The sequence below is a fragment of the Phaseolus vulgaris genome, chromosome 1 (assembly GCF_000499845.2).
Source record: "Phaseolus vulgaris cultivar G19833 chromosome 1, P. vulgaris v2.0, whole genome shotgun sequence".
Lineage (NCBI taxonomy): Eukaryota > Viridiplantae > Streptophyta > Magnoliopsida > Fabales > Fabaceae > Phaseolus > Phaseolus vulgaris.
The window spans coordinates 48,412,033-48,484,121 of NC_023759.2; the positions used below are offsets into that span (position 1 = coordinate 48,412,033).

Here is a 72,089-nt window from a genome sequence, read left to right on the forward strand (position 1 = left end):
TCACTATTAGTGAAAGCTAAGAGGTTTAGTATGTTCAATTAACATGAAGCTCTGTGACATGTAGATAATTGAAAGAATGTTTTAGTAGTTATATTATTGTAGCATCAATTTTTTATTTTTGTACAGTTTTGTGCTTGATTTTGTACATGATTTGGGTTACTTCTAGTACCAGTTTATAGGTATACATTAAAGTCTTTTTGGATAAAAGAAAGTAAACATATAACTATTACTTAATTCAGATCATATAACAAACTTTGACATTTACTGATAGAACTTAGCTAAAATATATGTATTTACTATACCTGCTCTTCTGCTAATTGTAATTAGAAAAAAAAAAAAAACTGTTGAAAGTTGTTTCATTGATCAGGTGTCTCAACTCTTGGAATCATTTTATATACGTATAATATAACGTATGCATAAAATAAATACGTATATTACAAATATAATTTGAACAAATACAAAAGGTTATTTTATTTTAATAAGTTTTTGTTTTTTTTGTTTTAAACACACATTTTGATTTTGATGCAAGTTATTTATTGTTGTTGTAAAATGTCCCAACCTGACTTTGTTACAAGAGGTGGATATGAATGAAAGCAGATTACACATATCATATATTAATATACAGTAGATAATTAATTAAGGGAGCAAGATATTGGTATACGACTCTTTACGTCTTGGAAGGTAAAGTTTTGGTAATTTTGCTTTTAAGGGAAAACAAGAGTGTGGACCAATTCAATTCTGATCCACATGCATTTGCTTGTTTCAACGCGTATGCAGTAACTCAGTTACTCATTACAGCTGCATTGTTCATTATTTTCTGACGTTCTGACTGTTATCTTGGTTTCATTTCTGTTGACTTGGTTGGGAACTTCAGATATTGGGTTTAATGGTTCACGGCATTGCGTATAACTATCTTTTCTTCATTGTGGTATTATTAGAATCTGATGTATAAATTATTATAAAAATAAAATTTAAATTGATGGATAAGTGTATTAACTTTCAGATTATGTTTCATAATAACATATATAAACATGTGATGTAGTTAAGTAAAATACTAAAATTTGAGTGATTAATACAATTGTCTGAGTTTTTAATTACCAGTTTCACGGTTTGAACCTTAATTTTACAAAGTGGCTTAAATTTGATAGTTGTTGTGTTGGTGATAATGATAGCAGTATAAACGAGAATGAATGACGTAAAAAAAGAGTTGGTGCTGTTTTTAGAGAAATTGAACTCATTTGTTGTGTTACTGTTTTTAGAGAGGATTGAGTTAGTGGAGTATCTCACGCTTCCAACCAAAGCAAAGAAGTTCGATGATGTGGCGTTTTCTGATGAAGACGTAGCACGTGTGGACCGTGTCACATCCCTGCACAACACGTGTCAATCCCCACTGATAATAAAATAAAAGCTAAATTCAGTGAAATAAATAGCTAGTAACAAAAATAAATAAATAAAAGAGTAATTGTGGTAGTGGGGTAAGGGGATTTGGAGTTAAGAGGAGGTTGAGTTTTATATATAAATAAGTAGGTGGTGGTGCTCTATCCCACCTTGTTATGTGCATATTCTTAGGAACTCTAAGTCTTCCTTCCTCTCTCTCTATATATCAGTATTAATCTGAAGCCTCTAGTTTTGAGGGATCAATTCCAGATTCCAGGTACACTTTGTTGGCATTTGAGTTTTGGTGAACACAAAATGGGAAGACAACCTTGCTGTGACAAAGTGGGATTGAAGAAGGGTCCATGGACTGCAGAGGAGGATAAGAAACTCATCAACTTCATCCTCACTAATGGCCAATGTTGCTGGAGAGCTGTCCCTAAACTAGCAGGTCTCCTTTCATTGCTCCTTCTCTTGCTGCATGTCTTTACCTCTAAGTCTCAATTATAATCCTTATTTCCCTAATGGACTACCCACATGCTTCTTTAACCATTTCCCTATCAAAAATCTTTAAATGGTTCATTCATTTTTTTCATTTTGGTCAAATTCTTCATTTTGGCTGCTTGTTTCTGCTGTGCTCATTTTGTTTCCCTTCAAATTCAGTAAAAGCAACCATTAAAAAATGGACTTAGAAATATAGCTTTTAAGCATTTTAATTGCAAAGAGGCAAGAAACATTATGGCTTGTGTTGTTTCTTGAACATAATTATTTGAGAAAGGAGTTGAGTAAAGTTTCGTATTCACTTGCATGTTTTGTAATCAATCACTACATGCTGACTTAACAAAAGTTTGTCTTGTGTCTTCATGCAGGACTGTTAAGGTGTGGCAAAAGTTGCAGGCTCAGATGGACAAATTACCTAAGGCCAGACCTGAAGAGAGGCCTTTTATCAGAATATGAAGAGAAAATGGTCATTGATCTCCATGCTCAACTTGGCAATAGGTTCTTTCTCCATCCACTCTGTTTCCCCTGTTTGTGCATGCTTGGCTATTCCTTAATCAACTTTTTTCTAATTGATTAAATGTACTGGTACAGTGCTTTTTCTGAAATATTAGACCAGGCTCATCTAAAAGCATTATTTTATAAAACATTAAAACATATCTCAATCATGTCAAAAGGGATAACTGAATCAAAGTTATCATTTCTATAATACACGCCCTCAAGTGGCAATTTGTTTATTCATCAGAAAAAAGAAGAAATGGTCCCATAGTAACACACTCCTACAAGGAGGAGAAAAGGTATAAAAATTGCAGACTTGCTTTCTTCCTTACTATCCTTAATGTTTTTTAAAAGGAAAGGAACAGTATGATTGTAGTTATTTATGTTGACTGTAAAGGAGAATCATTAATACAAAAATGATGGCCCCAAGTTTGTCTTATGAGCAAATTTTCTGATTTGTAACTTCCATGCGATAGTAAAATATACTTTTCTAGTCTCTAGTTGACAAAGTTATTTTCCTTTGTAAACATTCCTAGCATGAACTTTTTGATGTAAGCACTTTTTTTTAATAATTGGATTCCTATATTAATTTCTGATGTTTTCTTTTCTCCCTTGTGCAGGTGGTCTAAGATTGCTTCTCATCTCCCGGGAAGAACTGATAATGAGATCAAGAATCACTGGAACACTCACATAAAGAAAAAGCTCAAAAAAATGGGAATTGATCCTGTTACCCACAAGTCACTTTCCACTACAACTGAGCAAATCCAAGTCCAACCAGATCAACAACCCCATCAGCCATTGCAAGAACAACATCAGCAACAAGCTATCCAAGTTGAGGAAAACCCCAAATTTGAGCCTGAAAGTGAGCAAAACAAGGAGCCAGAGACTTCATTTGAATTATCAAGCATAACTGAAGAAGCTAAGGAGGAAGAGCAAATCATGACACCCCTTTTTGACTCCATGGAACTAATGAATGAGTTCTGCACTGATGAAGTTCCCATAATAGAAGCCAGTGAGATATTAGTTCCATCTGCTACTTCCACTTCACCAACCACTACAACATCATCTTCAACATCATCATCTTCTTATTCAAATTCCCCCAACTTCTTTGAAGACCTGGTGCTCCCAGATTTTGACTGGTCCGATGATTACAATGATACTAAGATTGACAATAACAATAGCAGTATGGCCTTGTGGGATGATGACTTGATTAGAAGTTGGAATTTGCTTATTAATGATGATGGTGATGGTGACAGAAAGCAAGTGTTTGACACTCAGGTCAATCAGTACCCAAGAGTGATCATGGATTCAGAATCTTGGGCATATGGGTTGTTTTGAGTTCAATTTTTTTCTTCTCTCCACTGCTTACTTGTAATGTGCTTGTAAGTTGTTACAAAGAATAAAAAGTATATCAGAATTCAAACAGAACCACAACTCTTGTTTACTATATTATCCACTTTTTTTGTGCCCCAACTTTTCACCCTATAATAAAGGGTAAAAATATATCTGTATATGGTAGTGCAAAATGTGTTCATTACTTGGTTATACTGGAAACTTTATTATCAATTAAATCAAACTTTATTCTTGCTATATAAACAATATACAGGAAAAGGGAATTTATTTCTATTCTTTTTCAAAATACTTAGTCTACATTTCTGTAGCATCATGTACTGATGTAGTAATCAGTATTATTTTATCGAGGCAATTTGGTTCTTTCCATTTCCAATGTTTTTAAGTGAAAAGTTGAACTATTCAAAATGACTGCTGGGTAAGATCAAAAGAGAACAGAGGAACATTAATTAGCTTCAAACTTTCAAAGCTAGAAATTTGTCTTTTTTATAACTTTTTTAAGACAATAAATATTCTTTACAAGAGACAGTTGTGTTAATAATATAATTGTTATAGATGACAGAATTCTCTTTCTAAGTAATTACATATGTATGTTTAGGACTTCAACTTAAGACTAATAAAGAGTCAGAATAATTTTACTTGAAATAGTTCTAATTTTGATAAAAATAATAACAATATTTAATGGATTCAACACACTGTGAAGCAAGCATAACAATTTTTCTGAATAAATGCCGTAGAATAACATGATCAATTTTCTTTTTCTTGTTTGATTGTGGAAAACAACACAAATATGTATGTAAAATAATAAAAAAAGAGATTACACATAAACAAGAGTATTTTTGTTTTTTTTTTAACCAAAAAAACGTGTTCTTATTTATCCGTTTGCTTATTCTAAAGATATTTCTTTACTACACATAAATTTTTATTTATAATATAAATTATATTTTAAATATTTATTTATTATAAAAATAATTACATAAAATTTAATATTTATCAGTTAATTCACACCGTTAAAATATTAAAAAATTATTAAATCAAAATTAATTTTATAAATAAAAATAATAATTACTTATTAATTAAATTAGATATTATTTTAAAATTAAAAAATTATTAGTATCTAAATTAGTTTTTATTATTAATAAATAATTTGTAAATTAATATTTAATTAACTATCAAAATTTTAGTCGTTATTTATATTTAAAAAAATTAGTAATTAAAATTCTAATAGTACGTTAGATCTCAATTTAAGTAATTAGTATTTTTAAGTAATTGTAATTTATTAAATTAGTTTCTGTAATTATTTTTGTTTAAATGTGAAATATATATTGAAAATTCAAAATAGCATAAATTATATTATGATTATAATAATGGCGTAATATTAAAAAAACCAAGTGAGTAAGATGTAATATATAAATTTAATATGGAGAGCTATATTAAATACAAATAGTAACATTATTAATAATAGTCATCAAACGAATTTAGTTATGAAACATCAAATGAATTTAAAAAATTAATAAATAACAAATACAAATTAACTTCTCTAAATATGCAACCTTACATGCAGATAGCATATATATTATCTGCATAAAATATATATAATAATGAGATGTGATAATTAGTTATTGATTCTGCTTCACTGCATTCTTGATGGATGTTCCATGGCCTTGCTTTGCTGGAGATTTTATTACTTGGTTCTGAAGGTAAGACTGCAAAACCCAATCATAAAATACGTCTAAAATACGAAGATCTACGATTGTCTATACGTTACATCATGACAGCCATCATATCTTATTTGTAAGCTAAGATTACTGTTTCTTTCAAAACTTGTCCACATATGAACAAGATTTTGAAGCTTAAACATGTTATATTATATGTATTATCTTTGATAAATGATTATTTTAGTTTGTGGAAACGAAAATTTGTTATGAGTTGAAGTGAAAGAATAAGTGTGAAGAGGTGAAGGGTAGGGTAGAAGTGAAGGAAGAATGGAGAATGAAGAATTAAGAATGTCGTTGGCATGTACACACACTGCATTCAGTCAAACTTGTAACTTACAAGCCTTGCCTTCGCTTCCCGCGTTGTTAGCATATATTGTCACAGATATTTTCTTTAGATTTTTCATAATGAATGCTACTTATTCATGAGTAAATATTTGACCCCTACCTTTTTTTCTATCATTTCAATCTCACTTTACATTTATATTTTGAAAAAAAGAATTTATTAATTTATATAATATTGACTTTATAAACACAACACATAGTGAAAGAGAAAAGAATTGTATTGAATAATAGAAGTGAGTATAATGTGTTTACATCTAAGATACTAAACTGAATATATGATATAAAACAAAAAATAAACTAATTAATCGTAAACTAAATCAGTTAACCATGATTAAACACGGTCAATCAAAATATATCCTCTCAAGAGGGAAGAAAAATATAATGGTCATCTTGAAAATATTGAAATTTTTTGGTCTTGAGTAATTGCAAGGTGATGGTATTTTTTAATATGAATTAGTTTGAGATTTTATTTTTTTTACTTTATCTCTAATAAAAATGCAAATCAATATTTACGTGTTTGGTCATGATAGGATTTAAGGCAATTTGATAGTAATCTTATTATCACATTATACATAAGAGGGTCAATATAAAGTCACTTAATAGATGTCTTAATTAGGTTATTTCACTTGAAACAACTCTCAAAACTCTATATTTCACCTCAATAAAAGACTCTTAACTGTGTTTTGCTTTTTGAACTTTCAGGAGATTAAAGAATTACTTAGAAAAATACAGAATTCAGCATGCAAGTAAGTATTAGAATACGCTTTAAAAGGAATGCCTTGTCTAACAATGTGTTTGAGGAACATATATAAACAAAGTATTAACAACATTTATATGATTAGTATAAGAATTAGAGATAAATTGACTAAGTTTACAGACAATGAAACATATGTATGATCTAAATGTTGTTAAGTATAAAAGTCTTTCCATAAAACTCTATTATTGTTCAGAATTAGCTAATGTGGTATAATAAGTTTTGTTTTCTAATTATTTAGATTTTAAAGTTAATAGTTAATTATATACTAATTTAAAAATTATTTATTTATATTAAAAATTAATTTAGATACCAATAATTTTTTTGTCTTTAAAATAGTATATAATTTAATCAAATAACAAAATATTTGTTATTTTTAAAATTAATTTTTTATTTAATAATTTTCTTGTAATGATATATACAAAGGAGAAAATTTGTGTTGTATAAATCAATTACACGGTTATCTCAGTAGAAGACACAAATACAAAATGTATTTTTTAGAAATTAAAAAACTGTATATTATTAGATATCAAGTTAAAAAATATTAAAGATAAAAAATGGTTAAAGTTTATATATAGATAGCTAGATAGATGTTCAACCTATAACTATTTGATTAAAAAAATTAAAAACTTTCTAATTTACTTTTAAGTTTCACTCGTACTTGACCCAGTCTTCCTCTAGTTTACATGTACGACTTTTCATTTTCAAAGGCCTGCATAATATTGATTCGTACAGTATAATAATCATCTTAAAATATTTGTGAAATATTTGAAAATAAAAAATAAAAAGAAAACATTTAAGTTTATAAAGTATTAAATGTTATACTTTTCGTTAAATGTATTTTTTTAGTTAACAAGTATTATTAAGACCTTTATTCAAAGGATGCATATCTTTGATATAATAAAGTGTATCACGGTACCTATTAAATAATTTAATAATAAATACTAGCTTAAAGGAAAAATTCATTTGAAATAGATATTTCTTAAGATTTTGGTTCATAATATTTGGAAAGAATTTTGATTAAGTTTTTATCAACGTAATTTAATTACAACTCTAAAATCATCATACCTTTGAAATATTTAATATATAATTAAAGCATAAAGCATAGGACAATGATGATACTAACAAAAGGACGTTGTTAATTAGTAGATTTTTTATACACATTATCTATTAGGTTAAAATTTATTAAAAAAAATACTAACAAAACTCATTAAACAAAATAAAGGAGTGTATTATTAATATTCCTGAATAAAAGAAAGGGTCCAGCTATACATACCTTCTTTACATGTTGGAATAAAAAATATATAAAAGTCATTTAACGAAAAATGTATCATTGGTTTAAATATGTTTTTTTTTCTGTATTATAACAACAAAAATGTTTTTGTTTAGATTTTAGATTTTTTTGAGTAATTAGAAAAAAATTATTAGAATGAATTATTATTATTTGACAATTTTTTTTTCTTTCTCTTACTTGGAATGACGGCAGGTGAAGAGAATTAAACAAATGTAAATAAATTACGTGCATTACTCGGAATCACTTCCTTTTTAGAGATTGAACATCATCATAGTACACACCTATCATATAGCATAGAGACATCCAACGTTAGTTTCAACTTGTAAAGGAGACTCAAAACGCGTATGAGATAGAATTATTATAATATTTTCCCAAATTTTTTAGGAAGCTATAGAAAATGGAAGAATCTCAGTTGTTTCATAGTATAAAGTACAAAATCATTCAAAGAGAATTGACCTAAAAAAGTGGAGAAACAGAAAGAGTTGAATTATCTCTCGCACATTGTTTTATTTAGGGTCATAGTACTTGGTTACATGGTGTTTGAAAATGGAGATGTGTTTGTGTCATGTTCTATGGAGTTATGGGTGTTCTGTGATGGGTTGCAAATGTTGTTTGGACTTTGATGAAGGTATTTGCATTGAGTTCACACACTCTTTTTGGAACTTACTGTCTTTGTCGCGACGACAAAAGCTTCGTTCATGGCCCTCACATACATATTGCCACTTCGTATGTCAAAGGTTGTCCGTGTGAATGTGCCAAGATGCCGCGTGATCTCCATTACATAATTTAGCTTTATAAATTATTTTACTTTTGTTAGTAAAAAACTTTTTAGTAAAAACCTTTATATAAGAATTTACTCATTACTTTATTACCCTATTTATGAATATGACGTGTTCTCTAACAATTTTTACATTTTTTCGGAAGGGCGTGTTCTCTAACAATTTTAAGAAATTTAAAGTTGGAATGTAATATTTATAAGAAAATTAATATTTGATATTTCACGTCAACAATATATTAGAACATCTTATAATATATGAATGAATATAAATTTCATTTTATAAATTGATTTTATAAAATTAAGTTATGGTTAAAATCTAAGTGGTTTAAAAAGAAAAAAAAATTATTTATAAATTATCTACGTTTCTCAATTATTAAGAGGTATAAAATTTAAAAAATATTAGAGAAAAAACTTCTTAATTAATGATTAAGAAATAAATATTACATAAACATTATTTTTTTCAACATATACCTCAAATCTTTTTAGTATTGTATGATTATAGTCGATTAGCATATTTAAGATAGTATTTTTAAGGACTTAAGATACAAGATTTTATTACCATTTTGAACAAATAATTTTTTTATTTATTTCACAAACCATAGTTGGATTTTTAAAATATATATAGCAGAAATTTTACATTTTAAAATATATTTTCAATTTTTATCTTTTGTTTTGTCAAATACAAGTTGATCTTCTAAATCAGTAAACTATGCAGGAATGGTGCTAACTTACTACAAACAAACTTTTTTGAATTATCCAAGAATGGTGACCATTTATATCCACTATACATAACAAATTAGGACATGAGATCCAACAAGATGTGATAGTAACTCTTAAATGGTATCCCATCATCAACATCATTCTCAAATGTAAAAGCTTGGAACAAATATAAAGACAAGTGTAGTTGAAAAACAAGTGACACGACACAAAAGCATGTTACCAAATTGGAACTCCTAAAAAGCCAGATCATAAATAACTAATCTTCGTCTTCATTATATAATTACTCACATTATCTGTCAGTTCTCATAAAATCATTGTCTCAAATAAATTGGTGTTATTGTTCAATTTATGATGCCACGCACACATACAAATGACATCTTATATCCTCCATCAAAATTAGTATTTCTTTAAAACCTACACACTATACTATATATGTATATTTTTTGTTTTACTATGCTACCATATTATGAAAAGACCTTTCTTCATATTATTTGACGATGAAAATTTTATATTATTATTTAGATTATAAATTTTATATACAAATCTATATAGAATAACTACTCAACCTCTAGTTAAAATATATATGCAGTTAATAAATGTTATTCTTGAAAAAATTAAATTGAGAAATTAAAAAGAGAAATTAAAAACTTACTAGTTTTATAAAGATAAAACTATATTTAAACATAATTCTTGTTTATTATTTAGATTAAATAAAATCCATTATAGTATAGTTAAATATATAAAATAATTATTTATTTTGTAGTGTAAGATGAGATTGTTTATGCGAAATAGTTGCGAAGAGTAAGGATGTGCCAAGTCATGAAAATACCTTTTTTAAGTGCGTGACAACCAGCGTGTACAACAGCACACTAATACCAAGTCCACGTGTCAATCTAAGTTCTTCTTAAAAATATTAATTTCTTTTACAATGATGTTACTAGGAATATTCATCCTTATCCATAATTAAATATATGTGCAATTTTTTTATTTTTTTATTTCATATTTAATCAACTTATATCTATTTTTATTGTCATTAAATTAGTAATGTAAAATAATCTAAATAAACAGTAGTTTTATTTTATAAATTTAAACACTCTTTATCTTCTTCTTATACTTTAGTGATTGAAATAAAATATTATTACTTTGTTTCAAAAAATATCATAAATAAAATAAAATTTTAATAATACTTTGAAATGTTTTAATTAAAGTAATTTTTTAATAATATATTTAAAATTAGTAACTATACATCTCAGTTACAATATTAAAATACTATATTATATAGATAAATATATACATATCATTTATATATTATAATATGATATTACAAAATAAAATAATATATTTTCTCATAGGAGAATTTATATATATAATCAAAGCAACAAAATAAATCAAAACTCCAACTACGGTTTAATGTGAAATTCAATTATCTATAATATCTTTAATGTGAAGTTCAATTATCTATAATATCTTTTGCTTTAGTATAACACTGTATCAATAATAATTGCAATTTTATCAATCCATCTTATTTAATCTTATATATAATATTTTCACGTGAATATGTAATTGGTAAATATTTTAATTATCTTGTGTTTGATATGAAGTATTTAGCTTACATTTTACATTAAACCTTTTATTTCAAACACAATGTGACAGCACGTCATAAAAATGTAGACTGAATGTTGGTCTGAATTTAAAAATTGTAAAAAAAAGTTTTAGGATTTAGGAGTAACAGGGTTAAACAGTATTTGTCGGAGCAAGATGATTGGTCGCTAGCACACAAAGTTTCTTAATGAGATGTAATTGAGAGTGTGATACTGATTGGTTGATTGCAATGGTTAGAAGGTTGAATCACATATCACTACTATACCTTTATCAACTTCATTATTGACTTCATAGTTATAATTAGCATCATAATTACAACTTGGTGCGGCTAATCCCTCATATCCTTCATACAATGGATTCAACAAAACTAGTACTACGTAATTGTCCCATTAAAAATCTAAGTGCAATAAACCTAATAAAATATTAGTTATCTAACTATTCTTTCATTTTTTTAACAATTCATTTTCCCAGTGGAAAACTACAGAGGAGCGAACTCATTTTCTGTATACTAGGTAGCCGGAAACCCTTTTTATCTTTTCATATAACCATGACCATAAGAAGATATAACTAAAATGATAATAAAACCCTTCTTAGTTTCGTTCCGTTGTTGGCTAATTAGTTCAAGGCTTCATTAATTCCTTGTTAACTATTTCTCTTTCTCTTGAATTCAATCTCATCTAAGTTACTCTTTATTTTTATCACATGTCATTAATAGTCCCTTTTATAAATATTCAAAGGTTTGTATAACTTCTAATCAACTTATAATATACTTAAAATAAATCATCTTACAAGAAATTTTTACATTAATAAACATGTCACCTCCACAAAGAGATCTTCTAGTTTAAGATTTTATTGGAAATTTAAAACTAGTTTTCCTTACCTGAACTTGAACAGATGCTCACTAAAAGCTCAAAACCTACCAAAAGCTTAATAGTAGCTTTACCAGCACCACATAGTTCTGATAAAAAAATTAATTATACCACTAGGACTCCGAACTAACAAAAATTAATCCTGAAGTTAAAAGAGTCACATGCAAAACCTAAATTGAAACAAACCTAACAAGTTCAAAATTTGACCCAAAAAGAAAAACAAAAATAAACTTACTCTATCAAATATTCTGATTGGACAATCTTGTAGTATTCATTATCAAAAGTCATTAGACAGACTCCAATCGTTAAATTGATGAGTAAGGAGGTCAAAATCTTATAAAAAAATTAGAGAAAAAAAAAAGAAAACAAAACTTGAATAAGTGAATTTTTTATTTATATAATCTTTTTATTTTAATAATAAAATATTAAGTATCATTTTAATTTTAATTTTAATTGTAACCGTTTCTATTTTAAAACTAATTTTTTCTATCTTTATACTTAGCTTATTCTTAATTTATAAACCAGATAATTTTATCTTTAAAATTGTTTTATTTATTCGGTATACCGATTAAAATAGTTTAAATTTTATTTTTGTAAAGGTTTCAACTTTTACATTTGTTCTTATTTTATTATGAGATAAAAAGAAAGTGTATAACTTTTAACGATATTATATCCGGATAAAATATATCACAGCAAATTCGAGAATTTTCCAAAGAAATCTGATAAGTGAGATTCTAAATAATTGTTTACATAATCTTAAAGTTTAATTATTTATTTATTTGAAAAGGCTTATCCTATCATTATTATATCCATCTCTTGTTTATGATTTCATTTGTGCACTTTTTGGGGCACCTTGACCCTTTACAGGGAAATGAAGCTCCACATAAAGCCACTCACCAATCAATCATCTTCCATATTTGCTTGTTTTTTTATCCCCTGGAATTTAAAACAAAGACACTAACTTCGCTAATCTTCATATATCTTCTTATTTTTTCCCTTTTGTCTTCAAAAAGCACATCTCTAGCTACTTCACCGCACCAAATCAAACTTTATTAAACCTAGTGGCTTCACTTTAGAGATATGACAAACAAATCCATATACATGAATATTCTCTCTAAATTTATCATAGTATTGACGGAAAATTTTGTATTCATTAAGATATAATATAATATAAAATTTGACAGATTTAAATTTCAATTTTTTTTGTTATCACTTTAGTCTCTTGTGTCAAGTAATGGAAAATTATATTTAAATATGCGTATAATTATATAAATAAGAGTTTGTTATTTTACGTAATTTTTTTTAAAAAAAATAGTCATCTCTAATCTAAATTTGGATGGATTTAAATTTGAATTTGTTTGATGAGTTTTTGTGTCTTGTGTCAAGTAACAATATTAAGAGTGATGTAACAACATGATTAGTACTCCAATGACTTGCCATGTTCATGTTTTGAAGTGTGTAACAAGATAAATTACATACATCTTTTAAGATTATGTTTACCAAATATAATTAATTATACATGATTGTGATCTAAGATTTGTTGATGATAAGTGTACTATGAGGTTTTGATAAACTGAGAAGTCATTAACTAGACTTTGGTTGTTTAGCTTCTCCATCAGGTCAGACACGTCCTAATATTAGGATTAGGAAGTAAACCTAATTAAACTCATAAAAATACTATAAACAAAAAGAAAAACTTATGATAAAAGATAATGATGTTTTTGATCGTATCAAATCGAATATTAGTACAAAGGTTGTTGTTATATGTGTTGTGTTAAAGTTATTGTTTTACAGTAAAAGAAAAGGTGATAGTAGAGAAGAAATGAAGAGATGAATAAAATAAGGTATATGGTAAAATGGTGTCCTTTGGATGGGGCGGTGCGACTTGGTGTACCAAAATAGATGGGACAGTCGACCCAAACGCGCATGAATTCCATTGGTGGATGTTGGGTCCCTTCCCTTCTATGTGCTCTCTCCTATTCTATTCTATTCTATTCTTTGTGCCTCCAAAGTGAAAGAAAAGAAAGAAACAAAGTGTTTCTCTGTATCTCCCATCCCTTTCATCATTAGTTAAAATGAATCAATGCCCCAATGAGTGCATGTTTACAACTCACCCTTCACCTCTCTGTGCAAAATTTTATTTTACTTTTATCACTCTCATGCATACCACGTTTTTGTTTTTATAAACCCTAAACACCCTCATACTTCATATTAATATAATTATCATTTCCTAATGCTTTGCTCATTCACAGGCTCACACATTCCCTTTTAGGTTTAGAATAGCTTGCAAATTCAACTTTCTAGACTTGAATCACTCGAGCAACGAACTACCTTCACGCAATAATACTTGTCCTATTAGTTTGGTTGGAATCACATTTTGGTATCTTCAGTTTTCTCACCAAGAGTTTGTCCAAAAAGAATAATCAGAGAAAAGTATCCAGCCTCAAGAATTCCAAGTTAGTGGCTAGAAAGGGAAATTTATGAATCAAAACTTGGTGTAGACTTCCTTATTTTGTATTGTAGATAAAACTGCCATGGCCATGGAATTATTAGACTAGGTCCACCTATCCACTACCATACCACTACACACGCATGCATGTGTGAACATGGACTATTACTTAGACAATAAATTTGAAGGTTTCAAAACTTGATCAACTAATTGGTATCAAATTAAACATCTTAGATTGTGTTCCAGACAAGTTATAGTGGGTGACCTAGTATATATGTGAATATTCATTGATCAAGAATAATAAATATGTTCTTAACTTAATGTGTTATCTGTCTCTTCTTATCTTTTCTGATATGTATTTATATCTGTCTTCACTGTTTTCGACCCTGTTCTGTTATAAATGTTCTTTACTATTCTGCTGAAAATCCGAATTTTTCTTGACTTGTCTAATGGAATAAAACCTATTAAATACCTGGATCAACGTGCTACCATTCTGTTTTGTACCTCGTATTAGAGTCAATACTCTTCATATTCAAAAGGAACTTGTTAGATATTAAAAAAAGACTCATTCTCCGTAATAATTTTGTTCAGCTTCAACAGGATTTTATTGTGTAGAGAAGTTGTAACGAACCAAATGGTACGTAGGGTAATAACTAGTTCAGTGTCTTGAGGAAGAGACGGGTACTAGCCAACGCAGCAGGAACAAAAAGAAGACATCCACGAAAAGTAAAAAAGACAACAAAAGAAGGAGAATATTATTCTTAATTTGAGCAAATTTTGCAGCATATTAAGTATGTATATATTAGTATATCCCAGACATGAACCAATGAGCATGATGAATGGATATGTGGAGATTTGATTATTACATCCATCGATTTAAGAAAAAAGGTTATGTTCTGCAGCCACATAATGTTGTGAAGGTGCCACGGTGTTCCATAGCATTAGAGTATGAAGAAGAGACATCATGTTCTGGAGGGTACCCAACACACCAATAACCCACCACCTGCTCCAATATAACCAATACATCTGTGGCTGCTGTTCGGGGCCAGACATTTTCTTTTGCCTTCCCATTTTAGTCTTTCACATTATCAATTCTATTTTCTACTATGTTGTTGCTTCAATCATCTTTCGACACATGTTCCCATTTTCGATTACTTCCCACACCAAACATAATGTTGCAAAACAAAGTTACTAAATAATTTATTAATATAACCTCTCACTTTTTATTCATATGTGTACTATGTTTCATTTTACTCATATTTTCTATCAATTGAAGTTGACATGACGTGAGAACTTGATCATGGTACAGTCATATATATGACAGTTGAAATCTATTGTTCGAAGAAGCACTTTTGAAGAAGAAATTGCTAGAGGACATGGATTGAACGTTGAATTCGAGAAGTTCCTGGTTGAAGATGAAGGAATAAGCATAATCATTAACTTGAAAACTATACCGTGTAATGAGTGGAAGTTACTGGTGGATGTGGAAAAGGAGAAAGGGAAAATGAAAACACATTTCGTTAAAAAATCAAACATTAGAAAACCTAAACACTAAAAACTATATATAATTTTTATTTATACTTCTCAAATCATTTTCTTATGGACACAGCAGTGAATACTGTTAACCCTTGAAGGATTGATGAATCAGGAAAAGGATATAAATTTTAGAACTAATAAATTAAATTGCAAGTACAAAGCTATGATGTACAGTTAGAATTTAGAATTTAGAATTTAGAAATTAGTAAAACTGAATCATAAAACAATTCAAATTAGTTTGTTAAGTTATTTTTTATATAGTTTAGAATAGTTGAGTGTTAGTTCAGTTTTTTCTTTTCACACATACCACAACCAGTGTCCGATCATAGTACAAAATCCAAATTTACTTTGGGCCATAATAGCTTGTAGGAATTGATGAGAGCTGTTTCTCCCTGCACCCCATCCAATGACTTGCTACACCCCATCATTCTCGGAAAAGACGGTTTTACCTATTTTAAAAATTAATTCTGGATTACTCTTTCTTTCTGAAATATTTCCAGAACATACTTTCCGAACATATTTTATGAATTCTGGATTTACCATTCTAAAAATTAGAAAAATGTGTTACGAAAAGGATATTCCAGAATGATTTTTTGTCTTCTGGATTTTCTATTTTGGAAAAATATTTTGCTTACAGAATCCCTATTCGGAAAATACCTTTTTCTTGCAGAACCTTATTTCGGAATTATCCAAAATTATCAAGGATAATTCTGGTATTACATAGAATGTAGGGGTGCAGGAAGAAAAATGTAAGAGTGCAGGAATCCATTGATGAGTTATATTTTTCCGCCACAGTGTAGGCCGTTTTGTCTTCTGGGCCTTTAAGTCTGTAAGAAAGTGGATAAAAAAATTTGAACTCGACCCAACTCTACCAGCATGAGTGGGCTAGACGTGAAATTAAGTATAACTTCAAAATTAAAATAATAGAAGAAAGTAAATTTGTGCTTCTTTTTTTAAAATGGGTGTTTATTCATTTAAGTGAAGAGATTTATGCTTCTTTATGTGTTTGTCTAATCTATCTATTTTTAAAAAAATAAACAATTTTATTTTTAATACAAAAATCATATTTATTTGTTCAATAAATAATTATTTAAAATTGTTTATTTAAAAAATAGTTATATTAAATTTAAACAAATATATTTTAAAATGTACCAAAGTTTTTTAACCGTATAAATATGCGTGAAATCCACAAGACATGCAAAAGTGACCGTTGGCTCTGATGCTGACCCTTTTTGTGCCTTCGAGGATGATAGGCCCCACCCTCCAGTTTCTCTTCCTTTTTGCGTTTCAAAAGTAGCGTTTTTTTATAAAATAAAATATAAAATATTGATAATAAAAGCTTTTTTTGAATTATAAATATCTTATTTTTGAAATACGCGTTAATATAAAGTATATAAATAATGTAAAATAAAAGTGATTGTGTAGAATACAATACATAATGTTAAGTATTTATTATTGAAGTAATATTAGGATTTTGAAAAACGCTCCAACTTTTGATTGGTTTGAAGTCCTCATCCCATTAATACAAACCAACCAAGTACAAACAAAAATCCTATCTTTAACTTTAATAAAACAACAAAACTATGCCTCATACTTTAACGACTAGGACACAGTAAACCAATTAAGTTTTAAAATAAAAACTATTTTATCAGATTTATTATCAAACTGTTCAATACCATAGATAATTTTACCTTTATCTTTTTATTATATTATTTTTCAATAACTAAAACTTGTTTAATCATAAGTTTGGACGTAGAATTTATAATTAAAAAATAAATATAATCAAATCTTAAGTATTTTGTTTAGATAAAATAATTTTTTTATAAAAATATTTAATTATTATTAATAATAATAAATACTTTATGTCACATGCTTTCCTAATGCAGATTTCATACAACAACAAATGGGAGCTTTGATTAATGTTGACCAATAGTAAGAGAGAGTAGAAAATTAATGAATGGGGATTATGGTTATTAAATCGTAAGAATATATACATTAGTAGTTTCGTTTATTTTTCTATAAATTATTATAAAAAAAAAAAAGAAGGTAGCAGAGTGTTTGTTTGCTCATTCTTCGGTCCTTGTCTTGTTTTCTGATACCTTTGCCTGCGCTTGTTGCAGTGAAAATCCAAGACACATGAATACATGATTCCTCAACCATCTTATTTTTCCAACACCCTTTTATCTGTCATCTTCCTCTCTCTTCTTCACTTCACTCTCTCTCTCTCTTGCAGCATTTACCCCACTTTTGCACTTTCCATTTTTCTGGCTTGGTCCGTTTCTCTCTCGAGTAGTTCATAACTTAGTCTCACCAAGTTTGTTAGGGAGATTTACACTATGACCAAGCACTTTCTTCTGCTCCTTTTTGCAGTATATGTTGCTGCAATTGATGAAGGTGAGTAGGAAGTTTTAGTTTCCTACATAATATTATTTGTTATTGTGCTTTCTTTGCAGACGAGTTCTCTGTCAAGGGATCCAGGTTTTTCCACTTTTAATGTTACGTCCATTTCCCTTTGGTACAAACCTGAGTTGGCATTGTTCATTTTGCACTGGTAAACTACATTTATTTGAGCTGCATGTAACAAGACATTAGCCCAGACACACCCTTACTTGCTGTTCATTTTCACTCCTCACATACCAAGCATAACATCATAAGCCTGGCTGTTGAAAATATTTTCTATTATATTTCAAAGGCAAGGGTTTCTGAGCCCTGAGAGGCATGGTATGGAGTTGTTTACAGTAATGAATTAGTCCATTGTTCTGGTTTACCCCTTTTTCCCCCTCTTAGTCTCAAAGCATGAGTGCTTCTGTACATGTTTCTTATTTTGACTGAAAAAGTTGAGGTAGCTATTAATGAGCATGTGTAAGATAAAATTGAAAAAAGAAGAGGGTTGATATGCTTTTATTAATTGACCTTCTTGAATGGTGATGCGGTCCACCAGTGCTATTCCAATATATTAAATGGGGTAGGACGTATTTGTAGTGCTTTCCCTCCACATTTGGATAAGTGTATACTCTACCACTTTTTACATGTCTAAGTTATTTTGGAATAAGCCTATTTTACTTTTTCTGAATATGACCATCTTGTTAAAATTTCCCCACGTCACAAAGTTTAAATCTTCAAAACAAAGAAAATCAACCAATTTTTCATTTATTTCAAATACTTACATTTTACTAAAGTAGTTGAGCATATTTCATGACACAATTAACGATTACATCATATTTCCCCCCAAAATCTGGATTGTTTTGAAGAGGAAAATGTGCAAAGAATCTGCCTAGGCCAGCCTTGATTATTTAACCAGTTAACCAGTGATGACTTTAGTCTGAAACTAGTTTAATGGATCTTTATGTTTGTTACTTGCAGAGCCTTTCATAGGGGTGAACATTGGAAGAGATCTCTCAGATATGCCTCACCCCACTCAAGTGGTGGCACTACTTAAAGCCCAGCAAATTCGACATGTTAGATTGTATGATGCTGACCAAGCCATGCTCATTGCCCTTGCAAACACAGGAATTAAAGTTGCTGTGTCTGTTCCTAATGAAGAGATCCTGGCAATTGGTCAATCAAATACCACAGCTGCAAAGTGGGTTTCGCGTAATGTGGTGGCACATTACCCTGCCACTAACATAACATCTATTTGTGTTGGTTCTGAGGTTTTAACTGCCCTCCCCAATGCGGCAAAAGTGCTTGTTAGTGCCCTTAAGTTCATTCATTCAGCCCTTCTGGCGTCCAATCTTGATCACCAAATTAAAATTTCAACACCCCTTTCCTCTTCCATGATCTTTGACTCATTTCCACCTTCACAAGCCTTCTTCAACCGCTCGCTGAATCCAGTCTTGGTTCCAATGCTTGAATTCTTGCAAACCACAGGCTCTTATCTAATGCTCAACACCTACCCTTACTATGACTATATGAAGTCAAATGGTGTGTTCCCGTTGGACTATGCACTCTTCAAACCCCTCCCTCCAAACAAAGAAGTCATTGATTCCAACACCCTTCTCCACTACTCCAACGTGTTTGATTCTGTGATTGATGCAGCATACTTTGCCATGGCTTTTCTCAACTACACTAACATTCCTGTGGTGGTGAGTGAAACAGGGTGGCCCTCAAAAGGTGACTCTAATGAACCAGATGCAACAGTAGAAAATGCCAACACTTACAACAGCAATTTGATCAAGCATGTGCTTAACGTAACTGGAACTCCCAAACACCCCGGCATTGGTGTTAGTACTTACATCTATGAGCTCTACAATGAGGATGCAAAGGCAGGTTCATTGTCTGAGAAGAACTGGGGTTTGTTTGATGCAAATGGGAAACCTATTTATGTTTTACAGTTAACAGAATCAGGAGGAGTGTTGGCAAATGACACCACCAATCAAACTTACTGTGTTGCAAAGGATGGTGCTGATCCCAAGATGCTGCAAGCTGGAATAGATTGGGCATGTGGACCTGGCAAGGTGGATTGCTCTCCTTTGTTGCAGGGAGAACCATGTTATGAACCAGACAGTGTGGTTGCCCATGCAAATTATGCTTTTGACACTTACTATCATCAGATGGGAAAGTCTCCTCAGTCTTGTGATTTCAATGACATGGCTACAATCTCCTCCACCAATCCTAGTAAATCACTAATTCCTTTAAAATTATGGTTGATTTCATATGTCAAATTTTAGCTTCTTGTAACTAAGGACATTTTGAATGACTGCAGGTCATGGATCCTGTGTGTTCCCAGGAAGGTAAGACATTAGCCATTTTTGTTCATTTGGTTAGCTGTGATGTTTATTTGTGCTTACAAATAATTAATATGTGTGAACATGTGCAGTCTTGGCAACAATGGCACCTTCCCTAACGTCACGTTATCATCAATGAATTCCACAAATTCAGATTCTTCGGCCTGGAATCTGCATGGTGGTGAGTTAGGAATCAGAAGCCTTCTAAAGATGATACTGCTTCTACTCTGGGGAGTGGTTTTGCTATAAATTTATGTACCTCTGATGTGTATTGTTGAGTTTAAAAATTAGTGCTACTTCCTTTGCATGTACTTATTCGCCCGTGCAATTTTCTTAGAGGAGTGGTAGCACCATCATTTTTCATCTATTACAATCCTTTTGTTATTATCATTAGCTGTCTCAAACCCACAAAATCACAGTCACATGGCAAAGTTCCGAGTTGTTGTTAATCCGAACAATATTGGCTTCTTTGGTCATTCATGTTATGCGAATGAAGAATGGTTATGATGTGTGGAGTGATGCTTTGCTTTAACAAGCCAAAGGCCGCAAGGTTCCTTCCTTTATCAAGGAGGTATGCATCTTGTGCTTGAAAAAAATACACTTTTATCATCATTCATTTTTAATAATATTTTTAATAAATTTAACTCAACTTATAAATCGATTTAGTATAAAGAAGGTACCGACTTAATATAAAGGAAGGTTTATAATTAGTTATATACAATAAAACTTAAGACTTAATGTACTAATCTTTGTTCTATGTAAAATTTTCAAGAATAACATCTTGTATAATTTGTATATTCAATATCCACAATACAATCATCTTAAATATTTATGTCATTGGCATAACTACAAGATATCAAAGTTATTCCAGGATTCAAATAAACCATTTTTAATCCAATAAAATTATACTTAATATAATATAATGAATTTCACACTAATTTAACTATTAACTATATTTCTAATATAAGGTTTACTAATAATAATAACTTGAAATAATGAATGTAGCCAATTTTCTCCAATGTAATATCACTTCTTTTTTAAGTTGTTTAACCAATACAAATAAATGTTAAAGTAGTCATAATTTTTTTTAAAAAGGATATTGATTTAAAAACCAAATATATGATTAAAAGTATTGATTAATCAAGATTAATCTATCCTAATCAAATGTACATGTGCGTCAACTCAAATGCATGCAAACAATATAAATATCTCGAATTTAAAAAAAAATCTTACTCTAATTTAAAATTTTGATAAGTTAATCTTAAAATACTCTTAGGTCAATTTAATGTGAGGCATGCAAACAACATAGATGTTTCCAAATTGTTGGCTGAAAAAATTTTACTCTAGTTAAAAGTTTGATCGATTAGTTTTGATATACTTGCGTCAATGTGATATCATGCATGCAAACAACATAAATATCTTCAAATTGTTAAAAAAAAATTACCTTAAGTAAAAATTTGATATAACTTAATCTTGATATACTCCTGCGTCAATAATCTGATCCGATACATGCAAACAACATAAATTTTTTCAAATTGTTGGGAAAAAAATCTTAGTCTAATTACAATTTTAATCGATTAATCTTGATACACTTTTAGTAATCTTCACAACTGTAAAGTGAGATAAATTAATCAATGTCTAACTAGAATTTAGAAAGATATAAACTAATAATTTTATAAATGAAGAATGAGTTATATATATTCGTAATTTGAAACATTAAAATATTCCTTTTCCATTTATTTTAAATCACACTCGTATTTTCTTTAATTTTAAATTACATTTACTTCCTTTTAAAAAAATGAAAAATTGTAGTTACACTTATATTTTTTAAGTAGACATACATTTCCTTAAGTTTTTAATATATGATACTCATTTTTTTAAATATTTCTAAAAACACTAAAAGAAAAGTTATTAAATAAAAATTAAATTTAGAAAAAAAATTAATCATTTATTGATTAAATTAGATACTATGTTACAAACTAAAATTTATTGATATCTAAAGTAATTTTTATTATTAATAAAACTTTACACAATGATTTCTAAATTGGTTAACTACCAAATGTACTAATATTTTAAATTCTAAATTTGTCTCTAAAAGATTAATAAATATTAATTTAAAATATAAAATTGTTTGTAACTAAAAATTTGATAGTTGATGACTAGATAACAATTTATAAACTACTTTATAATTTTTTGTTAATAATAGAAATTATTTTAGATATTAATAATTTTTTTAGTTTATAAAATTATTTCTAATTTAATCAATATAGTAACTAATTATTTTGATATCTAAAATAAAATTGATTGACTAAAATATAGTGTTTTTCTATATTTTATTTTGTCTACAAATAAAATTATTGACTAAAATATAGTAATTTTCTTTTTTTCATAAACATAAACATTTTTAAATGCAATTAACCTTATTTTCTTTTGTTATTTCTTTCTACTTTCTAAATTAATTATCATTATTAATAAATTTAAAAATTTTATCTTTACTATTTATTAATATAATATTTATAATTTTTAATAAAAATAAAAAATATAAAAATGTATTGAAATTATAAAATGTCTTATGCCAACAACTTTCTTGTCTTGTTGTAATAAACAAGGAGGAAGTGTTTCGTAAACCGATCTGGCTTAGTTTTAAAATTTTATCCCCTTATCAAAATTAAACAAACATATTTTATATTTTTCTTTTACACTTATTTTTTATTTATAAAAACACAAAAACTTTATACATAAAAAAAGAGGAAATAAATAAATAAAAACAAAAAAAAATATTGGTAAACAGAGGAGGCTTTTCATTGATGGTGAGTCAAACCATGGAAGCATTGAAAAAAAAGTCACTGCATATTCGTCACATAATTTAATGATGCAATAAAGTTGAAACATCTAAGAACATTCAAACACCAGCACATCATCAAATCACTTTTTAAAACTTGGGTTAGTCACATACTCAACCACAACACCATAATATTCGTATCTCAAAAAACCATCAACATTTTTCTTTCAAATAAAATAAAAATAAAATGCTAATATTCAAGGTCAAAACTTGTGCATCCACTTATTTTCTAACAAATATTATAGGAAAACAAACCTGAAAATATCAATTATTACTCCATGCACTAAACTATGATTCTTCATCAAATATTTTAAAAAATAATAAAGTAAAATAGTTAAATTTACAAAAAATCATGATCATCGACTAGATGTATTATTATTAGTTTTCAATATTTGATAAGAAAATATCTATCATTATCAAATTATTTATTTATTTAATTTGTATACTTGCATATTGATTCTATTTTTATTTCACAGTTAGAATTTATTCCTTGTACGAGTATTTTTTAGTAATTTTTGTAGTCTTTATATCCAAAATAATAGAAATTAAAAAATATTAACCTTTGGACGGAAAGTTGGTGAATTTAAAAAGCCTTTAAAGAGGAAAGTGACGATGTGAAAATGTTGTAATCTCAGTCTCTTCTTCTTCGTCTATCTGAAGCTACATGCTATATTCTGTAGAGCCTCACACACGAGAATCTTCCATTCTTGCATACATGGGATTAGCACATTCCTATTCAATGTATTAGTGGGAGAAGAAGTAAACCCCAATTAAGCTTCTTCTTCTTCTTCTTCTTCCTCTTATTCTCTCTCTCTCTCTCTGTCTCTCTGATAGACCCACCCTCACAAGCAAACTCTCACCTTTCATCACCTACTCTCAAAAAGCTCCCAACTTTCACTCCTCCCTAGACACCCATTACATCAAAACCCCTCAAGTCCTATCCATGTCGGCTTCATGCGGGGTGGTGGAGTGCGTATTCGTGTTGGGCTGCGCACGGTGGCTCTGGAAGCGCTGCACCTACGTTGGAAGCTACGACAGCGCCACGTGGCCGGCCGCCACCGCCGACGAGTTTGACCCGGTGCCGCGAGTCTGCCGCCTCATCCTCGCCAACTACGACCCCGATCTCCGAAACCCCCAGTACTACAAGCCTGCCCCCGGCCACCGCCTGAACCCGGACTGGGTCGTAAAGCGCGTGACCCATGAGGACACGCTCGGCTGTGCGCCGCCCTACCTCATCTACCTCGACCACGAGCACAAGGAGATCGTGCTGGCGGTGCGTGGCCTCAACCTGGCCAATGAGAGTGACTACAAAGTCCTCCTTGATAACCGGTTGGGGCAGCAGATGTTCGACGGCGGGTACGTGCACCGTGGGCTGCTGAAGTCGGCGGTGTGGCTGCTGAATAGGGAGTCGGAGACGCTGAAGCAGTTGTGGGTGGAGAACGGTTCCGAGTATGAGATGGTGTTCGCGGGTCACTCTTTGGGTTCTGGGGTGGTGTCGTTGTTGACGATTTTGGTTGTGAACCACAGGGACCGTTTGGGTGGGATTCCTAAGGAGAAGATTCGGTGTTATGCGCTTGCTCCTGCCAGGTGTATGTCCCTCAATTTGGCTGTCAAGTATGCCAATGTCATTCATTCTGTTGTTTTGCAGGTTAGAATTACCATACCTACCCAATCAGTTTTCTATCTTCATTTCACTGTTTCTTGCATATATTTTCATTTGAACGTATTCTCTAAGACTTTTTTTCAGCCTGACCATGGTGTCGCTGTAGTTTGTTTATGTTTGACCTTCTCCCTAAACGATTCTAATAGTAAAGTAAATTACATAGGTTGTCCTATAAGTAGAAATCATGTTTAATATTACTTTAAATACTAAAAAATTCTTCAAATTACTTACTCCCTGAATTATACTGATATACATCAACTTAGGGAGTAAACAGATGGATTTATTGTATTACTTTAGGGACTGTTTGAAAGACAGTAGTAGTTTGTGGATGCAGTTAGTTATTTATTCCCTCTAATTTATTTTCTTAGTTGGTCTTTCATTGCGTCAAAGATTGGCATCCCTTGAAGCAAATATTTATAGATTTTGCATCTTTTTTTAGTTTGATTTCGTGTCTCCAGAATCGGGTTGAAATAACTGGACTTTGTATAAATTTTTACATGTTCAGTTCTACTTTGAGTAATTGATTCTGAAGGCATAAACTGATCTTTATAATAAAAACATTTAAACATAAATCATATCACTTTAAAATTAATTCAGTTCAAAATCAATTTTGTCAATGATCCATACACACACTTGGGCATTTTGATGTGGTTTTCTCTCAACATAAATCCTAGAAGACCAAGACAGGATATCAAATACCTCTTTAGTGAGACTGTACTGCCTAGAAACTTGTGATTTATTGGTTGAAATGATGTGTAAATAAAATTAAATTGCAAAAAATATGCAAGGCAAGATGTAATTAATGTATAATATGTGAATAATATACAAAAGTGAAATTATTATTTCCAATGTCTTCGTTTTTTACATAGAACAGTTAGAATTTATTTTTCCCCATCAACCTGCTTGGTGCTAATAATCTTATACAGAGTCATTTGAAAATGTCCATTTATTCAATTGTATGATGATGATTCTGGTTCGAATTGTAAAAGTTGAAGTTTTTTTATTTTTCTGGTGCAGGATGATTTCTTGCCAAGAACGCCCACTCCATTGGAAGATATATTCAAATCTATATTCTGGTAGGTACTGTTCCTTCTGTGATGGATATGGCCCATTGGATTTTAACTTTCAATTTGCTTTTGGTTTTTGGTTTTTTTTTTTTTGTTTTATTATGGAGTATGGTAAAATATCATCATGATCCCCCAGGCCTTGATAATTTAAACAGCTTGCCCTGCTTATTGTTCTTTGTCTGCCTGAGAGACACTTTCATACCTGAGGGTAGAAAGCTTAGAGATACAAGGAGACTTTATGCGCCTGGACGAATGTACCATATTGTGGAGAGAAAATTTTGCAGGTATTGACTGCAAATTGTTCCGTTCTTAGTAAGCTCCTATACCAGCATGAATGTTGTGGGAATAGTCATTGTTATCTTGTTTAATTTGCTTGGTCTGTTGCAAAAGTAAAATAATGTCCTCTCTAGTTGTGTTAATTCTTGTGAACCATAGACAAGGGATTTTGACTTAAACAATCTTAAAAATCATTGCCATTGATTGTATTATTGTAATTGTTTTAATTGCTAGAAAAGTGGTCACTTAGAATAAGACCTAAGTACTGAAATTACTTTGTTTAATATAGTTTGCTAGTAGCATGAATCATGATTGATGGAAATCCCCTTTTCTTCTTATGCCTAAGGAGTTAAGTTACATAACAAGTAACACATTTCTGCAGTTCTGCTTCTTTATTTTCTTCTTTTCCTTTGATCAATATCCTTCTTCACCTCTCCTGTATATATGGTTTGATTAATTGGACTCGTCAAACCTAGTATCTTTACTGAAAAAGTCATCCCCAGTTTCATTAGACTGATGCAAGTTATTATTTTGTCTTTTGGAGTAGGAGAGCTTTCATGTTTTTGGGGTTCTGAGACTCTGATGTTTTTCAACTGCAAAACTAACCGTCAGCCATGCACACTTTATGTAATCTTGAGTCCTTGGTAGTTCATTCATATGTTCCCTTCCCATTGTCTGGATTTCCCAATTTTTTTCCTTGTAATAAGTTCTTTGACTAAAGGATTCAGTATTTCACAAATTTTAGCATGTTTTATGATCCCCATAAATGAATAATTTCCGAAATTGATGTTGGCTGACAAAGGAATAGTTCATGAAGTGTGACTGAGAAATCTTATTCATAGTCAAATCTTGTCCTGAATTACTGCTACATAGTAATATGTTGTTCCTGATAATGAAATTCATTATTGTTTGGGGAAGACAGATGTGGGAGATTTCCTCCTGAAGTGAGGACTGCTATTCCTGTTGATGGAAGATTTGAGCATATTGTCTTGTCCTGTAATGCAACATCAGATCATGGAATTATTTGGATTGAAAGGGAGGCTGAGAAAGCCTTGCAAGTAAGGAAATACCCACCAATTGATTTTCTAGTTGCTTTTTTCGAACAATGTTTCGTAATCTGAAATGGGAAAAAGGAATAGGAATAGAAAACTTGTTTGGTTTTTGTCCGTGTTCTTTGAAGTTTACAAGTTTACGCTATCAGTAATAATGTAATAAATAGATGAATGTTGTGTTGAAATTTTCTTGTTTTGTGCATGTAACGAAATTGTGACTGTTATTGGTATTCCCTTTTAGTTGATGAAGGAGCAGAGGTCTGAAACTGTGACAGTTCCTCCAACGGTACAAAAGTTTGAGAGGTTGAAGACCATAGAGAAAGAACATAGAGATGCTTTGGAAAGGGCTGTAAGCTTAAACGTGCCTCATGCAGTGGAGACTGCAGAGGAAGAAGCGTCGGAGAAGAATGAAGGTGAAGAAGCATCGGGTAATGGAGGTACCCAATCATTATCTAACTGGGATCAGGTTGTTGAAAAACTCCTAAAGAAGAGTAACACGGGAGAAGTAAACAATGTCTCGTCATCATAACATATTTCTATCTTTCCATCCATTCATATATCATAACATGCTTCTTTTGTAATTCTAGGCAGTCTTCATTTTGTTAATTCATTATGTGTGAAAATATGAATTACAGTTTCATATGTTGAGGACTGCTATTTATTTTGTATACTTTTGTAGTAAATAGAAATCAATCAATTTTTTCACCTGTTATGAAGTAGTGGGAAAAAATACCATTGTCATTGAGAATATCTCTCTTGACATGGTCTGAATTATATTTTATTATTAAATTGTCATGTCAAGACATTCATTATGATTTACATTGTCTTCAATTGCGTAATATAGTTTTATATAACATCTACGATAAGTTTTATAAAAATTAAACTATATAATATTCTATAACTTGTTAAAGCAAAATCGATTTATTCATGCGCATGATTGCTAATTTTTACGATACGGACTCAACGCATTACTACTTATTGCATCAACTAGAAAGAAGTAAAATTTCAAGACAGTGAAGACAATTGAAATTTGCAGCTGCAATAATATAAAATAATTATACGCAAATAAAAACTATAATCTATAACTGAACTTCAAAATCCCTTGGTCGATCATTCGGCCTCTAACAAGACTTAAATGAGGTCAAATAAGATGGCATGTTTTAAAAGCACCGAACAGTAAGAGATTCAAAGTGACACCAACGAAATGAGCTTTTGTACAGGGAAACAGATCTTAATACAAAATAGGCTGAGGCTTCCGAGATCAAGAGATGTTCATGGCCTCAGCATGATAGGTATCCAGTTCTTTGTCAAGTTCCTCTGCGGACTTCTCAACAGTGTCCTTTCTACCTCGGCCTCGACCTCCACCTCTACCAGTGTTACCACCACGAGCATTGCCGCGACCACGACCTCCGCCACCACGACCCTGACCATTGCCACTCCTTGTGCCACCACGCCTTCCCCAACTGTATAAAAAATTAAAGTATGAACAGCAAATCATGGATATAATAACTTCCTATGAAATGAAAATATATTTGCTTACTTCAGGACTACAGAATAACAATACAAAACCATACTTATACCTGAATAATAACAGAAGTACAATAGCAAATGAAATGACTGTACAGATATCTTGCAAGTAAATAGTACACAGGAAGCAAAACTTAACCAACATCGCACCATAACAAGAAAATAGGTTACACCAACGCATCTTCCCCGAGTTCAAACCAAACCTACAAACCTTACAAAGAGTACAAGGTTGGACACCAATTTAGTGCGACAGCATTACCTAATGACGTTTTGATAATAGCCTGAACAGAGGAAAGGACAGCCTATATCTGCCAATGCCATATGAAAATTTTCTCAACGCAGTGACAGTAGAAAAAATGTGCCCAATTCGATCGCACCATGCATATATTAACTATTAAAATAATTTATTTTGCATGTCATTTTGCATTTTTCGAACCATAAACGATTATGGCCTGTGATTTTTCAAAAGGACAATAGCTACAATTTCTTTTCCTCCTGCAAGTATTGTATTTTCATTCCACCGAAAGCATTATATCGAAAATGATTGTTCACATGTTTACATCAACTGGACTCTGAAAATTGTAGGGAGGGAACTCTCCAAATCATAGCTAAACATAAAGAAACCAACAAAAAACCTCTTGTACATAATAGATCAAAAGAGAACCTTAAGCTAAAGCAAAACATAAATGACCAAAATCTTCATACTAATATGCTATCTTGCGCTAGGGAATACAAACACTTGACAAAAGTCCAATATATAAATTTCAGTAAGACAATAATTGCTAAGAGATTTCGCCAAAAAAATTCTAAGTCTTACCCAGCACCACGATTACGAATAGCAGGAACTCCAGCTTGTCCACCTCTAGGCCTGCACAACACAGCCAAAACCCTCAACATCAGCCAACAGTGTGAAGTAGCACATACAGTATTCAAAAAGACACAAGGGATTTTAGCAGAAACTTAAAACTGATAAAATATCCATTACTAGTTTGTCCGGTGCATTATCAGCTATACAGTTAGGTTACATGGTTGAGTGATATAGTAGATGTAAAGAAAATACCCGTAGAGGGGAAGTTGAGAAAAAAACCAACTTATCATTGGAGAAAGGGTTAGCCGAATCAAGAGTAGGGACAGTCCTGGACTATAATCAAAGGAAATCATTCATTTTCTATCTTTATGTCACAACTCCAGAACAAGGCAGCAACCAGATTGGCACACAGCAGTTAAGATTTAGGATTCAATTAAAATTCAACACTCTTATACTACACCTTTTTAATCAACTGGTATCGTGGCTCTGATTTTGAAACGATGGGTTTATCTTAGTTGTCGATTCACATTTGAAAATCACAAAACCACACGTGATTATGTGGGGAGATTCAGGTCACAACATTCCAACCAAAGCATGATCTTGATCAATCAGTGTGGATATATGAAATGTGAAAAAAACATGAACGAAGATGGGGAGAACAGAACAAGAGTTCAAAGGTAAAAAAAAAACAAATTCAAGAGAGCTACTGGAATTGCGAGTAACACAATTTTTTTACAAAGAATCAGATAGAAAAGGCAAAAATGAAGTTGTTGACATAAGAATCACAGTGGCAGATGTAAGAGACAAGTCCATTTGGATTGCGAAGAGTAAGCAAAAATTAAGAAAATCCCAATGACATGAGAGCAGTGCCAGGGATTGAATTGATGGAAAGAAATGGAGGGGGTTTGGCTAGTTTAATCAAACCACCACACAAGTACCATAAGTTGGAGGTACTTGATAATCAACAGCTGAAACCATGTCAGCACTGCAGATTAAGAAGGAGCGATAGGATCCCAGTATAATGTATTATACTTACAAAGTATTTATGTTGTTTCATCACCAAAAATACCTACTCAAAGAGCACAGAAGAAGAGAAGGAGCATTGACATGTCTGTCTCTGTATTGGAAGGAGTGGAAGCTGTTATTGGAATGCCAGATGGAATTTTATTTAAACAGACACAAACAATTCACCTCGAGAACTACATGAAACTATAATAAGGAGCAAGGTTATCGAGAGTTTATGCAAACTCATTGAGCCTTCGTAAACTCAAGTCTAAAATCATAAAGAGTTTTTACACAAAAAGATATTAAAATACCTATAAATAAAAAATAATTTTTATGATGCAATAAATAACTTTTTTACCTTCGTAAACTCAAATATGAAATCAGAAGAGTTTTCTTCACATAAAAATATTAAAATACCTAAAAATAAAATAAAAAATTTCTTATGTGATGCAATAAATAACTTTTTATATTTCTTTACTGTAATATTATTATTATTAGTTTATCATATTATATATATTTTTAAATATTTTTATATTTTTCTAATATCATTCATTACTCTAGATTATATCATATATTATGCTTTACACAAAAAAGTTGTTGGAGTTAAATGAAAACCCAATTGTCCAACATAGCAAGAGGAGTAAAAATAAAAAAGCTAAAACCCTAATATGACTTGACTCTACTTTTGGCTTTTGTCACCGGTCTGATGTTTGAAACTAGAAAGAGAAAAGAATTGGGAGTTGAGAGTTGCCGAAGTGTGGTGGAGAATCAGATACACAAACAGAGCAGAGAGTGGAGCGGAGAAGATACCAAGGGAGATCTGTTGGTGCAATAGGAGAACCCAACATCGATACCCAAAACAGACAGAACCCTACAACAGAGAACCAGTGAACCAAGATTTTGGGTTTTTTCCTAATGTCCAATTGAGCTAGCACAAGTTTACACGTGAGTTAACTAGGTTCAAGGGTGTGGGAATGTAAACTCGTAGAAGTTGACTCACAAATTTTGATAACTTTGATGAGGAGTGATGATAATTACCATTAAAGGTTAGTTAGATGTCTGTCAATGAGGGTCTTAGTTTCATTGGGCAGATGAGATACTAGAAAAAATAAGGCATGTTGCCTACAGAAATAGGGGGAGTGGGAAGTGTCCGGGTTGTCTATCAAATCTGCACCCACTTCTAACCATAACAATAAAGAACAAAAAGGTCAGTTGTTGCATGTATTGATCATGCAGAATTGACACCATATTTTCAGAATTTGAAATAAACATAAGACACATGCAATTTCAGGGAGATTAACAGACATCGATGATACACTATAGCTTCAATAATTGATCGAGATAGTGTTTGGACCAATTTTTTTATATCTTCATAATAAGATAAAAGAAAAGTTATACAGAGAAGCCGAGATAAAAGAAAACCAAAATACAGTCCAAAATGCTACAAAGGTAACTTACGTCATTACAACAGTCCTCTTCCTACGTCCATTCACCCCAGTGACATTCACCCGAGCACTTATAGGCAATTCCCCATTGGAACCAACAATCTCAATCTTCATGGGCTTGCCATCCAAAAGCACATTATTATATCGTTTAAGAGCAGCAAATGCATCACTTCTTCTAGTATAAACAACTTCAGCCGAACCCTGTTACATAGTTAAAGATATCAAATAGTTAACAAAAAATCTGATAAGCAATATACTATTTTCTGGAACTTGTTAAAATGAGGAATAAATTCAATTATACTTTTGGGTGTCGCCCGTAACACCCTCCCCAGAAAAAAATTCACCAACTTTAAGCTAAAATAAAATGGCAACTGATTTTATAAAACAAAACCAAATACTTACACTTGGATGTCCATTTTTGTCGTAATGAACAGCATAACGCTTCAACTCTCCAAGCTCAGAGAAAAGTTCCTGAGTTGCAAATCAAGTTTCAAGAGAACTTCCACACAGATTGGGTAGAAACAGCGACTAAGAAAGAATCATATGATGATACAGCATAGTATGTACCCTTATGTCTTCATTGGTCACTCCATGGTCCAAGTTGGAAACATACAATTTGGTGCCAACTTCTACTCCTTGAATCCCTGCAGCTCTTAAGCTATCTTCAAACAAATCATGCTGCCATGGAAAGGGCCTCGTTCTGCGAATAGACTGGCCAAAGAACAGAACAGTTCCCAAGTGGTAAAAGAACACATCAGATTATGACCAGAAAAAATCACTATTCTTCAAGATTAGTCAGAGCAGGAAAATCCCCATAAAAAAACAAAACACGATACTAACGAAGTTGATCTGACCATGGCAATATATATTCAAGAGAACTCGTACTCAAACATCAATGTTCTAGGTGAAAGATGGTAAATGGGAGTAAGAATTCAACCCACTGCATATAAACCGGTGCTATGCTAATAGTGGGAGCTCCAGTTCTGGTTCTAAGCGAAAAGCTCCTTTGCAATACCATGAATTAGGGAAGTGTACTGAATTCTTGCACTGTAGAACCCAACTTAGCAAGAGGATCCAATAAAACACCAGTCCACACAAAACCAGCCAAACACTTAAAGTCATCTCATGTAAATGAAATGGATTATGATGGTTTAGAGAATTTAACCCCACTTATACTTATAAGATTTTTGTGCTACTTGTAAGAGCTCCATTTTGAAATTCACCTAATGAAGCTCCTTCACATAATATGTCAGGAATCACCAAAGAACTCCTGCACACATCAGAGATCTGTAGCAAAGCCCCCCAAAACAAAAGCAAACAACTCTTATGTTCATATTAATTGAGACATTATGGAACTATGACAAAGGCATTGATGATGCAAAATGATCGAGCATGGGCTTCTCCATGGAACAACTACTAAAGAAGCGGAATTCCACTTGCTTTTGACTTTCTATAATGCTGAACGTCTCATAATTGGGTATTTTTTTAGCATATCAGATTCTCAAGCACATGTATAAGCATCCACGATTTTGAGCTTGCCTTGGCAATAGCATATGATGATGGCCGAGTGTTAACCATAAGAGGACCTCTACGAACAGCACCAGATGTTCTTCCACCATTACCAGCACCAGTCATTCTTCTGCTATTAACAGCACCAGCCATTCTTCCACCATTAAGAGCCCCGCTTGGACCACGGCCAGGCTGGGCTCTGCCACGTCCTCCTCTACCTCTACCTCCTCTGTTACTCCTGTTCTTTATTCTATCATCAAGTGACATATCCAAGGAAGAAGCCATTATACAACAACTTAACACAGACACTTCACAAAATTTTAGTAATGATATAGGCCTGCAAAAACAAAGAAATAGGTTATACTTACACAACCCAGACATAATAAAATCGAACCACGCAGATATTAAACAATAAAGAACACCAGAGCAAAGACAGTCGATGTTAAAACCCATAAAACAAAACTGTAAAAAAATCCCAAAACCGTATAAACAAAATCGAACCACGTAGATATCCAAATACTATATAAATTGCCCAAAACTGTATTTTTATTACTTTAATACTAATTAAACATGCAAAACCCAGAACTGAATAACCAATCCCAGCTAAACACACCAAAATAACTAAAGATTTCAAAACCAAAATCTCTCAGTAGCAGATCCGAAACAAATCCCCTGAAATTTTTATACACGCGTTGCAATCAAGGGTAAACTCCAACAATTGTCTCCTTAAACAATATATCTTTGTAGTATGAATCCGACCCCAAATTTAAAATCCGAGATTTTCCGGGAAGCCTACCCTTTAAAAATATGCGAAAAACGAAAAAGTGGAAAGATCTAGTTAAAGAAAACACTGTCTATCATAATTTATCAAACCATCTAAAAGAAAAACAATCACACAAAACAAAAAACGTCCCAATTAAAAAAAAAAAACTACAACAAAAAATAGAATTACCTGCAGATGATAAGAGAAACGCGGGTGAAGAGTTGTGAAGCGATAATCAGAGGAAAGAGGGAGAGAATGCGATTGAGTGTTTTGGGGGGACGAAAGATCGATAAATAATATAAGCGGGGGTAAAAATTAGGGTTTGGATGTAAAAGGTTAGGAAAGATCCAAACATGTGTGGGAGAAAATGGGGTTTTAGGGTTTCAGCGTAAGAGATCTTTTGGGTTTAGAGCTTCTCGGAAGGAAACGTACCGTTTGGGTCATTTTAAAATGCTCTCGGGGGCTTTTCAGTCTTTTGACTTTCCTTCGTTCCGCGTCCTACGATAAAGCAGAACAAACACCGGTCACAACAATTCCACTTCGAATATTGGAATTGATATAAGGGTGATAATATATATTTATCACCATCATAATAATTTATGACCAAAGAATTCATTCTAGTGTTTCGTCCTATATTTCTTAAATAAGGAATATAATTTATTATGAAGATTCTAATAATTGTCCCATATCTATTATATATTATCTATTATATACTATATTTCTTTTTAACTATAAAAAATCGTAGTTTATGGATATTTATATTAGTCAATTGGTATCGTTAATAAAAAAGGACAAAAAAATTTATAACAAGATTTTATGATTGATTGAAATTTTTAATTTGATAGTGGTATTTTTTTAACAGCATATTGTAATTTTTTTGCTTTTATTGATTACAAATTTGATTTTTAAGTCTTTTATTTATTAAAAAATATTAAATAAAGACTAATTTTAAAATAAAAAATTAATTATTATATTAACTAAATTAAATATTATGTTATAAAATAAAATAATTTATTAGTATATAAAATAATTTTAATTATTTTTATACTATATCTAATTAAATACGAAAATTTTAGTTATCAAAAGTTATTTTCTAAAGTTGATAGCCAAAATTTTGGTAATTAATTAGATACTGATTTATAAATTATTTATTAATAATAGAAACTATCTTATATTAATAATTTATTTTATTTTTAAAATATTATTTAATTTAGTTAATTTGATAATTGATTATCTGTTATTTTAAAAATAATATTTAATTTAATTAATATAATGATTGATTGTTTTTTATTTTTAAAATTAGTTTTTTTCATTGATTTATTTTGTGACTATGATTAACTTGAATAATTTTTCATGATTGATTGGAAATATGAGAGGTGAAAAAAATGGGAGGAGATGAGCAGTTAATAGTTATCTAGGTCTCAACCTCGTTTGAGAACATAAACAACACCTAAATGAAATCAATGTTAAGAATTAACTCTTAAAAATTTTAATCTATAATACTTATTTATTAGAATTTTATTAACATTGGAAGTAGTTTTAAACTTAAATTACTCTCATGAATAAATAAAAATATATTTTTTTTAAATCTCGTATTAGACAACACTCTCATTACATGAAAAATAAGATAAAACAAAAACATGAAGACTAAACTAAATCCTTGTGAAAAACCAAAAACAAAATACCTGGAGTTCAAACCAAAAAAGGAAAAAAATAAAATAAAGACAAGAAGACAAACAAAATAATATTCTTTATAGGTAGCTTCCATATATAAACAACTAAGATGACGATTGAATCTCACAAATGTTTTTTTTATCAGCAATAAACAATGAATAAATGTGAGTCACTTTAGAGGTGACCCAACCCTTATATAAAACACACGACCTTTAACCTTTTCCACAACACACACCCCGCCAACTCCTAAAAACTTAAAAAAATCCGAAAAGAACCACCTACAACCCTCACTCTTATACCCAAACAAACCATCAAAACATCATCTCCATACAGGCCAAAGGATCAACAACCAATCAGAGAAGGAAAAGATTGCATCCTGCGACTTGGAAGTAACTCAAGTCCATGCCTTTAGTTGCACCAAAGCGAATACTTCCAATACATCTATTACACCCCCTCTAAATATTACTCTGTTTCTATGTTTTCAGATTTCGTTGACGACCGTGATCCAAATCACTTCCCAAACCTCATTTACTGAAACAGACACGTTGCTCAACCTAAACTGAGAGAAATTTAGCAGTGGAACATTATGAAACACACTTTGCATGCCCAACCAAGTACAACAAAGGTTCCACACTCGCCACGCAAAACTACACTCAAAGAACAAACGAGTGTGAGATTCCTCCTCCACCCCGCAAAGACTACACATAGAACTTACCGCCGTGATCCCACGTTTTTCCAAGTTAGCCTTAGTAGCCAACTTATTTCCCAACACCCTTGAATCCCACAAATGTAATTAGATTAACCCTTGTTCTTTAAGAATTGATAGTAAAATCCTATGACATTGATGCTACCATTATTTTTTCTTGGATTGACCTGTTTTGAAGGTCATTTTATTGAATTTTTCTCTAACTTTAAGAGGACATTCCGATCTTTTGGAGATTTGAATTAATTCACCATCTTCACTTAATTATTTATCTTTTTATTCATATTTTGAGTCTAAAACTTAAAGACCAAAATGACTTCTTCTAAGAAAATATTAGCAGAGGTAGATTCAACTATATCCGTTGTCAAAAAAATCAGACATTACTCTTGAATCCTTTATCCACCACGTGAAAATATTCAAAATAATTTTACAAGTTTAAATTTTTATAAACAAATTTAAAAGTAACTAGTTTCACAACAACTAACTTATGAGTATTGCATTAATTACACACATGAGAATCCTTCTAAAATGTTTACTTGTAAAAAAAATTAATATTTTTAATAACTACAAAATTATGTATAAGATTGATAGAATATGAGATATATAAAAGTGGGTAAATTGCGAGAAAAACTATTGTAATATATGTATCTTTATGACTGTGAACCTAGTACCCAAAATAATTAAGCAGTTGATAATTTTTATTTTATTTACACATTTTAATAATTAAGAGATAGAAAAAATACTTACCTCACCTATTTTTTATCGAATTACTCAACAATCATCTCATGTTTTTATTTTTCCCCTTCTTCTCACTCTATTTATTTTATCTATTGTGCTCATGAATCAAATAAAGCAGCAAGGAAAATGGGAGGAAAAAAAGTAGGAGGTGTGGTAAGATAGAAATGTAATAAAAGCAAATGTACTTACAACAAAGTCTCACCAACTACACAATTATACACACAAAACACTCTAGTCAACACACAACAGTTATTTAGTTTCACTTTTGCAGAAACATCACATTCCTATCCATGCAAGCCTTGCGGGCTTTAATATTACTACTAAGCAATATTTTCTACCAATTCGGGCTTCACTTTCGGAGGCCTTCCCCTGGGCTTTCCGCTGGGCTTCAACGGGGAAGCCGATGCTTCGCCAAAACCTCCAGCGGGCCGGGCCATCTTCCTAGGCCGGCCTCTGGGTCTGCCACTCCCAGCCGAGGCTTTGGGTGGCCTTGGCGTGTCCCTTGGGCCTTTTGGGGGACGGCCCCTGGGCCTGGGCGGTGACAAGACAGTGCCCGGAGGCAGAAACTCCTTGGGCTTGGGCGGCCTGCCACGGCCACGCCGCGGCGGCGCGTTTGGGTTACGCTTGGTGTAGTTATTCTTCCAAAAGTCCAGCAACCCAGTGTCCCTCAATTTTGCAAGGTGCACATTGAGCAGTACCTTGTGGCCCGGAGGCAGTACACCGTACTTAGATTCTATGTACTTGGAAATTGACGTTTTATTGGAGCCATTCCCTTCATTCAGTGCCTCAATCGCCTCCAAAATCATCTGAAATAATAAAATTGGAACATCCTAAAACATGTTTTGTATAGAAAATATGTGAAATTTGCATGAAATTATGAGCAGAAAGAGAAAGGGATTAATGATAGGTTAGAATGCAGTTACCTCGGGGTATGGAGGAAGTGAAAGGGATTTATTAATGAAGTCTCCAGTTGCCATTAAAGTTAGTTGCTGAGTTTGTTTGTTTGATTGAGTTGAGGGTTTGGAACCTCGGATTCCAACACTACCTTGTCCAACTCAAGTTTAAGCTTTCACAGTTTTCACACACCACTGTCTTGTTCCTGAACAAGGATCTGATTTGAAGGGAGATAATAAATATAATAAATAATAAAAAACCAAAAACCAAAAAGGGACGGCTGAGAATAGCGGAAGCAGAGGCAATCGGATGGTTGGATCTTGATCTGAGGAGAGGACGGATCGATGACGTGGCCCTGGTTTTTATTTTTGAATGGATTAATGTAGAAGATGTGGTTGGGGATGACGTTGATTGCAGCGAGGTGGGCCCCGCAAAGGCTTTCTCCTCTCCATCAGATACGCTGTTTCTTCTTTCATTGTCCAATCACTTTCAACATTAACCACGTTCGCAAACAAATAATTACCTCCTCTTTTTCAACAAACTTTTTTTACACTATCTTTTTACTATTTTTTATAATATACAATTTCTAAAATACCAAATTTATGATTTTAACCTTTTATTATAACACATTCTCTCTCTCTTTAAATTGTAAGTTGATTTATAAACTTGGTTTCAATAAAACTAAAACTAAAACAGTTAAATTTCATTATTCTATATCAACAAAAATCAGAGTTACCCAAACGAATAAGCGTTAAAAAGAAACACAAAAATATTGAGTTCTTAAGTGGGAAGTCATAAACTACAACAACAAAGAAAGGAAAGTAAGAACTAAACCCTGTCAATATTAGCATTACAACACAAATTTCATAGAAACTAATGGAAGAAAATAAAATATATGACAAAAAAATTATAGAAATTGATTGAATGTAATTGCATAAAAAAAATTACTAGAAGCTATAACGATAAATAATTTAATAATAATAAAATATGAACTAATAACCAATAAATTTTAAAATCCCTAAAATAATCAAATAAAGACAATTTTTTTTTGAAAGCATAAAATTAAAAGGTTACCAAAATTGAAAGCAATGCATAAGAGACAAATTACTCATGAGAAGTCTGAAGTTTGCTTTCATCTTTCGCTTTTTTTTTGAGACTGCTTTCATTTTTTTTTCACACTCAATATGTTTAACATTATTACTATAGAAGAATATATAAATAATAAATAATGCAATACACTCAATAAGTTTAACATTATTACTAGAAGAATATATAAATAATGCAATACTCAATATGTTTAACATTATTACTATAGAAGAATATATAAATAATGCAATTCAATATTTTAATGATTCCTTATATTCACCTCATCCAACCTAAATCTCACTGAATATATCAAGAAAACCTACATTATATTTTACAGGATCTTAAGGAGCAGAAGTTTTAATTAACTGGTATTTTAGCTTATACAGTACAGAGGATAAATATTTATTTTATATAACTAACTCCTCAATATATAAATATGTTAAAATGTATAAATTATATTATATCTAAATTTATATTTATTTAAAGATATCCGTTATATTTAAAATTTGTAATAAATTATGAACATTTGTAGACAAGTCCAAAATATATCAATATTGAATTTAAAAAATGAAAAATGATGCAGTGAAAGAAGATATAAAGATTAAAAACTTCTTAAAGACACTCTTATTGTTGCAAATGAGACATGAGATGCATATTTTAATTAAGAAGCCCTGTAATTATAATTTATTTTAGGGAATGCAACTATTTTCATCATCAAACATGTTACAATCTGAGGACAACAATTATTAATAAATATTTATTCCATAATCCATAGTGAATGAGTAAGATTTATAATACAAAACGATATAGGTCTTTGAATTCTTGATACATTGCTATTCCTCGGAGGTATAGTCGGGAGAGTGTAATGAAAATGATAGTGTGAGCAGTGGATATTATTAGCCTTCTACTTTAGGACGCCAACCTTCAATGACATCCTGTGGTTGTGCACTTGTTTTAATGAACGATTCCCTCAAGAAAATGGCCTGCATTTTCACCATTATTAGCTATAGCAAACACCAACTTCCACAAAAGAGTTTTCCAAGCATTATTAGCTACACGCATGACAAACTCAAACAAAGAATTCTAATTCACCATGGCTCAACTATCTGACAGGCAATCAGTTAGTTAACTTCATTCAGAAACTAACTCTAGGATGTAACATATATACATCAGCAAAATTAGCCAAAGGGGTTTTCGCATTAATATAATACTCCAAGTTGGGTGACAATTGGTGAATGAAACTGGAACAGTCATTAGTAAACATTCAAGGTATTCAGAAGCAGATGATTCTTCTGCTTCTTTAATGAAATGATTCAAGTTTTATGTTCTGAAGAATTTCAGAGCACAGGTCTTTCTTCTTGTTAATAAGCATTTCCAGACCTTTTCGACATCGATAATGCTGAATATCTTTTGGACATGATTACCACAGATTTAAAACCATAAACGCTTGAGAATCATCATCAACATGCATATGGATCTAGGGAAGTAGCTTCATGCACACAGTTTTAGTTTTGAAAAGTGCCTTGAAGTATAAAAAATGTATTGGAGATGTTGAGTAGATAGGCTTGTCTAGAACTTACCTTCGTATAAGACTTCAAAGAGGTAAGCGAATCAGGTACTGTCCATTTCTTATAATGCCCCAGAGCAATCTCCAAATGATATAGCTTTGGTCCAAGTGATAGGTCAGCTGCAGATATCTCATTACCGTTGATGAAAGGGCCCTACAGAAAGGAAAATGACACAGTCAATTAAATAAAGTAGAAAGTTTCCTGCAATTTGTTTCAATAGTGTAAATAAACTATAGATAATAACAAAAAAACCCTTCCTCAAAGCCTTTAAAAAAATCAACATAGAGTCTAGAAGGATAGAAAACACCACATCCTTCTGGCTACAACTTGTAAACATATAACCATCTCGGATCATTAATAGACACATATTTACTGGAGTTATCGGGCACCTTAATTTAATCAAAGGGCTAGTTCCCTTAAGCCCGTCCAAGTCATGGAAATTGCAGGCATTTAAAAATTTCCATCTTATAGTTGTAAAATATATTACATGTATAAGGGTAGGAACTGGGTAGTATAATACCCATACTGACAATTTTTTTTTAGTAACTTCATAACTAGATCCAGTAATCTTCATGGATATCCATTGGGTTGAATTGACATCCCTATGCGAAATACATTCTCTTTCTCTTATTTTTAAATTTGCCCACTCCACTATTATTGGAATGAAGCATTAAAAGTTCATCCAACTCATGGATTGAATTTTTATTAGATAGAAACTATACATTCCAAAGTAGTGTTTCAGGGTCAGCTGTCATTGTCAAAACCACTATTCTTGGAATTAGATGAGGAAAAAAATACTGAGATGGTCAATGATAATCGTCACGTGAATGAACACAATAATGTGAAATCAATTTGCCCATTGCTCTCCATGAACATGTTATCTGGAGTTTCTAATTATCAGACAGCGAGGATTAGTGACATGTATAACAAAAATTTGCTTCCCATTTTGACTGATATTGGTAGCACACATGGCTTCCTTGATTTACAGCTTGCACAAATTTGGCCTGCAAATTGTTGCCAGTCTCTACTTTATCACCTGCAGAGGCAAATGTTCTTAAAACAAGAATTTGGAGTTAACTCAACCCCAAAATGGCAAAATCTACCTCACAGAGTAAGGAATGTTTCCCACTTATATACATCATATTGACACTATCTCTGGTTAATGACTTGGGTTTTTTTCTAGTTCACCCTCTCCCACCAAACACTGTTGAGTTTTGTGCATGGATAATATAGTAATTGGTCCAATAACAAATGTATCTTACACTCTAATACCATCTGAGCATATGGCTTCGGACTTAACCCCAAAAGCTAGCTCACAGAATGAAGGTTGCCCTCACTTATATACATTATCTGGGCAGATGGAATGGAAGTAAGTTACATTCTCAGTTTGTGCAAAGGATTTCAACGGCATATCCAAATCACTTTTACTTCTAATGAGATGGTCTTTCACTTCTAAAGTCATGGTCCTTCCTTTGGGATGTAGCGACAGGAAGTAAAGTAAAAAATGAGGGAAAATTTATTTAATGTCATATTCATATGGGTGTAAGTTTTAAATACATGTAGGTAGCATAACTAAAATGGAAGAGAAAATAACTGAACCAACTAATCTTAATCCAAAAAAAAATACAATGACAAAATGCAGAAAAAAGCTATACACTGTATAGCATAAGAATAATATGACTATCCTTGTAATATCTAATTCTGAAGCAGCACACCAAGTAAATATTTGAGATGAACTACAAAAGTTCCACTTAATAAAGCAAACCCATCTAATCAGTATAATGCAGAAAAAAGTATAACTGCATAGCATAAGGAATGATATAGCTATCCTTGTAACATCTAGTTTCTATTTGCAACTATGAAGCAGCACCCCAAATTAATATTTGAGATGAACTACAAAGGTTCCACATAATAAAGCAAACCCATTTAATCGGTATATAGGCGCTTTACAATTATTCGATGCAATTAATTTTAAAAAGTTACTTATTACAGTTCATGAATAGCTGATGTCAAGAAATTGTAAGCCTAATATAGTTTTTATAAAACAGCCATTTTAACCAAAAATACAATAAAATTTCATCCTGCTGAAGACAAAAATATGGAATTTAAGTTGCTTGCATAAAGTAATTGTTTACAGAATAGCTTTCAATTATACCAAGTAATCAACAATATAGCATGCATTTATTAGTTGACCCGCTTTGTATAATCAGCTCAATTAAGTCATGATCCCCATTTATTTGTTGTAACATGTATTAACCTCTTATATAATTGGAGTATAAAAGGCATTAGTGCAGTGATGAATGTTTACATGAATAAACATAAAATATAAATTGAAGTTGGATGAATGGGTTTGTTATGCAAGTTCCCCTTTTAAACCCAAGTTATACAAGGAAAAGGTAAAGACAGAAGAGAAAGTGGGGAAGTTGCCATACATAGGTTACCATGTATCCCAAGCTAAAGCGTATTCTTACCATATTAAATGCAGACACAGAAGAAAAAATTAAATGAAATATCCTTTCAAAATATAGGTATACCAACTGCAGGTAATTCAATTTTCACACTTTACCATCATTTAGCTTAAACCTTATCAGGGTTGAAGTGAAGAAATTAGTTCACAAAGGGGAAGCATGAAAGAGAGGATAATGGTTTGTTTGAAAAAATGCATACTACTTCTTCTATGCGTAAAACCTGATCAAGATTGCAAACAAACAACAGAGAGACAAAAGCAGAAAAAATGTCATACATTTTCCTTTATGTAATCATTGAAAGAGCTCAGTTCACTTAGTAATGCTTGTTCTGTTCCATCATTGGGATCCTTGCTCTTGAGAAATCCAATAAATGTAGAAAAGATCTTTGACCCCCTACAGAAAAAAAACACATCCATGCATTAGGCAATTGGAGTACATTTAACTTTAATATACTCATGTAAACATAAAAAACATAATAGGTTGACACGGAGTAGAAGGAAAACAAAAATACAAGTAAATAAAAAATGGAGTATCAAAGAAAATTGTGTTTACGAATGTATGAGTTCATAATGCATTTTCTAACAATTCAAAGAAATGTACAATTAAGAATAACTACATCTATAAGCAAAATGCATACACTGTGGCCTTTTCGGGTGGGGTCACCAATGGTGGGCTAGGATACTTCTCTTCCAATGTTTGAGTAATAACATCTGAATCCGGAACCCACTTCTCATCAAACTTTATGACAGGAACTTTACCATCAGGATTGACTGTACGGAACCTAAACCAACAAAACAAAATGTAAGAAAGAAAACAACTAAAGTAGTATGAGAACCAGACATGTGGTCTGCAGGTGATTCAGTTTTATGAAGATAGCAACTGTAATAGAATAAAAAATTTAGCCCAAGAAGCGCGCTAGAAGATACCATTCTGGTATGTTGGTGAAATCCACCAACTTGGGTTCATAAGGCAGGTGTTTTTCTTCCAGTGTTAGTAATACCCTTTGGCAAAAAGGACCTGAAAAGGCAATTCAAAATTGATTATAGGAACTACGCTAGTCCAGCCAAGTTTAAGGCTCAAATACCAACAATAAATCATTATTTGCTTTCTTAAGTACAAAATATATGCATAATTAGCTATCTCTAATTCCAGGATGAAGGCTCTTTTTGGCATTACCTACATCATGGAATTGAAACAAATACTCGAAAAACCATTCCCTAGCACCCTACATCTCAAAACACGATAAATCACCGAATCGCTTCTCCTATAGTTACACATACATATACTATGAGAACAGGAAAGGCTGTTCGGTCAATTTCTCAATATGCAGTTGTAAGAGAAGAAAATAAGAAGGTAAAATTATTTAACTTTCTCCTATAACATAAATCAAAATTAACTTAGGCATAAAGTTGTCTTGTTTAGCATCTAAACAGATGATTTTAACTGTACATTAACTAACTTTATGAAAAACTTACCTTTACATTTTTATTTTCTTCTTTTTCATATACTTATTGAGACGTTTATCCAAACAATGCCTTAAAGATTACATTTTTTTTTGCAAATTTTGGTAGAAACATGACAACAGAAAGCATTTCCACAACAAAACAGCCCTTATTGTTAGTGGAAAAGAAAGAGAAAAATGAGTGAAAATTGAGAATGCATGTGGACATAATTTGAGTCCAGATACATCCTAATTTTCTTCCCTTCATCTTCACCATTCCCACGTTTCTCCTTCTCTAATCCTATCATGCACATCACCATTCCCTTAAGGAGACAGTAATTTCAATTTCCATCGAAGAAACCACTGAGATGTTCAAAACTAAACAAAAGGAAACAAAGAAATGCATAAAAAGGTGAAAATATTATATTACAGTCGCCGAGCCTATTGGGTGTGGTGAGGGAAGCTTTAACGGCGATTTCGAAGGGTTGGGAAGGGGGAACGGAAGACATTGACACCACCCTCAGAGACTTCCTCCTGAAATGGTTGGTGAAGGAAACAACGGCGTTTGGGCGGAGACGGAGGTGGTTGACGGCAGTGGAAAGCGCGCACGCCGAAACTTGAACTCTCGCAGTGGACATTGCCAGCGTCTACTCCGAACCTCTGAATGGTGATGCTGACGATGATGTTGCGTTGTGGTTTTGGTTCCGGTGATGTTTACGTGGCACTATCCTACGTTTACAGCAACATGGTTCTAAGGTTGAATCAGAGTTAAAAATGGAATTATGAATTATTTTAAATGATAATTTTGTGTTTTATAATAATTATTCTAAATAATATATTTTAAGTTAGTTTTTAATTCATTAATTATTTATAAGGATTTAGTGAATGGAAGTTTTAATATTTAATTTATTTTTATCTCCGATATAAGAAAAGTTAATTTATGTTAATTAAGAAAACTAATTAACTTTACTTAATTATTTTTAATTAAATAGTTTTTGAAAAATTGATGTTGAAAAGAAAATTTTAAATAATTGAATGATGCTTTAAAAATAATCTCATTAAATCGCAAAATATATTATCGTAAGATTTTTTTTTTGTTTATTTATGTATATTACAGTTTTCCTTCTCCTAACATCCATATGAAATCGAATTTACTTTCCCTTGAATAAAATAGTGTCATGTTAAGTAGTTTCATTTGAAATGTTTTTAATTTATATTTATATTTATATTTCTATATTAATCTAAATTCAAAATCCATTATAAAAATCAAAACATTTAATACAGTATTTACTTACTAATTTAATTGTAATTAATTAGAAATGTATCAAGGTTTTTTTTTTTATTTGGGTTAGTATATCAAAACAATGGGCCCATGAGTCTATTCAAAAGAAAAACGCCGGAAAGAGAATTTCTTCCTCCAACACCATAGTTTGTTTCTGCACCTCCTTAAATATTTTAGTTCCAAACTACCCTTCCGCAAAAGGTGTAGAGGTTTTTCAAATTTATAATCGGTAGACCTTCTAAATTCTAGAATTCAAAATATTTTTTTTAAAAAATTCTAAAGTTTAGAATTCGAATCTAGAAAATATATTTCAAACTCTAGAATTTTAGAGTTTGAAAAAAAAATGTATTCCAAATTCCAAATTCTAAAATATAAAATATATTTTTAAATTCAAAAAGTATATTTCAAATTCTAGAATTTGAAATTTTAAAATCCAGAAAAAAGAGAAGAAGAGTATAACAAAAAAGATGAAAAAAAGGACAAAGTTATCATTTAATGTTTTCTGTGGAGGTGCAGGAAGAAGATATGGAGGTGCAAGAAGAAATTATCTGCCTGAAGCGGGAGAAGAGAAACCACAAAGCCCAAAAACTTATGAATGGGCTTATTAGATATAGTAGTCCTTAAATAACTGAGTTGGGTTGGAATTTTTTCAAAGTTGTAATGCCCCAACAATATATATTTATAGAAAAGAAAAAAAGTATTTATGATGATTATGATAATCTTTTAAGTCACGTGGTATACATTATAACGAATCGATGATAAGAATGCATGTTGAATTTTGAACAAAACCAGCTTACACGTTACAAACCCAGCACGTGCTAGGCTATCATGAAGAATATTATACTTATCATCTTATTATATACCAGCCAAACAAATCCCATTACAGAGAAGGAAGAACCAATGAACTATGGAATATCACTATTCTCTTCTCAAATAGATCTAATCAATATACTCCTAATTTTTATATCAGTATTAATGTTATGCATGATTAAATTTTAAAATTAAAATATAATATATATTAGAATAAACATGATCAAATACAAATGTAATGTAATATTATATTAATATCATTTCCTAAGTTTAAAATATTTTGATATACAATGATTTAAAACATTCAATACATAAGACATTCCAATTCAATTCAATTTATCTTTAAATTGAAACTAATTTTACTTTACCATGTTCATTGAGATTAGTGTTCTTAGTTTTGTATTTTGATTTTGAAGTTTGATCTACCTTGAGAGTGGCTAATTGAGCTTCAATCAAGACACTTTTCTCACTTTGGATGCATAAACTTTTGCAAGTTATAATTTCAGACCCACCTTTATCATTCACACCTACCTTACAGTCCTTTTTAACAATAAAATATTATATATAGATAATAAATTATAAATATAAATAAAATCTCAAAATAAAATAATTAATAAATATATGGTTAGGGGGAGTTGGGAAACTATCATCTTCCATAATCTTTTACAGATTGGAAGAGTCTCATTTTTAATTCACCTTTCTTTTTATATTCTTCCTTTTTTCACTTTTGTGAACTTGAAAGTAGGGAAAGATTAAAAAGAATTATTAAATTACTTTTCCATCAATAGTGAACATCATTTCATTGTTACCCTTTGATAAATTGATAGTTATTAACTTTTACATATAAAAGAACATCAATATACATTCTCCATGCTAGAAATTAGGCTATTAATTAATAAAAAAAACATCTTTCACAGAACTTTTAATACTATTATTATTATTATAAAAGTTAGACAAACTTATCATCAAGTCTATTAATAATTAATTGGACGGTATTATAAAATGTTTGCAACCATTAATAATAACCACTTACACATTTCCACTTTTAATTTAACTTTCTCTTGGAATATTCGTTGTATATTTATTAATTTGCTTATTTTTTCCTTTAATTTGTAGCTGGCGTAGTTTTCTTGTTATACAAATCTGGGGGAAAACAACGTCTAGAACATGTAACCAAACATAAAAAATTATTGACTTCCCTACTCGAAAAATAAAGCAACAAGTTATCAATTCTCTTGTATATTTTTTCTTAAAAATAAAAAATCTTAAATATTTTTGTGGGATACTAAGAAAGATATGTTATGTGGTGTTTGGTTAGTGTGTGGGGTTTTGTTGATTGTTTGAATTGGTGCACTAAAAATAGATTTAATTGAGTGGACCCAACATGCAGACACAAAGGGCTCATGATTAAATTTGATGGAGCATAGTTATATTTCAGAGGAATAAAAATGGGTTTGTTATAACTTCACCAAACCCTTGTCATTCAGATTTATTTCTCACGTTCATATTGTATACTAGACTTTGATAAATAAAATGAGCCAAAATTTCAAAATACAGCGTAAGTAGATGAAGGAGATGTTGGAGATCTTATTAGATAGTGACATTTTTATAATATATAAATAAGTTTTATAATATATAAGTAAAGTAAATTTTATTTTATAAAATTAAATTAAATTCAAATTTTAGTCTTTAAAATAATATCATAATTATTTATAATCTATTATTTTGATGAGAGTTTGTTGGACTGATTACAAGAAATTTGCTAAATAGCAACTAAAATTAAAGACAAAAAATAATTAGTTATTAGATTAACTAAATTAGATACTATTGTAAAAATTAAAACATTTGTATTAAAAGTGGTTTCTATTGTTAATAAAAATTTATAAAATAGTTTCTAAATTGATATCTAAATTAGCTACCAAGGTTTTAACTATTAATATTGTATATTCTAAATTGATCTCAATTAGACTTTTAGAGATTAATTTAAAATCTAAAATATTACATTATAAGAAAATCATGAAATAGAAACTAATTTTTAGAAACCAAAATAATTAGTTGCAATAGTAACTAAATTAGAGTCTATTTTAGAAACTAAAAAAAATAATTTTTAAATTAGTTTATATTATTATTAAATAGTTTCTAAATTGGTATCTAATTAGCAACCAAGGTTTTAATTACCAATTATTTAGATTATAAATTTGGTAACAAAAAAACCATTGGTTGCTAATTAGATACCAATTTAGAAATCATTTAATAATAATAGAAACTAATTGAGAAACCAAAAATTTATTTAGTCACTAAAATGGTTTCTAATCTAGTTACTATAGCAACTAATTATTTTTTGTTTCTAAAATTGACTTCTATTTCATAATTTTCTTGTAGTGTTAATAGATAAAATATTGGTAAGTAATGATTAGATATCAATTTAAAAATTATTTTATAAATTTTTTTTAATAATAGAAATTACTTTACACATCAGTCATCTTTTGTATATAAAATTGTCTTTTCAATAATAATTAATTATTTTAATTTATAAAATAAATTCAATTTAATAATTTTCTTAGTTTATGTAATCCATCATATAATCTGCGTGTAGATTTCTTAAAATACTTAAAATTCCTCTCATCCTGACTTTATTTATTCTCCAATAGATATTTGAGTGAGATAAAAGATTATCTAAAACTTTTAGATTAATGATAAAATATTCCTAAAATTTGAACTAAACCAAGTCACTTTTTCCTCTTATCTCTTTCATTAAAATTCCCCATACCTTCTTTAAACCAATAAAGTTTATATGCGTTTAACATATCCCATAAATTATAATTTAAAAGATTTATTTTGCTGATTCTAACATTTGAAGTCTGATTCTGATTGGTGGACAGAAAAAAAAAATACTATTTAACAATAATTGAAAATAAATCTTGTATTTAGAAAAAGGTTTTCTAAGAAAGTCATGCTTTGAAAACGAACATCTCGATATCAACTTGTTAATGCAATCCTATCGATCTTTATTTCTCACTTTTATTGTCTTTAACTTTTTGAGTTATATATGTATGGTTTTTAGAAACATTATGGTTTAAAATAATTTTATTTGAAGATAATATTGAGATATAATAGAATATATAAGTGGTATAGTAGATTTTGTAGGTAGAGAAAGAAAAAAGTAAAATGATTATGTGAATGTAATTGGGGTTGAAACCCTACACAAAAACTTTATATGGACATGATGTCGAAAATGACATGGAAATACATGCATGTGGGGATTGTTTGGGATAGGCAATGACTTGCCCTAAAAAAGTGGACATTCATCATTCATTTTTGCCTTTGTTTACAGTGTAAAGTTGCTTCAATATGCATAACCTCTTACTTCTTTTGGGACCAAAAAATCCCAAATTATATATCCTTCTTTCACTTTCAATCAACCTTAAACATTCATCATCACTTCTTACTTCTTACTCAAAACTCTTCTTTGCCATTCACACCTCATTCATTAATTATTCATCTCAACTCATACTCAAACACTAAAATATGCCACAATTATTTTTAAGGAGTAAATTGCACTCTAATTTTATGAAAGATGTAAGTAATTAATATACTCTCTTTTTTTTATATTTTTCATGTAGATGTATAAATACTATCCTAAGGGAAATGATAGCTAATTTAAGAGAATTAAATTGACACAAGCTTGAAAGATTAAAGACAAATCATTTTTTAAAAGAGAAAAATCAAAATTGAATATAAAAATTAGTAATTCAGCCTAATTGTTACAGTATCAGACAATATATACTTAAATTACTATTTCTTAATCAGTGATTATTTTTGTCGTTGATTATTCAATTTTTTTTTACGTTTTTGAAATGCTCCCAGTCAAAGGAGGAAGTATACCCATTCTAAGATGCAATAAGTTATTTATCTAAGGGTAATTTGCCAAAAAATAAATATAATATAGACTCCTCTAGTTTGTTTAGAGTAAAACTCTAAGATGCTTTAACCTCTAATCTTAAAACAAAACAAACAAAATCCACAGTGAACTAAACTCCGATAATTAATTGGATTTTTCCTTTATTCTAACCCCACTTGTTTACAAAATAAAGGTAAATGGATTCTGGTTCTATCTTCAATAGTTTCATATTAGATATAAAAACGAGAATTTAAATATATTTTTATTTTTTAACCCAATAATACCTCTTAAAATAACAGTGAAATAAAGTTGAATTCTAAATTATTAAGAAATATACTTTAAATTTAATTTAATCTCATAAAATCGACTTATAAAATAGATATTGAATTTGTCAACTCATACATAAAATTATTTATTTATGAATTATTTAATAGGATTATAAGTTCAAAACTTTTGTTATGATAGACTATAAATAATTCTAATAACATAAAAAGTTAATTTTAAACTTAATTAATTTTATAAAACCGACTTATAAGGTAAATTTTATACACACTTATATATGAAATTTTTTTTTATCTCTGATTGATCTCTAGTACAAATCAAATTAAAAAAAAATATTTAATCTTTGTTGCCATGATTATGATGACTGTCCTAAAATGTTGTCCTTTTGAAGTTAATTGTGAAAATGTGATGTAGTATTTTGTATTAGAGTAGGCAGGGTGATGTTGGGCATTTTAGGGAAAGAAAAGAGGAAAAGTAATTAAGGTAAGAATTTTGGGGGCAGTGAGGGGCAAGGATAGCCATGGATGGGCATAGATGTTTTTGTGTCAGCAAAGTTTGGATGGAGAGGTATTGGGGATGTGTTGTTGAATTGGTTTCATAGATGTTGAAGCTCTCACCCTTGTTTTCCAATAATGTATGATGTTTCTGTGCAGATAGGAAACTTAAATTGACACACTCATATTACACACAACACCACTATGCCAGAAAGGGAATTGCACCTAACTCTTTCACTCCCCAATTAGACCCCACTTCTGTGATCTTCCAAATCATCACCATGTGACTTCTCTCTCATCAGGTTCTGCTGTCATACCCCTCTTCTTAAATTATTTCCCCACCCTTGCTCTCTCTCTCTACACTACTTATTCATGCAATCAAATTTATGAAATGAGATTAATCTTTGATCTATTGAGCATAAAATTGTAGTTGGGGTTGAGGTAGCTTAGAGGACGAGGAGCGAAAGGGTCAATGGTTGAGGTTTGTGATTAAAAAAATGTTACACGTCCATTCCCCAACCATATATGTGTGTGTGCCATATGTTTGTTTAGGTCTTAAATTATTTTCAAAGTGATCTCATCGAATGGGGCAATGTGGGTTGTTTAAGCATTCAATAATTATTCTAAAATAATAATCCCAATAATGCAGAGGGTGATTATGAGTGGAGCTTGGATTAGGACATGCCATTATTTAACTCTTGATCACTTGCTAGAATGTATCTTGTTTCTATAATTTTTGGTGCCGGCGCAAACTATTAAGCGACACCAACCTAAGCCTTGCCAATTATCTCCATCTCATTTAACCATTTAATATGCACTTCATGCACTGAGATTGGAGCTTAATCATATAAATATTCCATTTCAAAATTCATTCTACTCTAGTAGTCTTGGTTTAACGTAAAGGTACAACACAGTATCACCAGGATTTCCAACTTTATCAGCAACCAAAGGAATCTCGTGGAGTTGTATTTCAACGAGGCCAAATAAATAAATAAAGGAAGCACCACATGTATGTGTAAGTGCAACCAAAAAAACCATATTCCATTTCTTATTCCTGTGCCTATTTTTGTTAGATGTGGATTCTTAGAGTTTACGCTTTAGTGAGTTCAAAAAGGTTCAAGAAAAATGAATTTAAGATGACCCTTGACATGATGCACGAGTTGTGTTCAACCAATTTATGAGAGGATAGTGACCATCTTACTTACCATCTTAGCTACAAACCATTGGTGGATTTGTATTACTTTATTATTTTCCTTCATTTCTTAATATTTCATTATCATGGTTCTTCTTTTTTTAATTCTAGATATCATTCATTAATATTATAATATACCTCTAACTCTCATTCCACCCTCAACCGCCCAATTCATTTTAAGATCAGGTCAAATTATTTTTATAACTTCAATTCGGGTTAACTTTTTTTTTTTCAGAATTAATGATTTTTTATTTTTATTTAGTTTTGTGTTTTCCAGAGTTTAATTTTTGATTTAATATAAACGAAATAATTGTCAAAAACGATGGAGATTGAAAAACTTCCTCATAAAAAGATGAGGACGATATTAAATAACACAAATTAAATTATATATTATAAAGCACCTTTTCTGCCTGAGGCAACATATTTAGGTGATTATGATGGAAAAAAAAATACAAGAAATGACTAGATTCCCATTTCATTGGATTTGATATGTCAACTTTCAAGAAAGTAAGAACAAATCACCATCCATTTGAAAAGACTCGTACAATTTTCTTTTTCAAATTTCTGATTAATGCTCTCTTTGTTTATCAATATTCGGTGGTAAAATTATTTGATATTCTCTTATATAAATCACGCAGTCACTTTCATGTTCATCATCAAAGTTACTGTTCCAGTTCAATTTAAAACAGGGTCTATATTTTGATGATCGAAAATCGATATTTGTGAGTGGAGGTTGTTTTTAATTCCGTCTTCATTACTTGATTTGTTTAATTTCAAACATCCTATTATTTCCAAATTTTATCCTCATGTTTTTGTATTTTTTAATAATCATTTTGTGTTTGAATGTATTATTATAACATAAGGAAAATTCTGTGTAAAAACAATAAATTAATGATTATGATTTCCGACATGCTCATACAAAAAAAGAAATAAAGGTTACATATTAAAAGGGAAACTTTGAGGTAACATTGTTTTGTTGAATAACCCGACATAATACTAATTATGGACGATTTTCTTCCGTATACAATTTCCACACGATAATTATTAATATTAAATATAAAATAGAGATCAAATTAGTTTTACGCAACAACGAAAGGAGAATACGAGTACGGAAATTTAAAAACTACATATATTTAAGAAATCATCAACTACAAAAATAATACCAAATTTTTAAATTTGAGTTTTATTTAAATATAAATTTAAATAAATAAATAAAAAGCATATAAATACTGATTAAATATTTATTCTTTATTATATTAAAAAAAGTTCTCTACGAACTCTCACTAAGTTTGGCAAATTATTTTACAAACAACTAAAAAAATAGAGTATAACTAAATTATCACAATTGAGTTTTGATAAGTGGTTGACCATTTATTAACGATATATTATTTTTCTTCTTTTATCTAGGTTCGTTTGTTAGGTGGCTATGTTTTTTGTTCAAGAGTTGATAATTTAGACAACTTATAAACAGATATTAATGAATTTCTAAAAATGGAAAAAATAAGACTTTAACTTATAAGTACGCTACATTTAGGTAAAGAGAGTAAATATTTACAATTATACAATAAGTTAGTTGTTTAAATGTGTGCAACATATAGATGGTGTTGGATTGTTATATATAACTTAAGATTGGGTTATATGTACAACTATAAGTATGATTCTTAAAATAAAATTGAGTATGTAAGATGCGAGTAGTGTATTTTTGAGTAAATTTTCAATATAAATATTGATTTGGATGAACTTGAAAGAGATTTGAATGATGTTTTTGTTAATTTATGTCGTGTTTTTTAGAATGAATATTTTCAAGTTAGATATTGTTCAAGCGGTAACTTATGCTCAAACAAGTATAATAATATATTTAATATAAATAAGATTTAAAAGATATTAAGTTGTGAATTACACTATAACATATTATAATGTACCAATATAATTTGTAATAAATTTTATGAATAGTATAAGATATAATATAACTTGTATTATATATATATATATATATTATGATTAGAATTAAATTAACTTTTTTTGTTGTTAAAAATCTCTCTCAACAATCATAAATAAAAAAATATGTTATTTCAAATATTATACACCAAGAATAACTAAACAAAATTTATTTATTTACATATACATTAGTAATCCATTAATTATGATTTTGTTATATATATATATATATTTATATTTTTTTTTCAGTTTCAGATGATTTTTTAATTACTTTAAGATGACAAAATTGATACCACCAAGCATTATAATATACATGAAACATGTTACATAAACCTAAACCTAAATAAAAAAGTCAAATGACTCTCATATAATGCTTCAGTAATAGACTTTGATTAAAAAAAAGTGAAAAACAAATAAAATTGAATTTCGTGAAAGGAGAAATTAAAACTGTCAACAAAATCACAAAACAAATTAAATTTATAAAAATGAATAGACTAAGAATATAATTTACTGAAAAAATTACATAAAAATATTATATCAAACCAATTAATGATATGAGAACTCACCAGATGCTTATACCCTCAATGATAGCCAATTAAAAGATGAACAAAAGATTCTGAAAAAAAAAAGTTTAACAATTAAACGAAAATTTAAGGGAAAAATCGTGTTAAAATTGCACAATAGATTTGTTAACAATTTGATTGTAAGTAAACGGTATGAAATAGAATTGTTATTTTAAAAAATATAAAGTATGCTAGTTTTTGGCTTAATAAGAATAACAGTATTTTATGATCTCTTAAAAAAAATGATAGTATTTTGTTTAAAGTATTAAAATAAAAGTAATATCACTGTTCCAGGAATGTACGGAGCAGTATATAACAGGCAGCGCTATTTAAAAGGCAACCGTACTTGCAAAACCTAAAGCCATTAACTTTGATTCGTTTTGCTTCGATATGGTCAGCAGAAACAATTAATACGCTAATAATAATATTAATACACCATTAATTTCTGACTTAATTGCCTACGATGCCTCCTGCATCCACCTGTCACACCACATTACCACATATATACTACTAAAATCACTAAAAAAAAAGAAAACATTATAAAAAATATAAATATTTTATATGTTCAAAAAATTATAACTTTTCAATTCTCCAGTTCTTCAGTTATACTTTATAATTTTTTAGCATAGCAACTAACCATGCCACACCTTTCCATGAAATATGAAATTAGTAAGAAATGTTTGAAGACTTGAGCGTTGACTCTGTCGGCAATTCCTTTCTCTCTCTCTCACGAGTTTTGTGTTGAAGGAAAGAAGAAGGTCCACTTGCCATGCCACGATGCCATAAACACGAACACAAACAGGATAAGGCATTCGCATTTACGGCTTTCTTTTGTGGGGCTGTCCAGTTTCATTTGTACAAAGGCTACTACACAATGTGCGTGTTTCATAACTTTGACAACAAAAGAGAGAAGAAAAACTCTCCAAACAAAAAATAAAAACTTTCAATGCTCTGCATTAAACAAACTACAATGCAATGTTTCTCACCTTTTTTTTTAGTGGGGGACAACCTTTCCTTATTATCACGCCTATGCGTTTAACCAACTTAGAGGGTTTCCCTCAAATTCTATTATTTCATTTATTTGTATTTTAGGATAATTTACTCTCTTTTTTTCTACCTTCATCCTTATATATAAAAATAACTACAAACTCTTATCTAACTAAAAAATATATCATCAACTCATATATAACTTGGAAATGATCTTGCAATATTTGAGAACATTTTACTTATTATTGGACCCACACTATCTCAAGTAGTATTATTTAAGCTAGTAGTGTAAATATAATCCGGTTATACCTAGAAAAAAAATGAAAAGAATTATACAATTTGATAAATAAATGTTCATGGTAAAGACTATGATACTAATATCTCCGTGCGTAATATTTGAGAATAGTTTACTTTTTATTGGAAGATATAAGCGAACGGTATTAGTCAAACTCAGTAATGTGGATTTAGTTGTATATATAAAAAAGTTATATAGCTTGATAAATAAATGGAAGTATTTGTTACATAAAATATTTATATTGATTATTTTTTGTTTGATCCCATAATATTTGAAAATATTATACTCTTGATTGGATCAAATCCGTTTGAACGGGTATTCGTTGTTTAAGTGACACAGGTATTGTTCGATTATACCTAAGAAAAAAAAAGAGAAAAAATTATATAACTTGATAATAAATGTAGATATTTTTTTATTACATAAAAGACCCTAATATTGATATTTTGTTTATATAATGCCATAATATTGGTAATACTTTATTTTTATTGGGCAGATGAAAATGTGGATGAATCCATTTTAGTGATAGTTATACTTAAACAAATAGAAGGAGATATATAAGTTGGGGAATAAATATACGTATTTTTTTTATAGAAAAACATCACAAGGTTGATTTTTGTGTGATTTCATAATATTTAAGATTACTTTACTTTTTATTTGATCGACTTAATCTGAAAGTTATTAGTTCAAAATTAGTAATGCAAATACCATATAGTTCACGAGATTGATATCCTTCCGCGTATAATGCAATATCTGAGAATATATGTTGTTTTTTTGTTTAGCTGATTCAATTTAAAAATAAAGTATCAGTTAATACCAGATTACACCAGAAAGAGTTATGTAACTTAATAAATAAATGTAAAATTTAATTATTTAAAAGTATTATAAAATTATAAATATATATTCATATGCGTGTGTTTGCATGAGATATATGATATTGAATATTCCTAATTTTTATTGTAGTAAGTCAGTGTGAAAGAGTTATGTCGACGAATCTATTTTTAAAAGGCACACATGAACGGCGTTGGTATTTTGAGTTTGAAGTACTGAATAAATATATAAATAGCAACGAAATACAAAATTTGATGAGTAATTCGATTTATTTAAACTGCTAAAATTGGTTAATTCCCGTTGCAAGAAGAAAAAAAAAGTGTAGCGTTGACTATAGCACAACCAAATATCTCATTCAATTCCAGTGAATAGTGTAACTTTACATTGACTTTAGTTGGTGCGGAAGGATTATTTACTAAAGTAACCTTTCCTAGTTTGGAGGAAAAGAAATTAAAATGAGGTTAATGTTTTATGAAGAATTAAAATATTTATTTGGTAAATAAATAGTATATGTTAAATTGAAAGGGAAGGTGAGTAAAAAAAGGGTTTTATTTTAGTTATGAATTGGGATAGGGGAAGTTAAAATTGATTTTGAGAGTGATTGGAAGCGGTTTGTACAAGGGTTTAATGATGGGAGGATCATAACTGTCTTTATGGATGTATGTATGTGCATTGTATTGAGCATTGATTTGATAAGGTGGTAGTACTTAGGGTTAAGAGTAATTCCGGAAAAAACGATGATAGAGATTAATTGGAAGGGATGGTTTAAAAATGTAAAGAGGATGATGGTGGTGGTGGTGGTGGTGGTGCAGGAAAAGAGGGACCACGGGGACAAGAGAATCTGTGAAACGTGGCAGAATCACATGGCCATGGCCTCTCCCCTTTCATATATCACTGACCACACCACCTGTCACTGCCCCTCCCTTTCAATCTTTCTCTTCCCAATTATCGCATTTTCATCCAGTAACTCTATTTATTATTAATTAATTAATTCATTTCTCCTTAATTAATAATTTATTGCTTTATTATTAACAACTGTTCCAACCAAGTTGAGAGGTTATGAAAACATTCACCAAAAGAAAAGAAAAAAAGAGAAACACGTTGGGTTCGGAATGATGAAGACGCACCCTTTTCACAGTTTAGTCAAACGGGACCGCAGCAACGCCGTTTCCTCTAGAAGGACCTTCTTCTTATTAATATTATAAATTATTTTTTACAACTTGTGTACTCTTTTTTCTTCGAGTTTGTTAACTCTATGGTTCATATTTTTGGTAAGTGAAAGTATAAGGATGTGTGAATTTCGAAACATGGCCTATGATTAATGGATTTGTTAAGATTTTAGGTTACATAAAAAGAAAGATGATATCGGTGTTACAGGGGACGTGCTTAGCTGGCATCCCGTTTCTCTCGGTAGTAGTAGTAATGCTTTGTTTTTGGACGGTGGGTCCCACGTTGGATGGTCCTAAAATCGATGTTGACGTCTGAATCCCCGTCCTCGTTGATCTTCTCTCAGCACAGACCCTCTTTCAGTGGGCCCAAGATGCAACTCGTCTCTTATCTCCTTCATCGGCGCTCACGTGTCGCGTGGGAGGATACGCGCCTACAGCATCTGGCCACGTGGGCCGCTGTTGTCTCTGGGTGAGTGTTGTTGGGCGTGTAGGTGAGGCGCGTGGAGACCAAAGTTGACCTGTCCCCATGATCTCTCCTTCATGTGCGTCGTGAGAAGTTATTCCCCACTGGAACATACAGAAGCCGACCACACATACTTCCCATAGGCCACCCCACACACAAATACCACCCTTACTTTTCTTTCTTTTTCTTTTTCTTCATTATCATTGTTTATTATTTAAATTTATAATAGCAGAGTGGAGGGTTGAAATCAAACAATGACCTCCTCTCGCATTATTTCATCCTAACAAGATATTTATATATGGTAACATACATTTTGCAAAATAGCAGAGCAGGAAGCATGGGAAAAGAAAAAGTTAAAAAAAGTAAAGGAAGTATGATACTAAAATAGGAAGGGTAAATAAATGGTAGAATAATGATTTGATTTAATAAAGTTGGTTTGGTTAGGATGAGTATTATTGGTGAGGAAATATGAATATGTTTGGGAAGTGAAATAGAAATGAAGAGGGTAAGGGTAAATAGTTTGATCCGTGAGTTATTAGTGGGCGCGTGAAGGAAGAAGGGTTTGTAGGTGGAGCCCAGGAGGATTCTGGGTCCCGAAGGCTCTCAATCGATGAAGCGTACGGGCACCTGATTTTCTAGTGTATGGTGTCTGGGGTATGCACGAGCTGTACACTATGATGAGCATCTTTCTTGGCATTGCGGTGCTGCCACGGCTCTTGGATGCCTTTTACCTATTTCTTTGCCCCCAAAACCTCGCTCTTCAAAATGCTCTATCCAACTAAATTAAACCACTCCTAAATATCACACTCACCATCCAAACTTTTTCACTAAATCAATCAAAATCAAAATAAAAAGCAATTCATTCCATTATTATGGCTTCCATTCTCCCTTATCTTTTTCAACCTCCACCCTTCTCTCTCTCCCTTTCCACCTCTCTCACTTCCAACTCCTCACCCCCCTTTTCCTATGACCCAATTCCATTTCCAAATCACCAATCCTAATTTCAATTCCATTCATCCCCTCCTCCTCCTCCATTCAATTATTCCCATCACGCTTCCTACTTCTTCCCCATGAAGAGGGATTTCCAACAAGCCTGCGCCGGAGGCCCTGTCAAGGGTGACTCTTCCTCAATGCCCAACGGCAAGGCCAAGATGTGGGAGGAAGACCGCCACCAGCAGGGAGGAGGCATGGATGAGTTGCTCGCGGCCTTGGGTTACAAGGTCCGTGCTTCCGACATGGCAGACGTCGCTCAGAAGCTTGAGCAGCTCGAGATGGTCATGGGGAGTGCCCAGGAAGAGGGAATTTCCCACCTTTCTTCCTACACCGTTCACTACGACCCTACGGATCTCCATTCTTGGGTCCAGAGCATGTTATCTGAACTCAACCCCGAACCCACCACCATCCTCGATCCCTCATCCTTCTTGATCGACAACCCCGTCCACTCTTCCCCCATCCTCACCACCACCTCACGCGTTTTCAACGACGACTCCGAATATGACCTCAGAGCCATTCCTGGAATAGCCGCATATCCTCCTCAACACGCCACAAACAACGCCACCACCATTAGCACTACCACTGCCACCAGCCCCACTACCACCGTCGCCACCACCAACACCCAAACTGTGGAAGAAATCGAACCAGGTACCAACAAGCGCTTGAAGGCTTCCCCAATTGAATCCTCGGAGTCCGCTTCGGAGCCCACCCGCCCCGTAGTTCTCGTTGACTCACAGGAAGCCGGCGTGCGTCTGGTGCACACTCTCATGGCTTGCGCTGAGGCCGTCCAACAGGAGAATCTGAAGCTGGCAGACGCGCTGGTAAAGCACGTGGGCATACTGGCAGCGTCGCAAGCCGGCGCCATGAGGAAAGTGGCGACGTACTTCGCCCAGGCCCTTGCGCGTCGAATCTACGGCATCTTCCCGGAGGAAACTCTTGATTCCTCTCTCTCCGACCTTCTACACATGCACTTCTACGAGTCCTGCCCCTATCTGAAGTTCGCTCACTTCACTGCCAACCAGGCCATTCTGGAGGCCTTCGCCACCGCTGGGAGAGTCCACGTCATCGATTTCGGCCTCAAGCAAGGGATGCAGTGGCCAGCCCTCATGCAGGCCCTCGCATTGCGCCCAGGCGGTCCTCCAACCTTCCGCCTAACCGGAATCGGGCCCCCGCAGCCCGACAACACTGACGCGCTGCAGCAAGTGGGCTGGAAGCTTGCCCAGTTAGCCCAAACCATCGGCGTCCAGTTCGAATTCCGCGGATTCGTCTGCAGCAGCCTCGCAGATCTCGACCCGAACATGCTCGAGATCCGTCCCGGAGAAGCCGTAGCTGTCAACTCCGTCTTCGAGCTCCATCGCATGCTCGCTCGACCCGGATCCGTCGACAAGGTCATGGACACAGTTAAAAACCTCAACCCCAAAATCGTAACCATCGTGGAGCAAGAGGCGAACCACAACGGGCCGGTTTTCTTGGACCGGTTCACTGAAGCCTTGCATTACTACTCGAGTCTGTTTGACTCGCTGGAGGGTTCTTCCTCCTCCACCGGGTTAGGTTCGCCGAGTCAGGATCTGTTGATGTCGGAGGTGTACCTTGGGAAACAGATATGCAACGTGGTGGCGTACGAAGGCGTGGAGCGCGTGGAGCGTCACGAGACTCTGAGCCAGTGGAGGGGGCGAATGGGCTCGGCAGGGTTCGACCCGGTTCATCTCGGGTCAAACGCATTCAAGCAAGCTAGTATGTTGCTGGCGCTATTCGCCGGCGGTGACGGGTACAGAGTGGAGGAGAACAACGGGTGCCTCATGCTTGGGTGGCACACTAGGCCTCTCATCGCCACCTCTGCGTGGAAGCTTCCCTCGCCCGAGTCCTAATGGGTTCACTCGCTGAGTTCCCCGAGTTAACCAGCTGTACTGTACACTGTAGATTAATTGGATCGTGGTCGTGGATGATGATGATCATGGTAAATCGGTAAAAATGGTTTGATGAAGTTGTTGGAGTGGAGTGAGTCAGTGACCGAGTCAGGCAGCGAGGCAGAAGGAGGATAAATAAAGTGAGAGGAAAAAAAACCTAAAAGAAAAGAAAAAAAAAAGAAGACTGTAATTTGTAATTGTACTCCTAATTACCGTTTCTCTTTTAGTGTTTTGATTTCCTTTCTCTATATTATTATTATTATTATTACTATTATATAATTTGTTTAATTCTTCCAAGTTGGATGCTTTTCCTTGGTTTTTAATCTTTATCTTGATGTGTGGGATTAACTTATTATAGTATTAACGGACGTTGTTGGAGGGAGTGGTCCTGCTCGAGAATTCACTGTGCTACTTTTTTTTGTTGTTTCGGTTTTTAATAAATGAAAGAGGTCTTGTAATTTTACTCCTGTCAACCTTTTTTAATAACTTCTTTCTTCTCATCAATAAAATCCTTACATTTTTCTGTCTCTTTTTTCTCATTTTAATTCTTCCTCTTTTTCGGCAATAAGTTCTATGAATGTGGGCAGATCAAGCTCTTCTCATTCGGAACATGAAAGTGATGTGACTATTGTTCCTTCAGTATTTAATCTCCACAGAAGATTTTTTTTTTTATTAATTTTCATTTTTGAGCCCATGATATGATCAAAGATTTTCTGCCAACAAGAAATGAAGTGAATTCACATCCAATTTACCTGGAAACAAACTGTTTCATTCAAGAGTTTTACCTAACGGGTCTTCTTAAAAGCATATTTGCACGCCACATTGGTGAGTCCAATGATTACCTGGATCAAATGCTTTGATTAAAAGTAGCAGAGGGAATGTAAATTATCACGTTATTCAAGGTTACTTTCCTTTTCCCTTCTCAAATATCTCTTCCATCAACTTCTTCATTTTTACCACATTTCATCCTTGTTATTCTCTGCTATCACGTTTCAAGATTCATTCACGCTTCTTTTCAGAAAAACTCTTACAACATGTATGGCTATTTTTACTTATGTCACGGTTGTGGACAAAAAGTAAAAGCTCTTATATATAAGATAGGAAAATATATTTTAGTCGAGAACCAAGTTTTATCTTTCAAACCCCATTTCAAGTTTTAGAGATAACCTAAATATTGTTATCTTATGTTATGTTTGTTGAGAGATGACTCGATAAAATCAACCATTATATTTGATATAGATCTATCACAATTTTGTTGATAGTGTGATTCGTTTTGAATTTTATTCTTTGAAAATGTTTATTTGATCCAAGTAAGTGAAAGGGACTAAAGAATCATACTAAGTTTTAGGTTTTTCAAAGATGTGTTGAAGTTTTTCTTGTTTATCTTCCCACATTTCTTGTTACAAACTTAGACACTGTATCATTGAGCAAAAATAGATCTTGTTAAGAAAACTTTTGTTTATAATTTCGTGAAAGTTAGAGATGTTTTTAAAAATATGCAAGCGTTTAGAAAAACACGGGTAGAGGTAAATTTTTTAATACAACTTTGTACACCTGAAGAACCCATTTGTGAAAATGTTCACTTCCATAAGAAAGCTTTATGCTTTTTTGAGAGTATGATGTTTGTAAAAAGGTTGCAACTTTTTCTCGACCTCTTCACAAAAGAAATTTTAAATGCAATGAGTATCAATTTTGCTTAATTTCATAGAAATAGTTGGATATTTGTACAAGTCTTTCACTTTTTTGCGTACCCACTTTAAGATTATTTTCATCTAAATAATATTATGTTCTTTAGTTTTTTAATATTTTTGTTCATAAGAGAGAAAAAACATAAAATAAATATAGATTACTTAAAAATATAAAATATCAAAAGAACACATAACCATTAATTAGTGTTCGCTTGCTACCAATTCTCAATAAGAACATTTAATATTATTAGTTGAACTCTTTTTTTTTTTCCTTGTTCAACTCCTTGTATACAACCTCTAAATATAAATTTGTGAAAATTTGAGTTTTGGTTCATAATTGTTATAGGATTTTTTTGCTTTCTTTGTATTAAGCTATTGAAAAATTAATAATTTTAGTAAAAAGGATCTCACTCGTTACTTTAAATTTGATCAACACTAAATACTATTTTTTTGATACCAAAACTTTAATAAATTATGAGTTCCGACTATAAATTTGAAAGTATAAAGTTGATACATATCTAATTCTTCATTGAATTTTTTGTTTGCATTGAATTAGATTAAACCTAAACTAATAACAAAATTTATGTATTGAAAAGATAATAAAAATATTAAAGTAGTCTGTAACATAATGTTCAACTGCGAGCAGAATCAATTGGAGAAACTAATGTTAATTATGAAGAAATTATTATAAAATTGATTGTCATAAAAGATAAAAAAAAAAACTAACTAACAACCGATGAACCTATTCCAGTTAAATCGATTATATATCAATACTATTAATGAATAATTTCAGTCAAATAGAATAATGCTCGAAATAACGATGGAAAATAATTGGGATTTCACATAATATAAGATGACCCCGAAAAATATGGCACCTGTAAATAAATAATTTCTTGAATGTATCAATTTGATTTATTTTTTTATTTTTGTTAGAGGCTATTTTGATGTGGCTCTTTTGAATCAAAATTGCTTCACTTTATGTTTAGTTTTTTTTTCTTCTTCTTCTTATTATTTAGGACAACGTGTATGACTTTAGCAAAAGAAAAAAAAAACGATAAAAGTGTGGTTAGCATGTAGTACATGGACATTCCTTTAATGATTGCTGTGGTGCATGATTAACCTTTTGAAGATTGAGATCAACTTATGTAAAAGTAATTGGTTGAAAAACGAAAGGTATTATTTAGTCAATAGATATTGTTTTCTTTTCAAAATTTAACAACGTAATTAATGTGTTTAGCTTAGAGCTCCTATGGGAACAAATTCCTGTAAATACATGTAAGGAATATCTTTGAAAACATGATTATTAATCTAATGCCTCATTTTTCTATTTTTAACACCTTATAATTCAAGTTGCAATAATATATTGAGTTTTTTTTTCATTAAATCTATTACTTTATCTCTTCTTATTCCTTTCTAAATGTTCTCAACGTTCTTAGATTATTTCTTGATTTGTTGATGGATTGACTTCTCATCAAAACCTGATCCGGAAAAAGTTTTATCTGAGTCTTACAGTGGGTACCAAATGTTCTTACTCAAAATGGATTAGGAGAGTTCTGAAGTAGAGAAAATGTGACTTCTCTATGAACTAAATTCGTTGATCGATCACAAGGAGAGAAAGAAATTTCACTTGCAAAAGATTATTCGACACTCAAGTGAGTAAAAATATAGGATATTTGTGTGTATAAGAGAGTATGAATAGTTAAATTGAGTACTTTCGAAAAGTTATCACCTATTTATAAGTTTTCTTAAATTCAAACCATTAAAAATACTTTAAATAATTATTATAAGATATCAATTGTTCTTGTATGGGGTTAGGACCTAGAGAACTATTGAGAGAATTCTTCTATCGGTAGATCGTACAGTCCTTAAGCTTCCTTCCTTGCAAACTCCTCACTCTTCCTTCCCAACTTCGGCTCTCGGTCTTCTCGCAATCCACGCTCGGAGGGTACTTGTAGAAGACACTCCGACGCTCACGTCAGTAATGACCTTCGATACTTGGTTGTCAGAGTACGATATATGATCATGTACCTAACTCTAGGTTGCATTGCCTAGCACCTAATAACGAATTAGTTTCATTCACCTTAGTTGGATGTAATTGGAATTGAGCTGTCGATCGACCTGACGGACATGGGTCTTGACTAACCTCGGTCCATCCAATGATGGAGACCGAGACGTGATATCAATTATACGGCCCTAACCAGTAATTTTATGTTATACTAGTAACAAATAATTACTAATAATATAATTCATGTGTCTTTAATCTTATATTAAATTAAAAGCTTTTTATGTGAACGTATATGAGGTATTACTCTAAACATTCATTTATCAATATATACATTTATGTATAGAAACCATCCTAATATTTTCTCAAGATTCGGTTTTCTATTGCTTATCCGTTCTCATATTTCCTACCACCCCCATCTTGCAAAAATGTGTCAACGGTAGGTGGCCCAGAATCACATGTTAAACCACATCCATGCCATGGTTGCATAATTAAAGGATATTTCGAAAAAATATATATTTTAAGGATTATTCTTACAGCATTGTTGCTTCATCAATATACAACATTTCAATTCATTTCCTCGTGCTAAATTATTACATTATGCATTTTCCATGCATAAGGACAGCAAAAAATTGGTGTATGTACTTCCACTGTAAGTCACAATCAGCTTAATATGCTAGGATTGAATTGGGTTCAAGATGAAGTCTTCTTCTGCTGGATTCCTTCAAGGACCAGATTCATGAACTAGGATGGATGCCACTTTGGCTAACTCCAAGCTAAAACATAACAGTGAAAATATTTTGAATTTCTTAAAAATAATTTATATCTATCTCAATTAAACAGAAAATAGTTTGACTCAGAATATTTTTCACCCCTAAGCCTAACCACAATTTGATTAACATTCAAAGACTCGTTTATATTTTAAAAGTAAATTATTATTAATAATAATATGATAGAATCACAAGAAAAATTCATTTCATACAGAGTTGGTAGAATTGAAGGAAAGTGAAAGAAAAATTACCAAAGTGCAGGGCGCACTATCATAGCGAACAACATATACCATTCATTGCAAATTGACATCTCAATTTACCTTGTTGGAAAAAGGTACAGTCGAAGACAAAAGTACAAGGAGTCTCTTATCCTAGTTGCACCTTAAAAAGTTAAACATTGGTGCTACAAATTTTATGTAACAACTAATCGCAATTTGTTACACTAATAAAAACTTTTGCTTTTTAAAATTTACAATTTTAATTGTGTAATTTCTCCCACATCCATCACTAAAAAAAAAAAATGAAAAAGAAACCAATTTTAGATAAAAAAAAAATAAGTAGTTCTTATAATAATTAAATTAGAGACCATTTTAGAAACTAAAAAAAAAAAATTGGTTTCTAAATTAGTTTATATTATTGTTAAATGGTTTCTAAATTGGTATCTAATTAGTTACCAATGTTTTCACTACCAATTATTTAGTTTCTAAATTTGGTAGCAAAAATTATGGTTTAAATTAGATATCAATTTATAAACCATATAACAATAATAGAAACTAAAAATTTTTTTAGTCTCTAAAATGGTCTCTAATTTAGTCACTATAACAACTAATTTTTTTTTTTTTCTAAAACTTGTTTCTATTTCATGATTTTCTTGTAGTGTATTTTGGAGTGAAAAACTTCAAAGTTTTGGCATGATCAAAATAACAAGAGGAAAAAGTAATGGATAGTTAGTTGAGGTGGTATATAACTAATTTTTTGTTATAGTTAATATTTGAGCTCTATAACAATTAAAAATAAAAGATATTTTACAATATATAAATTGATGTAGATATCATGATCGATATAAAAATTTATTAAATTGGTCTTTTATGGAATTATTCATAGATATATTAGTTTTAAATGATTGATTACTTATAAATATATAAATCTTAAACATTATAAATCGGTTTTTAAAGTTAAATTAAACTTAAAATTTATATTTTAGTTATTAATGGGATTTTGATATAGAAATTTTTGAAAGTTGACGGGCGTGGGTTTAGGACGTTATTATTTTTTTGCAAGATAATTATTAGTGTTTTGCAGAACTAAGAACTAAGGTGATGGTGGTTGAATGAAATGAGAGATTTGAAACCACTCCATAATGTGGTTGTTGTAGCTTTTGTAAAAGTAAAAATGAAAATGTTGGTTTATGAAAGATTGAAAGAACATGCCACCTACACTCTCATAATTTGAATATGGCTCGTCTTCTTTAGCTATTTTTGTTTGGCACTGTCATCATCATTTAATTTGGGTGTAAGAGAGGTGAAGGGTTGATGCTACGAAGCAAAGGGCATTGATTGTGATTGACATTAAAAAGAGGGAAGGTTGGTCGATGTTTATCCTATTATTTAATCACACATAACTTGCATGTAGGTAGAGGAAACCCTAACCTAACAAAGCTTTAAAGTTTAAAACCTAGCCTCATTTCTTTTGTTGCAAATTATAAGGGTTTGGTGTGTTGGAAGAATTGAAAGTTGTGCCTAGGCTAAAGAATTTGCAGTGAGGGTTAGTACGTAAGATTTGAGGAATGTGTTAAAACTAGAAAGAGAAGCATGATGTAGTGTCTGTTTACTAGGGTTGCATAAAAAATTGATTGTTCCTTTTCTATGATTTGTTTTGTTCCTCTGTATGGTTGTATACTGAGGAGGGGTGGGTTATAATGAGTACCCTTTTTGGTTCATTGCGATAAATGTACTTGTGTTTATGGGGATATATAGAAACTAACTACCTGGTAAAGTGAAAAAAGCATATTAAAAGAGCATGCATCCCAATCAACATTAATGATACAATGCAATCTTTGTCAGTCAGCTACGTTCGAGGTTGGTTTCAACTCCCTTTCCTATTCTAAGCTAAGCCAAATAAATAAATAAAGCATTAGTGGATAGATACCCTTAATAATCATGTCAACAAAACATTTCCAACTCAAAATTATTGCTTACTCCAAGAACCAACCAAGCAACCCAACATTTACCAATCTCAAAGTCTTCAGTTCAAAGTACTTGTACCAAACTCAATTTATGTTTCTCCTCTCATTACACTTTGACCACACATCTAAAACCTTAAAAAGGAATCATCTTTCTTATTTCATTCTATTCATTTATGCATCACATTCAATCAATGCAGAGTTTCGTTTGTTCACACCATCTCCATATCAACAGTAACTTTCATGTTTTTAATATTTAATATAAACACATATTAATTACTTAAAATCCTAAAAAAGCCAGATTAGTTTAAAATACAAGTAAAATAATTCAATTTACGTGCTCCTGTTAAAATAAAAAATTAAAAAAATAGTCACGTGGTGTCGATATTATATATGCATAGTGAGATTTTGTTGGTGAATTGATGTTAATTTGTAAAAAGTTTTGAAGATAATTATGAGTGGGTGTGGTCCAAATCTAGATGTGTAGGTAGCACAGGTCTATATTAACAAGACTGGTGGTGGTGGATAAACATTGCACCAAAGCTATGGTTAGAATGATGATTAATGATATAATTAAGAGTGTTGTTAAGTGAAAAGCAGTGGCTTTCAGCATAATAGAAGGTAGAAGAGATGAAAGGTGATGGTACATGGATGGATGAGTCTTAAGCAAAGAAAAATTGAGATTAGGGTGAGAATCAATGAAAATAAGTGTGAGGAAACAAATTTTATGGTGTAGGGTTCTTGAAATGGACTAGGGGTAGAGGTCAGTGTGACAGCCACCATCATCCAGCACCACTTTTTTCTACCCTGGAAAAAACATTGGGACCCTCCAACCATGAAAAAGGTTTTTTGCATCCCCCACTTTGAAGTGCACAACCCCCTTTTCCAACCAACCACTTCTTAGTTTTCCCTTTTCCTATGAGTATACCAGTAAATCACTCATCACATATTCTCCACTGTTCAACTCAAAAGGCCCTCTTTTGAATGAATAATATATGAAAAAGCAAAGAGGAAAGGAAAATTAAAAAGTAGAAGGGAAGGGTTTTGCTTTCGAGGCCAATTGTCAAGCTCATACAACTCCTCCACTATACCCACAAAACTTTTTCATGATTTTTTCTTTGTAATTTGTCCTCAAAATTAAAAAAAAAACAATAGATTTTAAAAAATTTACAGAGTTGAGAAGATCACCACTTTTTAAAAATAAAGAATTCGTGTTTTAAAAATAAAGTTGAAATCGTAAAAATATTGAATGCTTTAAAAAGGTGTTTCTTTAATAAAAGAAATCGTGTTTTAAAATAAAGTTAAAAATCCTAAAAATATTGAAAGAGTTTAAAAAGGTGTTTCTTTAATAAAATAAATTTGGTTATATGTTTTGTATAAAAAATGTTTAATAAGATGTTTGATTTTATTAGATGAATTATGTGGTATAGAAAATGTAGTCGTAAATGATGAGTTTTGAAGTGTAAATTCATGTGAATATGGATGCAATGTATATCAAGGACCTAAGACTAGATGTTGTGTAATGGTGAATGTTAGACTTGGAGATATTTGTATTTATTGGACTTACGTAGGAAAAATGTATGAAGTGGTGATAGGCGATGGATATTAGTAGGATTTAGCCGGCAATGCAAAAAAGAAATGCATCTAATAAGTTATAGGAATTTATCTTAAAGGAATATGTTATTTGCCTCTGATTGAGCATAGAAGAGAACAATGGTGTAAGAAGTACAAAATTTCTTATGCCTGAATTCAACTCATGTTTCTATTCTAGAAGTTCTTAAGTGTTTATTGTAATGGACTTAGATAGGTGAGAGCCTAATGCCAAGTACATAAAATTTTCCACACAACCTTACACTTAAAAAAATAAATGACAAGCAATCTCTTCTTTCTCACCACACAACCCATACAAGCAACTCACCAATAAAATTTCTTGTCTCAGCAGATTAACCTTAGTTGTTATGCAATTACTCACAAGTTGTGATTTGTGCACAAGGAAGAGCCTTTACCTTTTAGAACTTCTCAAACAAAGCCATATTTGCAGCTCCCACCTCTATCTTTAGAAAATTATAGGCAAATTTTATTGAAAATCCTAGCTCCTTATCATCCTTCTAAATCCAACTATCCACAACGCTCTCCCCCTCCTCAACAACCTTTTTATTTTCTATTAGAAACAACAGCTGAACGACCTGATTCTCTTCCCACATAAACAAATTTCTCCTCCACACCAACTTCCACTCTCAACTACAATTGTTCCACCTACCTGCTTGTAGCAAAGTACTACCACAATTTGCAACAACCAAATATAATCTTGGGAATTTATACATTAACGCTTCATTATGTACCCACTTATCTTCCCAAAATTGGATTTTCTTCTCATTCCCAATTGCTCACTCGACTTTATCGTCAAACTCTCAGCCCCAACCATCTGAATTCCAAACACTTTTTGTTTAGGTATATTATTTGTGTTCACTCTAACTTTTATGTAAGTTAATTTGACAATATCACCATATTGGTTGCCCTAGCCGTGCTGAATCACGAGACACACTACAGAACAAGGTGCGAGGGGTGAATGGGATGAGAGAATTGCATTCTTTTTCTCTAATTTTCCTAATCATTTTAATGAAGAAGATATGTGGAAGGTGTTCAATAGATGGGGTAGGGTGGTGGATGTCTTTATCTCAAGAAGGTTGAATGCTAATAAACAAAGATCCAGGTTCGTCAAGTTCCAAAATGTGGTGGATGTATTTGAACTTGAGAAGAAATTAGATGCAATTTGAATTAGAAATTGAAAGTTGTAATCTTTAGTACAAATTGTTTAATGAGTACATCAAGTTGTAATCTTTAGTACAAATTAAGGTTTAATGAGTTTAAGGTACATCAAGTTGTAATCTTTAGTACAAATTCTTTATTATAGTTTTAGAATATTCTAAATAATATATCACATTTAATTATCATACGATGTGGGAGTAAATATGAATTTATTATCATTCATATGCATGATCTCATATATGCAACATGATTTTATAATAATGATAACATGCAACATAGCTCTGATTTAATAATAAAGTTGTGTAGTTTTGTTTTTTAATTTGTAGATTTGTATTGATATGTTTGGTATGAATAGAGGAATGAAAAGAAAAGTTATATATAAACAAATATCTGGTGATGGTTGCATTTGAGGTGATGAGTGAAGAGAATATGAATTAGCGTTGGGTATGGGTTAGGATATCTGCGTCGATGAATCCCATGAATTAAGAATAGTTTAAAAGATATTGTTATATAAGTGTCAAAAGCTCACCCTTCGG

The 72,089-nt window shown here is 31.3% G+C and overlaps 7 protein-coding genes across 7 annotated transcripts; 4 read left to right on the plus strand and 3 right to left on the minus strand.

The window, feature by feature from the left end:
- The first annotated feature begins 1,432 nt into the window (after positions 1 to 1,432).
- LOC137814956 (transcription factor MYB20-like) lies at positions 1,433 to 3,798 on the plus strand. The gene is made up of 3 exons (XM_068617934.1): positions 1,433 to 1,825; positions 2,244 to 2,373; positions 2,991 to 3,798. Exons 1-3 carry the CDS (start codon positions 1,693 to 1,695, stop codon positions 3,706 to 3,708), a joined length of 981 nt encoding a protein of 326 aa, XP_068474035.1. The 5' UTR covers positions 1,433 to 1,692; the 3' UTR covers positions 3,709 to 3,798.
- A 13,985-nt stretch (positions 3,799 to 17,783) lies between these two features.
- LOC137814957 (glucan endo-1,3-beta-glucosidase 2-like) lies at positions 17,784 to 21,016 on the plus strand. The gene is made up of 4 exons (XM_068617935.1): positions 17,784 to 18,176; positions 19,146 to 20,399; positions 20,488 to 20,515; positions 20,602 to 21,016. Exons 1-4 carry the CDS (start codon positions 18,119 to 18,121, stop codon positions 20,756 to 20,758), a joined length of 1,497 nt encoding a protein of 498 aa, XP_068474036.1. The 5' UTR covers positions 17,784 to 18,118; the 3' UTR covers positions 20,759 to 21,016.
- Positions 21,017 to 23,965: 2,949 nt separating this feature from the next.
- Positions 23,966 to 28,114, plus strand: LOC137814958 (uncharacterized). Its single transcript, XM_068617936.1, has 5 exons — positions 23,966 to 24,999; positions 26,032 to 26,090; positions 26,237 to 26,365; positions 27,280 to 27,415; positions 27,651 to 28,114. The coding sequence occupies exons 1-5, from the start codon at positions 24,295 to 24,297 to the stop codon at positions 27,936 to 27,938; spliced, it is 1,317 nt and encodes a 438-aa protein (XP_068474037.1). The 5' UTR covers positions 23,966 to 24,294; the 3' UTR covers positions 27,939 to 28,114.
- Positions 28,115 to 28,464: 350 nt separating this feature from the next.
- On the minus strand, positions 28,465 to 35,003 carry LOC137814959 (THO complex subunit 4D). The gene is made up of 7 exons (XM_068617937.1): positions 34,656 to 35,003; positions 33,734 to 34,040; positions 32,762 to 32,905; positions 32,597 to 32,665; positions 32,208 to 32,395; positions 29,754 to 29,804; positions 28,465 to 28,872 (listed from the first exon to the last, which is right to left on the minus strand). The coding sequence occupies exons 2-7, from the start codon at positions 33,986 to 33,988 to the stop codon at positions 28,671 to 28,673; spliced, it is 909 nt and encodes a 302-aa protein (XP_068474038.1). The 5' UTR covers positions 33,989 to 34,040; positions 34,656 to 35,003; the 3' UTR covers positions 28,465 to 28,670.
- Positions 35,004 to 37,730: 2,727 nt separating this feature from the next.
- Positions 37,731 to 38,689, minus strand: LOC137814962 (HMG-Y-related protein A-like). The gene is made up of 2 exons (XM_068617939.1): positions 38,505 to 38,689; positions 37,731 to 38,387 (listed from the first exon to the last, which is right to left on the minus strand). The coding sequence occupies exons 1-2, from the start codon at positions 38,556 to 38,558 to the stop codon at positions 37,902 to 37,904; spliced, it is 540 nt and encodes a 179-aa protein (XP_068474040.1). The 5' UTR covers positions 38,559 to 38,689; the 3' UTR covers positions 37,731 to 37,901.
- A 1,603-nt stretch (positions 38,690 to 40,292) lies between these two features.
- LOC137814961 (glutathione S-transferase DHAR3, chloroplastic-like) lies at positions 40,293 to 45,826 on the minus strand. Its single transcript, XM_068617938.1, has 6 exons — positions 45,469 to 45,826; positions 44,524 to 44,614; positions 44,235 to 44,378; positions 43,873 to 43,990; positions 41,142 to 41,282; positions 40,293 to 40,544 (listed from the first exon to the last, which is right to left on the minus strand). Exons 1-6 carry the CDS (start codon positions 45,674 to 45,676, stop codon positions 40,458 to 40,460), a joined length of 789 nt encoding a protein of 262 aa, XP_068474039.1. The 5' UTR covers positions 45,677 to 45,826; the 3' UTR covers positions 40,293 to 40,457.
- A 13,730-nt stretch (positions 45,827 to 59,556) lies between these two features.
- LOC137814963 (DELLA protein 1-like) lies at positions 59,557 to 62,439 on the plus strand. The gene has a single exon (XM_068617940.1). It carries the CDS (start codon positions 60,313 to 60,315, stop codon positions 62,101 to 62,103), a length of 1,791 nt encoding a protein of 596 aa, XP_068474041.1. The 5' UTR covers positions 59,557 to 60,312; the 3' UTR covers positions 62,104 to 62,439.
- Positions 62,440 to 72,089: the final 9,650 nt, after the last annotated feature.

Coding starts and splice junctions, on each gene's coding strand:
- LOC137814956 (XM_068617934.1), top strand. CDS start 1,693: ATGGGAAGACAACCTTGCTGTGACAAAGTGGGATTGAAGAAGGGTCCA. Junction 1,826..2,243: donor AGCTGTCCCTAAACTAGCAG/GTCTCCTTTCAT, acceptor GTCTTCATGCAG/GACTGTTAAGGTGTGGCAAA. Junction 2,374..2,990: donor CATGCTCAACTTGGCAATAG/GTTCTTTCTCCA, acceptor TCCCTTGTGCAG/GTGGTCTAAGATTGCTTCTC.
- LOC137814962 (XM_068617939.1), bottom strand. CDS start 38,558: ATGGCAACTGGAGACTTCATTAATAAATCCCTTTCACTTCCTCCATAC. Junction 38,388..38,504: donor CACTTCCTCCATACCCCGAG/GTAACTGCATTC, acceptor TTATTATTTCAG/ATGATTTTGGAGGCGATTGA.
- LOC137814959 (XM_068617937.1), bottom strand. CDS start 33,988: ATGGCTTCTTCCTTGGATATGTCACTTGATGATAGAATAAAGAACAGG. Junction 32,906..33,733: donor CATCATATGCTATTGCCAAG/GCAAGCTCAAAA, acceptor TTCTTTGGCCAG/TCTATTCGCAGAACGAGGCC. Junction 29,805..32,207: donor AAGAGGACTGTTGTAATGAC/GTAAGTTACCTT, acceptor TGTGTTGTGCAG/GCCTAGAGGTGGACAAGCTG.
- LOC137814958 (XM_068617936.1), top strand. CDS start 24,295: ATGTCGGCTTCATGCGGGGTGGTGGAGTGCGTATTCGTGTTGGGCTGC. Junction 25,000..26,031: donor TTCATTCTGTTGTTTTGCAG/GTTAGAATTACC, acceptor TTTCTGGTGCAG/GATGATTTCTTGCCAAGAAC. Junction 27,416..27,650: donor AGGCTGAGAAAGCCTTGCAA/GTAAGGAAATAC, acceptor ATTCCCTTTTAG/TTGATGAAGGAGCAGAGGTC.
- LOC137814961 (XM_068617938.1), bottom strand. CDS start 45,676: ATGTCCACTGCGAGAGTTCAAGTTTCGGCGTGCGCGCTTTCCACTGCC. Junction 44,379..44,523: donor TTCACCAACATACCAGAATG/GTATCTTCTAGC, acceptor TTGTTGGTTTAG/GTTCCGTACAGTCAATCCTG. Junction 40,545..41,141: donor CTTTGAAGTCTTATACGAAG/GTAAGTTCTAGA, acceptor GTGAAAATGCAG/GCCATTTTCTTGAGGGAATC.
- LOC137814957 (XM_068617935.1), top strand. CDS start 18,119: ATGACCAAGCACTTTCTTCTGCTCCTTTTTGCAGTATATGTTGCTGCA. Junction 20,400..20,487: donor AATCTCCTCCACCAATCCTA/GTAAATCACTAA, acceptor GAATGACTGCAG/GTCATGGATCCTGTGTGTTC. Junction 20,516..20,601: donor TCCTGTGTGTTCCCAGGAAG/GTAAGACATTAG, acceptor GAACATGTGCAG/TCTTGGCAACAATGGCACCT.
- LOC137814963 (XM_068617940.1), top strand. CDS start 60,313: ATGAAGAGGGATTTCCAACAAGCCTGCGCCGGAGGCCCTGTCAAGGGT.